General features: G+C 42.8%; 2 protein-coding genes, 1 long non-coding RNA gene and 1 pseudogene across 6 annotated transcripts in view; 2 read left to right on the top strand and 2 right to left on the bottom strand.

The window, feature by feature from the left end:
• Window positions 1-15,190: 15,190 nt before the first annotated feature.
• LOC121171544 lies at window positions 15,191-15,629 on the top strand (annotated as a pseudogene).
• A 10,642-nt stretch (window positions 15,630-26,271) lies between these two features.
• On the bottom strand, window positions 26,272-50,565 carry SLAMF6 (SLAM family member 6). 4 transcript variants are annotated; one of them, XM_041003169.1, is made up of 8 exons: window positions 50,391-50,558; window positions 34,395-34,721; window positions 31,727-31,990; window positions 31,203-31,313; window positions 30,834-30,872; window positions 29,574-29,653; window positions 27,944-28,018; window positions 26,272-27,620 (listed from the first exon to the last, which is right to left on the bottom strand). In XM_041003169.1, the coding sequence occupies exons 1-8, from the start codon at window positions 50,482-50,484 to the stop codon at window positions 27,573-27,575; spliced, it is 1,038 nt and encodes a 345-aa protein (XP_040859103.1). In that variant the 5' UTR covers window positions 50,485-50,558; the 3' UTR covers window positions 26,272-27,572. The 4 variants fall into 4 exon arrangements, with proteins under 4 accessions (XP_040859103.1, XP_040859102.1, XP_040859104.1 ...); XM_041003168.1 differs by lacking the exons at window positions 26,272-27,620; window positions 27,944-28,018 and having other exon boundaries at window positions 28,711-29,650; window positions 50,391-50,565; XM_041003167.1 differs by lacking the exons at window positions 26,272-27,620; window positions 27,944-28,018 and having other exon boundaries at window positions 28,712-29,653; window positions 50,391-50,563.
• Window positions 50,447-53,657, top strand: LOC121171470. Its single transcript, XR_005886144.1, has 2 exons — window positions 50,447-50,532; window positions 53,546-53,657. It is a non-coding gene; the product is annotated as an uncharacterized LOC121171470 (long non-coding RNA).
• Window positions 53,658-71,591: 17,934 nt separating this feature from the next.
• Window positions 71,592-71,664, bottom strand: part of CD84 (CD84 molecule) — a 25,791-nt gene continuing 25,718 nt past the window's right edge. The window contains exon 7 of the mRNA XM_041003175.1: window positions 71,592-71,664. This exon is cut by the window's right edge and continues 545 nt beyond it. The gene's annotated coding sequence lies outside the window, so the exon portion shown is untranslated.

The raw sequence follows: 71,664 nt of genomic DNA, 5'->3' as shown, positions 1-71,664 counted from the left end.
TGGGTCTCCCATACAGGTGCAGGGTCCCAAGGCTTTGGGCTGTCCTCGACTGCATTCCCAGGCCACAGGCAGGGAGCTGGATGGGAAGCGGGGCTGCTGGGATTAGAACCTGCTCCCATATGGGATCCCAGGCGTGTTCAAGGTGAGGACTTTAGCTGCTAGGCCATCGTGCCAGGCCCAAGTTCATTCTTCTTAATAGCTAAGTAATATTCAATTTTTTAACCACTCTTCTTTGGATGTACATCTGTATTGTTTCCATGTCTTTGTTATTGTATTTTGTGCTGCTGCAAATACAGGATTACAGATCCCCTTCGCATATACAGATTTCATTTCTATTCCTAGGAGCAGAATAGCTGGGTCATATGGCAGATTTATTTGCAATTCTCCAAGCACTCTCCATACTGATTTCCACAGTGGTTGTACTAGCCTACATTCCCACCAACAGTGAAGGAGGATCAGTGGCACAGAAGAGAAACATCAGAAGGGGGCCCACACATGTATAGTCAACTAATCTTTGACAAGAAAACGGAAAACAATCCTGGCAAAAATCCTGGTCTGTTCAACAAAAGCTGTTGCGACAACTGGATAGCAGCTTGCAGAATTAAGAAGTGAGACCCACACTTGTCACATTATACAAACATCAGCTCTACACGGATCAAGGACCTAAATCTACACCCGAAACCATGAAACTATTAGGAAAACATCGGAGACACTCTCCAAGCTATAGGAGCAGGGAAAGACTTAGGAAAGATGCCGAAAGCAAAGGCAGTCAAAGCCAAAACGAGCAAATGGAGCTACATCAAACTAAAATGCTTCTGTACAGCAAAGGAAACAATAAAGTGAAGAAGCAACCAACAGAATCAGAAAAAATTTTTGCACACTACACAAGTGATATGAGTCTAATATCCTGGATTTACAAAGAACTTCACAAAACCAGGTACAATAAAGCAACAACAACAAAACAGAACCCTGTTTTAAAAATGGGCAAAAGAAATGAACAGACATTTTTCAAAAGAACAGATTCAAATGGCAAACAGACATATGAAAAGATGTTCAGGCTACCTAGCCTGATACAAATGAAAACCACGTTGAGGTAACACCTAACTGCAGTGAGACTGGCCTACATTCAGAACTCCACTGAAAACACCTTCTGGCGTGAATGTGGGGAGAAAGGTACTCACATTTGTTCTTGAAGGCTGTTTTCACAGGGTGTACACTTCTTAGTTGATTGTTCCACACCTCCCCCGCCCCTTGCTTTCAGGATGTTACTCCACTGACTTGCACTGTTTCCAGCCAGAAGTCTGCTATCATTTGTATCTTTACTTCCAAGTCCATGTTGTATGTTTTTTTTTTCCACTGGTTGCTTTTGAATATTTCTTTTTAAGACCAGTTTTAGGCAATTTGATTTTGATATACATGGGTATCATTTTCTTAGGTTTCTTATATCTGAGATTTATTGAGTTTCTTAGAGCTATTCATTTTAATTTTCATGAAATTTGAAAACTGGTCATTAATTCAACCTTCTTGTCTTTTCCCTGGGCTCCAAATGTACTGACATTAGTCAACTTGAAGTTGTCCTACAGATCAACAATGCTTGGTTATTTTTTCTGTTTCTATTGCTGTGATTGCTGTGTTTTCAAGTGCAATAGTCCTTTCCTTTCTTTTATTTTCTTTTTCTTCTCTTCTCTCTTTATTTCTAATTTTTTTTCCCTTTTTAAATTCTATGTGAAAGGCAGAGGGAGGGACGGAGAGGAAGAGATATCTTCCACCTGCTGGTTCACGCCCCAAATGGGCTGTGCTGAAGCCAGGACCCTGGAGCTCCTTCCGAGTCATTCACAAGGGTGCAGAGACCCAAACACTTGGGAAACATCTTATGCTACTTTCTCATGCACCTTATTAGCAGGGTGTTGAATTGGAAGTTAGTGCTTAATCACATCTGGTAACTTTTCCAAATAAGGTTATTATCTTTTTTTTTATTCCTAGAACTTCAGTTTGGTTCTGTTTCAAAAATATATTTTACATCTTTTATTACTATGTTTATATTTTCTACTACTTTATTACACAGAAAAAAATACAGTCCTGGTAGCTTTTAAAATGTCTTTTTCTATTAATCTTGTTCTCCATGTCCTGTCTGATTCTATTTCTATTTTCTATTTTTTGCCCTAATATGGGTAATGTTTTCTTGTTTTTTTTTGCAAGTCTTTTTTTTTTTTTAAGATTTATTTATTTTTATTGGAAAGTCAGATATACAGAGAGGAGGAGAGACAGAGAGGAATATCTTCCATCTGATGAGTCACTCCCCAAGCGGATGCAACGGCTGGAGCTGAACCAATCCGAAGCCGGGAACCAGAAGCTCTTCTGGGTCTCCCATATGGGTGCAGGGTCCCAAGGCCTTGGGCTGTCCTTGAGTGCTTTCGCAGGCCAGAAGCAGGGAGCTAGATGGGAAATGGGGGCTGCTGGGATTAGAACTGGTGCCCATATGGGATCTCGGGTGTGCAAGGCGAGGACTTTAACCACTATGTTATCGTGCCAGGCCCTTAAATAAATAAATCTGAAAAAAATGTTTATTTTATTGTGGGAGAGGAAAATGGGGAAAGAGGAAAAGGGTGGGAAAGGAGGAAATCCTATATCTACAAAACTGCATCATTGAAAATAACAGCAGTAAATTATTTAAAAATTATTTTATTGGAAAGGCAAATGGAGGGAGAAAGAATGATGCAGAGTGACAACAGGATGGGCTATGGCAAAGCCAGGAACAAAAAGCCCAGTCTGGGTCTTCCATGCAGGTGGGAGGAACCCAGCTACTGCGCCGACACTGTTGACTCAATTTGCACTAGCAGGAAGCTAGAGTAAGACTATGGAGTGAGCTGTTAAGCTCTTAAGTACTTGAATGTGTTACATGGGCATATTGACTGAGTGTCTTGACATAAGGCTAAATGCTAGCCCTTGGAATATTTTTATTCCAACTTTAAGAACTTTATTATTTTTAAATAGGTGTATTTATTTTCTCTTGAAAGGCAGATTTGCAGAGCGAGAGAGATGGAGAGAGAGAGAGAGAGAGAAAGAGAGAGAAAGAGAGAGAAGGCCTTCCCTCTGCTGGTTTACTCCCAAAATGGCTGCAGTGTCCAGATCTGAGCTGATCCAAAGCTGGGAGCCAGGAGCTTTCTAAGAGTCTCCCATATGGGTGTAGGGTCCCAAGGTTCTGGGTTATCCTCTGTTGCTTTTCAAGGCCATAAGTAGAGAGCTGGATTGGAAGTGGAGTAGGTGGGACAGGAAGCGATGATCATACAGGATGCCAGCACCACAGAGCAGAGGACTAGCCTAGTATGCACTGCACTGGTCCTTGGTGTAGAAGTTGGAATTCTGTCATCCAAGTGGGATGCTGTGTTGCAGGTGGAGGCTTAGCCTATGTGCCACACCTCCAACCCTTTCTTTCTTTAAAAAAAAATTTATTTATTTTTTAATTGGAAATGCAGATATGCAGAGAGGAGAAGAGACAGAGAGGAAGATCTTCCATCCAACGATTCACTCCCCAAGCAACTGTAACAACCAGAGCTGTGCCAATCAGAAGCCAGAAGCCTGGAGTTTCTTCTGGGTCTCCCACACAGGTGCAGGATCCCAATGTTTTGGTCTGTCCTTGACTGCTTTTCCAGGCCACAAGCAGGTAGCAGAATGGGAAGTGTGTCTACCGCGATTAGAACTGGCGCCTGTATGGGACTGTAGTGTGTTCAAGGTAAGGACTTTAGCTGCTAAGCTATCATGCTGGGTCCTCCAGTCCTTTCTTTAACAATTTAAAGATGCCCTTCTTCTGGCTTGGAAAAAATTTTTTTTACTATACTTCTGTAATGATTTAATTAATTAATTAATTAATTAAATTGATTAGTCAGGCTGAAGCCAGGAGCCTAGAACTTAATCTGGGTCTATTTTTTGGGGCAAGGAGCCAAGACTTGAGCCATCATGTGCTGCTTTCCAGAGAAAAAGACATGGGATTCAGAAATTCATGAAACCAGGAGTACACCCAGGCACTACATTATGGTAGGTAAGCATCCCTGGTGGCACCTTAACTGTTACGCCAAACACCTGCCCAGGCTTTTTTTATTCACTTCTTATTTTTATTCACTGCTGTGTAATGTAAGGTTTCTTTTTTCCTTTTGCTGCTTGTAAGATTTTCTTCTTAGTCTCTGGTTTTCAGCACTTTGATTTTGATGCTACTTTTTTTTTTTTTTTTAGTTGCAAGTGAGAATTAATTGAGGAGAATTAATAAAGAAAGTACAACTCTGATGGGCCAGGTGGGCATCTCTGGTGTGTGTGTTTTTAAATGTTCTTTTTTTTTTTTAACTTAATGGGTTTCTCGGATTGTATATTTGAAATGTTTTTACAACCGTTTCCTGCTGGCTCCTTCTCGGGTCTCTGATTCACTTACGTTACACTGCTCAGCAGTGCCACACTTCACTGAGGCTTGGTCCTTTGGTTGCTATTTGAGCATCACCAAGTCCAGTGATTCACTCTTCTGGACCTGTGAAGCCAGCTGGAAATTCTATCAGGCATGGTATGTTTCCCTCCTACAGCTTCCATTTAGTTCTCTTCTGTATCTTCTATAGCTTTCGACATGAATGTAATGAGGAGAGAAATAGAAGATATGAAAAAGGACAAAATGTGAATTCAAAGAGTCTTTTTTTTTTTTGGCAGCTATGAGAGGACACTGCTTAAAGATCCTTGTTGCATGAAGCTTCATTGATTGATGACCTCAGCAGCTGTTCCCTGAACTCACCAGTGTGTTTGCACCAACGCGATGTGTTTGAAAGGCCAGTCCTCAACAAGGCTTGAAAACGCTGTGCATGCTAACACAGGCCTGCCCCTGTGACACCTGGACACCTTTGGTGGATGTTTTAGCTTAGGGATTCCCATCAACCTGGCTGACCCTTTCCTGTGGTGGTACAGCAGCCCCAGACTCCTCTTATCTAATCTTTCTGCCTTTGTTTTTCTTCTTTCTTGGGAGTCAGAGTTGCACCAGGGCTTGAAGCATCCTCCACCTTGTCCAGCTTCCTCTCTTCTCTATAGCTATCTCTTTCAACAAATCTCGAGCATTGGCTTTTGAATGAACTGTGCTCACATTAACTATCATTATTCTCTTTGTTCTGTCCAGTCACTATAGGATCTATTTACCTCAAGTGTTCTGGGTGGGCAGTTAGCCTGGTGGTCTGGATGTCAGTTGGGATGACTGCATCCCTTAGGGAGGGTGTCAGAATTTGAGTCCCAGCTGCACTCCTGGTTCTAGCTTTCTGTTAATGTGCAGGTGGCAACTTAGTACAGGGACCTTACATTTTAGTGGCTCATGAAACTTAGAAGGATGCTAATGTGACTTGCAGCATATAAGGCAGAATTATAGAAACCAACACTGCAGAAACTGGAACCACAAACTTGAATTAACATTGTCCTTCTCCATCTTCCTCATTTGTTTTCCTATCGTTCTCATCACTGCGAGACTTTGTTGCTCTTTCCATGTTGGCTTCAATCTTTCCTACTACAGGTAGGACCTAGCCATGTGGCAGCAAAGTTGGTTGCTGTTAGACTCAGCTCAGCAATTGGAAAATAAGTTTTCTGTGGCTCCAGTACCCATAGAACAATTCTGGGGACCAATTCTAATTGGCCTTGTTTGAATCACATGTTCATTTCTGGGTCAACCATCATTGCCATGAAAACATGACACTACGACTGCCCTATACAGGTTATGTGTCTCCATTTTTGCCTAGAGGCAAACAGTTTATTAAGAATAGGGGTTGGAAACACTTTCTGGGAAAATAAAAATCAATTGGCACTTTAAAGCAACACTTTTCCCACAAGTTTCAGTGTAACTAGAATTATTCCATCCATTTGACTGGCTGGTGTAAACAGAGCTCTTCAAGTGGAAATCACAGAATGGATCCTGGGGGCCAGCATTATGACGTAGAGGGTTAAGCTGCCTCCTGCAATGTTGACATCTTGAATAGCTGCTGGCTTAAGTCCTGACTGGCTCAGTTTAAGTTCAGTTTCTCGCTGATGCATCTAGGGAAGCTATGGAAGATGGCTCAAGTGCTTGGTCTCTGCACCCAGTAAGAAGTTCCTGGCTCATGGTTTTAGCCTTGCCCAGCCCAAGGTATTGCAGCCATTTGGGGAGTGAACCAGTGGATTTGATTTCTTTCTCTCTCTCTACTTGTCTTTCTATTGAAAAAAAAAAAAAGATCTTGGACAGATTAAAATTGCCAGAAACAATAAACACACTTTGCAAAGTGAAGCAAATGAACAGAATCAGGCATTTAAAGCAGGAGATTATAAGAACCTTGATGGGCAAGAGAAGATTGGACTACCACAGGCTGTAGAATGGAGGAGGAATACATTCTGTGTATTTTATGACCTTGAATACATCAGCTATGTAATTTATGACTATTTCTTTTCATGTGAGGTATACTGTTGGTCCTTCAGAGTCCTCTGCTGGGGCAAGTGTTTGTCACAGCCACTAAGATATTATTTGGGGGGCCTGTTGTGATGGGTTGGTATCCCATATGGGCATCGGGATCGCATATGGGCACCAGTTAGACTCCTGTCTGCTCCGCTTGCCTTCTGGCTCTCTGCTTCTGGCCTGGGAAAGGAGTAGAGGGCCTTGCCCCTTGTGGGAGGTCTGGAGGAGGCTCCTGGCTTCTGGTTTCAGCTAAGTTTAGCTCCAGCCATTGTGGCCACATGGGGAGTAAACCAGTGAATAGAAAATCTTTGTCTCTCTTTCTTTCTGAAAATCTGCCTTTTCAATAAAAATAAATAAATGTTAAAAAGATGCAATTTGGAAAGCCCACAACCCATAATAGAATGTGTGACTTGAATCCCAGTGCCTCTGCTTCTGATTCAGCTTCCTGCTAATGCACACTCTGGGAGGCAACAGATGGTGAAGATGGTGAAGACTCTGAGTCTCGATAATCCACATGGGAGATCCAGATTGAACTCCTGGCTCCTGGCTTCGACCTGGCTAGGCTATGTCTGTTGTGGGCAAGTGGGAAATGAGCCAGTGGATAGAAGGGCGCGCTCTCTCCTTTATCTGTTTCTCTTTCAGTTAATATATATATATATATATATATAAACTGAAATTATATATGTAATTCTTATACATATATATGTAATTCCTATGTATATGATTCTTAGAAAAAAGATCTCTCTGCTGGGAACCTTTAACAGTAACTCCTGTGATATGGGTGAGCTTCTTATCTGACTGGCTGATTTGAGCTTCAGTTCTCAGGACAGAACTTCCCACAGTCGGCAGGGAGGGCCTCTGTGGAGCTGTGAGCCTTCCAACAGGCTCCAGGCCAACTCCGGTTACCTGGTCAGGGAAGCATTGCTGCATTCCCTTCCTACCTCCAGGGGCTGGCCGACACACCTTCAGTCTTCGTAGCTTCTCCAGAGGACATGTGACACACACACTCTCTCTCTCTCTCAGTGTTAATTATCTTTGTAATAGTGTTTGCATAGTTGAGAGGGCTGAATGCCCATGTGGGCCTCTGGTTAGGTTGGATCAGGTATGGAGGAAGGTGAGTGGGGCATATGTTTCAGGTTTTTTTTTTCCTCCGATGTCTTTGGACATTCTTAATTCTCAACCACTTATGACCCATTGAAGTCTGTCCAACTGGCTTGAGGCAAGGGGGCCATTTCTGTTCCCCTTTGGGGGAAGAGTGGAACACAGCCTTCCAACAAATCTTTCCAAAGAAATCTCCTCCCTTTCTTTCGCTTCAACTCCTGTACCAAGAACAACAATGTGAGACTTTGATTATCTCCTTTGTAAATCCCTGAACACACGACATAAGCTTTGCAATGTAAGGGGAGCTTAACATCTATCGTTTTGTTCTAGTTTTTGGAATTACAGCCCAAAGTAGGCAAGAAAGAATCCAAATTTGAATTCCTTTTGTAGTGTATTATCTCATTTAAGTAAATTTGTCCTAATTTGCTCATGGGGACCCTAAGACTTGGAAAGATTGAATGGCATGTTCAAGATCACGTAGGTTATAACTTTAGGAACAGAATCTAAATCCAGAACTTCCTGCAGGCAAAATTTGTGCTCTTTCCATTCAAGCACTGTGAATTAACCACAGGGAGGCCTGGAATCTTGTGATTCTGAGTCCTCTTGAGAAATTAGGTGTCAGTGTTGGCACCTCTGATTCACTATTGTGCTTTTAATTCACTTGTGTGCCTATGTTTTCCTCTCTGTAGGCTGTGGAAAATAGTCACTTTTTTTTTCAAACTGTTTTCCAGTAGTTTGTGTTGGCGATGAGTTTTAGGAGTGGGTGGATAGGAAAAAAAAATGATAGAATTCGCTCTTATTGCACATCTACTGCTTTGTGCAGGTGGCATTCTGTGGCAGACTGTCTAAACGAACACGCACAGTTAAATGTATTCAAGGTGGATTAAACAACAGCAGTTAGCACAGCACAGTACTGATTTGCCAGGGGCTCCTGACCACTAAGAGCCAAACTGTGTTAGTGAGAATCAATGCATAGGAGTGGGGCAGAAAGCCAGGCAGCCAGGGTACAGGATGCAAGGTGAAGATTGTTGCACCCCTAATTCTTATTCTTTACTACTTGAGCACTTCAGAAGGAAGAAGCCACAGAAAGCCTGTGCTCAGAGGGAGGTACTCGAGTATTACTCAGACAAGGTAACTCAGGCTAAGAAGTTTCATTTCTGTGGTTCCCTTTCAAAGGAACTGTTTTGCTCCCTTCTCTTATCTGTGTGTCTTTCTCATGCCTCTGGTGGATTAATGCTAGTTCAGTTATGAGTTTCATAATCTTTTTCTTAAAATGTGGCTTCCTGCCCTTGTGACAGCACTCGTTATTAACATATATTTCAAGGACCGAAAGCTGCCCTGAAGAAAGGGAAAGAAAGGATGGGGGAAGACAAAGAGAAGAAGAAGTGACAACGCTCTCGTACATAGGCCCAAGGGTTCAGACTGAGCTTGGGCTTGGAGCTTTCATCTATGTTTTAATCAGACAGGCTCACAGTGACTGGAAAGTTTACACCTTAAGAATTCATCTCTGGGTCCCTAACAGCTTTTAACATCAAAGAGCCACAGAACCCCCAGCCTACTCCTCCAGGACTCAGGCTATGACAATCACGACCTGGGAGAGGAGGTATAGGTGAACGCTAGAGTCTCAGCAATTACTTATGGAAAAACCAAGGACAAACAGGAAGGCCTGAGATAGGTAATGACTCATAAACCAGGGAGGGCTGTGTCCCTCCCCTCTGCTCTGTCCTCAGACAGGAGTTTCCGTGACCTTGCTTTCAGGAGTTTTCCTTCAACAGCACTCCGGCCCGCCTAATTCCTTTCTTTGAAGGGGGAAACTAAGTTTTTCCGAAGTCACAACCAGTTGCTGTGCCCTCATCTGTCACCCTGACTTCTCATGAGCCATTTTGACACTGAATATCTTGTGCTCGATGTTTCCTATTGAAGTCAACAGTGGTTTTAAAAACTCTGGTGGCCCTTACTAATTTTAGAGTATAATCCATCTCTCAGCACCAGGCTCCCATGTTTGGAAAAGCCTTTTGTTCAGCCCTAGGCCCTAGAGCCTGTTCTGTAAAGGAAACTGCTGTTTCCAAGAAGGGTTTAAATTGGTTTGTGATAGTGTAACAGGTTATGTTTCGGTCCCCTCCAGGGCACAAGACTGGAGAGCTGGTAAATGTTCAAAAACCACTTCTCCAATAGAAACAGCAGCAGATACACACACAAAACCACAAAACTGGCTTGCAGCACTTGTTCATTTCTGTGGTGGCATTTTCATCAGGTTAGGAAAGGATGTGCCCTTTCATAGAGGACTTCCACTAAGCAGGCACAACAGCTATAAATAACCTAAAGAAAAGTGCAGTAATTAGGAAGTGATGCATGTAAGCATTGACTTTAAAAATATATGATGGGCCCAGCACGATGGCGCAGTGGTTAAGGTCCTCGACTTGCACGCCCGGGATCCCATATGGGCACCGATTCTAATGCCGGTGATCCCGCTTCCCTTCCAGCTCCCTGCCTGTGGCCTGGGAAAGCAGTTGAGGACGGCCCAAAGCTTTGGAACCCTGTACCCACATGGGAGACCCAGAAGAGCTCCTGGCTTCGGATCGGCATAGTATTGGCCGTTGCGCTCACTTGGGGAGTGAATCATCGGACGGAGGATCTTCCTCTCTGTCTCTCCGCTCTGTATATCTGCCTTTTCAATAAAAAATAATAAAAAAATAAATCCTTAAAAAAATAAAAATATAGGATGGACTTCAATGTAAGCCTGTTGATTTGGATTTTAATAATGCTGTATTTAACAACTGCTTGGTAGGAGTCCTGTAGTTTGAGCAATTTGTGGATCTGCATCTGTAGGCTCCTTGAGTACTTACTAGTTCTGGGGACCTGAAGCTTGGAGAAGAAGGTGAGCAGGCTCCCAGGAAGGCTGCATGCCATGTCCAAGCAAAATAACACCTGGTGAGAAAGTACCTGTACAGGGATGGCCAAGGGATTTTAAATGGCAAGGATGGGAGACACCAATCTTTCATTTGTTGGTATACTACCCAAATGGCTTCAACAGCCAAGCCTGGGTCAGGAAAAAGACAGAAACTAGGAAGTTCAGTTTGGACTCTCAGTGGGTGACAGGGTCCGAATTACCTGGATCATCTTCCTCTATCTTTTCAGGCACATCATCAGGAAGCTAGACTGGGGGCAGAGCAGCCAGGACCTAAACCAGCACTCTGATGTGATCCATGGTGCCATCATGCTGGCTGCCAGCCAAGGCACTTTGAGGACAGAGCTCCAAAAAAACTCATTCTTAACGTATTTCCTATTTGGTGCTGTACTTGAGGCTGTTGATCTTATCCTCCTGAAATCTTTTTTTAAAAAATATGTATGTATTTTTACTGCAAAGTCAGATTTACAGAGAGAGAGAGAGAGAGAGAGAGGGGAGAGAGAGAGAGCTAGAGAGAGAGAACACTTGTTTTAGGAGCCAGGAGCTTCTTTGAAAGCTTCCACATGGGTGCAGGGTTTCAAGGTTAGGTCATGCTCTATTGCTTTCCCAGGAAGTAAGCAGAGAGCTGGATAGGAAGTGGAGCAGGGGACACGAACTGGTGCCAATATGGGATCCTGGTGCATGCAAGGCAAGGATTTAGCCACTAGGTCATCACGCTTGGCCCTATCCTCAAATCTTTATGTGAGGGATGGGCCTATGGCACAGCAGTTCATTGCTGCTTGGAACTCCGGTATCCTATACTGAGTGTGTGGTTCAAACCCACAGTCCTGACTACTCCACTTCCAGTCTAGTTTCCTGCTCATGCATGCCATCAGAATGCAACAGTAGCTGGCTCAAGTCCTTGGGTCTCTATTACTCAAATAGGAGGCCTAGACTGAGTTCCTGTTCTCCCGGGTTTTGCCTGGCTCAAATCTGACTGTCAGAGCCATTAGGGGAGTGAATCCAAGCATAGGAGATTGTTTTCTCTGTGTCTTTCTTCTTCTCAAATAAAATGAATCAACCAATAAAAAGTCCCTTTAGGTGAACCTGGACCAGAAACATGTACTTAGGTTTGAGGGGAAAAGTCCATGCTCATAGAGATGCATCCTAGGGTGAGAACAGAGCTGTACAAGGTGAGATGGGACAATGACTGGCAGTCCTGTGGCTGCAGCAGCACGTAGAGTTTGCCAGATGAATAAAAGCCTTTCCCACCTGTCCTAGTTTTGTGGGAGAGTATTTGAGAATCTTGAGTTCTTGAAGAAAAGGATGACTTCAAAAGTCTAGAAGACCTAGCAACATTTATTTCAAATATTTAAGAAATATTTTAAATTAAAAATGATTTGAGGGGCTGGTGTGTAGGGTAGCAATGAAGATATTGCTGGTGACATCTGCATTCCACATCCTACATGTGCTTGGGTTTGAGTTCTAGCTCTGTGCTTGATTCTGGTTTCCGTCTAAATCATACTCTGGGGGGCCGCAGGCAGTGGCCTAAGAACTTGGATCTTTGCCACCTACATGAGATACTCAGACTGAGCCCTAGGCTCCTGGCTTTTGTTTTAGTCCAGTCCCAGATGCTGCATTTGAGGAGTGAAACTGAGGGTGGGACTTCACTGTCTTTCTTTTCTTTTTTAAAATAATTTTTAAATATGTATTTATTGGAAAGGCAGATATACATAGAGGAGAGACAGAGAGGAAAATCTTCCATCTGATGATTCACTCCCCAAGTGACCACAATGGCTAAAGCTGCACCAATCCAAAGCCATGAACCAGGAGCTTCTTTTGGGTCTCCCACACAGGTGCAGGGTCCCAAGGCTTTGGGCCGTCCTTGACTGCTTTCCCAGGCCACAAGCAGGGAGCTGGATGGGAAGCAGTGCCGCTGGGATTACAACTGGTGATACTATGGGATCCTGGCATGTTCAAAGTGAGGACTTTAGTTGCTAGGCCCCTGTGCCAGGCCCATCACTGTCTTTCAAACAATCAAAATACATGCACACATAAATAAATGGTTTAAACATGATACAAATGAATAAGAGTAACAGAAAGATATATGGTGTGCTTATTTTTCTTGAATGTTGGTTGAACAAAGAATTGTCTTATTTGGAGGCTCCCTTTCCATCGTTTTCCTGTCTTGGCAATGAGGTTGGCTTGGCAATATGAACAAGAAGGGAGACCCCAAAATTAAGCCAGTGAAAGTGTTACAAAGATGGCTGTAGCCATTTAGAAACTTTAGACCAGGAGAAATTGGAAGAAAAGCTAAACTGCTAAACCACTAGAAGTAAGTATCTCTCCCTCTCTCAGTAACTCTGCCTTTCAAAATAAATATATCGATCATTAAAAGGGAAGTAGCGAACAAATAAGAATTATCATAATCCATTTAATAAGGAAGCTTGATAACTAAATATTCTATATAAATTTTCATAAAATATTTGTAACAAAAAGAAGTTATTTGAAGAGGCAAACATCAATCACCTGGAAAATGTATTGATGTAAAATAATTTATTCCATAAGAATTCAGGATGCTCGTATATTGGAGAAAGAGATAAGTTTATTTTGCCAGAAATGAAAATGTAGAGGGTAATATGTTTGAAGCTATACATTCCATTGTACTGTCTTTCATTTATTCAGAATGCTGGACAAATGCAGATTTACTATCCAATTTTTGTATTTCCTTTACATATTTATTTTTTATTTGACAGGCAGATTTAAAGAGAAAAAGAGACATAGAGAGATCTTACATTTGTCAGTTCACTCCTCAGATGGCCTTAATGGCTGGAGCTGGGATGATCCAAAGCTAGAAGCCAGGAACCAGGAGCTTTTGGGGGTTTGTTAACATGGATGCAGGAGGTCAAGGAATTGAACCATTTTCTACTATTTTCCCAGGTGCATTAATAGGAAGCTGGATTGGAACTGAAGTAGCCAACACTCAAACTATACAAGATGCTGGATTCTTAGGCCAAAGCTTAATCTACTATGGCACAGTGCCAACCACTATGTTTTCTTATATTTGAGTTCTTAACATTTGGAACCATTTCCTTCAGTTGTCAGATCTATTTGAATATTAGGAAGAAGTTTAAACTATATCTCTGTCTACACTTTTTGCTTAGTGCTCTTTCAACTTATTTACAATCAGACTCAAATTCTTCCAGATTAACTTTTATGAACTCTACCAAATTTTGTTTCAGTGAGGATGGCCTACCAAAAGAAATCAACAAACAACACCTGCTGGTGAGAATGTGGGGAAAAAGATACCCTACTACATTGTTGATGGGAGTGCAAATTAGTATAGCCACTATTGAAGTCAGTATGCAGACTGCTCAGGGAACTGAAAGTTCATCTACTATATGACCCAGCTATTCCATTCCTTGGAATATATCCAAAGGAAGTGAAAGCTGCATATAAGAAAGTGATCTGCAGTCTTATATTTATTGCAGAACAATTCACAATAGTGAAGACACGGAAACAACTCAAATGCCTGTCAAAAGAGGAATGGATAAAGAAATTGTGGTACATCTACACTATGGAATACTACTTAGCCATAAAAAAGAACATATCCTATCATCTGCAACCAAGTTGCTACAACTGATGCTCATTAAGCTTAGTAAAGTAAGCTAGTCCCCAAAGGACAAGTGTCATGTGCTCTCTCTGATGTAAGGTAATCTTTATGCAAAAATACAAGATAAATATTGACAAACATACACATATATTCTCATGGATGAATTGTATAATGGAGACTGACATACCAGGAAGTAAAGATATGTTGCAGTACATGTCTCTACTCTGAACTGTATGTTTACAGTATGATACTAGATTTCTACCTTTGCCAACTACCATGCCTTCATACATTTAAATAGCAGAAAGTTAAATCTATGACAGTTACTAAGGGACTATATTATTGTGATAATTTAGGGGAAAATGGCAATAGGGGGAAATAGGGAGGGAGGTGGGAAGAACCCCCATACCTACAAAAACTCTATCATGGAACGTAGAAAAGATAACAGATTACACATAATAATATGTTTTCACTCATAGCAAACTATTTCCTTCTGTGATGTGAAATGTTAAAAATATGCTGTGGCTTCACAGGTATTAGTTTTAGTTTTTCTTTGAGAATCCTTGGTCGTCTGAGTTCTGGGACCATCCCTTCTGAGCTCCAGAGGGACATCACAAATCAAGGTCAAGTTTGGTGTCAGTTCCCTGAGTTGAAGATTCCAAAGTTATATGGAAAATGCAAATTTGAATGCCACACCTACTGGAGATGGAGGCAGTTTTGTTTCCTCCATTCAGAACTCACACACACAAGTTTCACAATTGCTTCCCAGTTCAGGGAAATGAATTTCCTTCTATTCTGTCAGTGTAGTCATTGGCCAGAGCTAACCTTGTTTGCAGTTATTTTCTTCATGTCTCCTGCTTGTAAGATCTCAAGGCCCTATTTAATAGTCTTTCTAAAGCATTTACCTACATATTTGAAAGGCAGAGTGAGAGATAGATATAGAACTAGAGATAGATAGAGAGGGAGATAGACAGACTATAGATAAAGATCTTCCGATGACTTGTTCATTCTTCAAATGATTGCAGCAGTTTGGTCTATGCCAGGATGTAGCTGGGGGCCAGGAACTGTATTTGGGTCTCCTATCCTGAGCCATCACCCACTGCTTCCTGGACACACTGGTTTTTTTTTTTTTTTTGACTCAGGATCTGCCAACATGGGCTGCATTTGCACCAAAACCATGAAGAAGGTGGCTCAGGTTATCATTGAGAAGTATTATACCCAGCTGAGCAATGACTTCCACACCAGCAAGTGCATGTGCAAGCAAATCGCCTTCATCCTCAGCAAAAAGCTCAGCAACAAGATGGTAGGCTGTTGCACAGGATGAAGCACATCCAGCGAGGCCCTGTGAGAGGCGTTTTCATCAAGCTGCAGGAGGAGGAGGAGGAAAGGGGAGCCACCTACACTCTTGAAGTCTTGACCCTGGATCAGGAGATCAAAGTGGACCCCGAGACCAAGTTGAGACCAAGTTGATACTGAAGCTTTTGGCCTTCAGCAGCCTGTCCAACCTGCAAGTCACTAAGCCCAGTGTCGGGATAAACTACAAAATGTCCCAGGGAGCCAGCGGAACTTTTCACTTCACTGTCAGATTTTGAATTAACTCAGGACTACAAAAAAAAAAAAGTTGGATTTTTCTCTCAATGCCAGCTCTATATCTTACCATTTTGCTTAGCCTACAGATCATCAACCATCTGTGGGTTTTACAAATCATTCTACATTTGAATACTGAGTATTATCAGTTAAAAAAAAATCCCACAAAACCATAAATGATGAAGCCTCTTCAAACTAATGACATTTAATATCTTCAGACATTCAGGACTGTTTGACAACTTTTCATCTTGCATCTTTAGCTCATTTGTGATTACCCTCTTTAATTATCATTGCAAATCTGTAACTCATATAACTTTCCTTTAAGCCCATTTCTCATATTTTCCTAGCTTTAAATAGATTGTAGTCTTTTGCTGAGAAGATTGAGGACATCATATATAAAGTTCATTCATTTTATGTCATTAATATTTCCCTCATTTATGTTTTATTTTACAGAAAAGATTTATTTATTTGAAAGTCAGAGCTATGGGGGAGGGGAGGAGAGAGAGAGAGAGAGAGAGAGAGAGAGAGAGAGAGAGAGAGAGAGAGAGAGAGAGATTACTCTTTTATTGGTTCACACCCCAGATGACTGCAACAAAGCCAGGATCCAGGAGCTTTTTCAAGATATCCTGCATGGATGACAGGGTCCCAAACATTTGTGCCGTCTTTCATTGTTTTTCTCAGGCCATTAGAAGGGAACTGGACTGGAATGGTGCAGTCAGCACATGAACTGTCTTCCATATGGAATATTGGTATTGCAGACAGTGACTATTCCCATTATGCCATGGTGTTTTCCCTTCTCTTCAGATTTATGGCAAGAACCTACATTTGTCTTAACCTCACGCACTCATGCTGTAAGTTACACATTTATTCCACTTGTACGATCTTTATACTTGACATAATACAGCAGCAGTATGATAAATATTTATGGGGTTGGGTTGAATTTTTTCCAGAAACTTGCTATACAACAGTATATATTTGTCACTTTTCTCTCCTGAATCTTGTTTTATTTATTTGTTTATTTTAGAAGACCATCATGACAATTCCTATGCAATCACTCCCTAGCTAACACTTAGATATTTTCCTTGTCCACTAAACCAAATTTCTCAAAAAGAATAATCTCCAATTTCAGTCTTAATCTCTTCAAGTCATTTCTTGATTCATTCTTTATTAAGTTCAACTTTTTCATATCAGTGGCTGATCCCCCGCTTCTTCCTTACCCTGCGTAAGTTTTCTTCAGAATTTACTTACATACTTCCTATTTCTTGGGAATCTCCCTTTTTTTGAAATTTTGAGGCAGTCATATTTTCTGGTCTCTTTGATTCTCTTCTGATTCCATTGTCCTTCTCTTTTTAGGCTTCTTTTGCTCAGTGGTGTTATCCAGGGCTGCCTATCTGATCATCTTCTCTTCGTTAAACACACAGTCCTTGGGTGATCTTACCAGTACCATGACTTCAGTGCCTACTCAAATGAAAATGGTGCCTGGCTCCAACCACACTTTTTGGTTAAGATCTGGAAGAGGTGAGAGGAGTGAATTTTAAATTCCAGGGTGTGAAACAGCAACTACAAATACCCTGAGAATGTCTGCCAGATTCAAGGAATAACAACGAAGCCTGAATGTCTGGAGCTGAGAGAGCATGAGGAAAATCACCAGGAAAAATGGTGTGATGGTGAGAGGTGAAGATCTAATTGCATAAGGCCTTACAGGCCATTTTTATGACTGTAACTTCTACTGAAGATTAGATGGAAATCCACTGGAGTGTTAGTATATTCTGACAGAAATTTTACAGGGGATCACTCTATGTTGAAACCAGATTGAGTAGGTAAGTAGAGAATTTTTTCTTACTAGAAATACAGTTTGTTCAACTATAAAACAGAAAATGGAGTGGAGTACATATAGGTACAGGAAGGTAAATGTTATGGTGGGAGGGTGTGGCATTACTCTTTATATATCTTGAGTTCTATTAGCATATACTAATGATAAAACTGAGAGTGAGGATGGGCAAATAACTATTGAAAGCTGGTTTTCCCAATTCCTACTTCTTTCCCTTTATCTCCTAGTAGACTAGGATAATGGGAGAATGACGTAGGGAAATAAAGTATCATTGACTGATAGCTTTGAGATTGGGGTTACAAATTTAAGTCAGACTAGTCAGCATTGTTGTACATCTTTCTCTGGCCTCCTCTAATTGTGTAAATTTATATATGAAAAAATCAAAGAATTAGATGTAAGAAGTATAGAAATGTTGATAACTTTGTGATATATTCGTTAACCTCCTGTGGATGAGGGTTCAATATCCTTCTTCTTTTTCTTCTCCCCATGGTGGTCTGTGCTCAAGGGGATACATCATGGAAATGTACCGGAAAGTAATATATTCGAAGGTGGAAACAGAGATAAAGAAGTCCTCATGCATGCACTCTACAAGGATGGACTCACAACAAAATGACTGACAGTCTCCTAATTGTTGGAGACATGCCAGTGGCAGCACGATGGACTTGTGAAAATTCATGAAAGACACCCATTGTAAGACTGGAGGGGAGAACAAAGGGGAGGGGAAGGAACTTGGGGAGAGGGAGGGAAGACTCCAGTGCCAACTAAACTGTATCGACTAATAATAAAAAAAGAAGTGTAGAAATGTTGGGGTGTGTGTGTGTCAAGTACAACTGAAAGTAAAACAAAGAAGCTGAGGGTTTATGGGAAGTTGTGACAATGACTTGCTCTGAAATTTAAGCTGAGTTCAGAGGAAAATGATGGCATGTGGGATATGAGTGGCAGTGAAACTTGTTGGATCAACGGGTTTCTGGTCAGGTGATGAAGGCTGAAGGATTGTTGGAATCAGAACACCAGACAGAGGGAAAGGCAAAAAAGAAAAAAAAATAGAGAATTATGATGAGAGATGGTGAAATGCTTGAAATCAAGATTATAGAAGAGTTGTGGTTTTGGTACAGGGTGTAACTCAAGGATGAAAAGATAAAAGCATAGTGGAGTGAAAGGAGTGGAGGACAAGAACAGTGGAGGAGAGTTCAAGAGCTGCAGAGGGAACATCTGTGTGGACACAATCATGAAGCAGAGATTTGGAAGAATGAAGGAGTGGTCCAGGAGCTTAACTCCTCAGGCAATAGGGTGTAGCGATCTGAGAGTGGCAAATACACATAATGGGGTTTTCTGACATGAGATTCAAAACCATAACTGCTTATCTTGCTGTCATGTTTGCCCACTTAACAAAATTTTAATCTTAATTTTTTTTTGGCAGAATTTGTCAACACTTCCACCTTCATGGATCATTTTTTTTTTATCTTGAAATGTTGATCCTGAGATGTGATAATTCTTCTACCTCTCCTATTTACTTTACTTTTCATCTTGTGAATTTCATTGAGTGGTGTGACCAAGGACTCCCTAATTGTCCTCTGTTTTCACCAGACACACAATTGCTGAGTGTTTTCACCAATTTATTCACAAACACATATGACTTCCAAATCGACGGAAGCTGAGCTCTTTCACTCCCAATGTGTGTTTCTGACTGCCCACTAATTAGCTTTTTGATGGCCTCCATCAACCTAAATTGACTCAGATCATGAAACTTCATTTTCTCCAACTTCCTTCTCTTCATTTCTGAGTTTTAGTCAATTGTTAAGATACAATGGACTTATCTTAGTCACTCAGTCTTCCTCATCTCCCAAAAACACTCAAGTCACAAGTTCCTGTAAATTCTATTTCTGAAGTATGAATTCTATTTCTGAAATGTCAATGCTCATTAGATTCAGTGTTCGCCTCCTTCAAACCTGGGTCTGTACAACAGAGTTGAAGAACAGCAGAGAGGCATTCCTCTAATTCTGTGAAAGTTCAGGAAGTACAGGTTATTGGATGCTCATTTCTGCAGCATGGAAGGCACATGAAAGGGAGTTGGGGAAGCATGCAGGCCACCGTATTGACAGACTTGTTATAGGATTCAGTTATATGGCTCCTGATGAGAGGGCATGTTCCAGGTTAAATCCCGCTTTGTTTTTGTGTATTCAGGAACAATAAAGAAATATTTAGGAGGAGGGAGCATCACATTTCTCTATGTGAAAAGGTGGTACATATTTTAGAACCACCTTTATTTTAGAGTAGACATTTTGGTACAACCTATAGAAAACATGAAGACATCTAACTTCAGTTTACATGCAATGCCTTGGAGACCAGGGAACTAAATACAAGGTTGGGGGAAGTTTACTCAGGTTTTAATCTTATTGGACCTAGGGCATGCTTGTTACATTATTTTATTTTATCTTATTTTATTTTATTTCTGTTTGAAAGGCAGATTTACAGAGAGAAGAGACAGAAAGATATTCCATTCGTTGGTTCACTCCCCAAATGGCCGCAACTGCTGGCTGTCTGGAGCTGACTGTATCTGAAACCAGGAGCCAGAAACTTATTCCTGGTCTCCCATACAAGTGCAGGGTCCTAAAGGCCATCCTGCTTTGCTTTCCCAGGCCATAAACAGGGAGTGGATAGGAAGTGGAGCAGCTGGGACATGAACTGGTGTCTGTATGGGTTCCTGGTGCTTTCAAGTTGAGGATTTAGCCATTGAGTCATCGTGCTGGGCCCAAACCAACCATTCTTTTCACACACGATTATTTATAGGATTAGTTGTGTAATAGGTACTTTCTGTTTTCTAAATATAAAGCTTACTATTGATTATGACTTTTTAAACTACACATTTTCTCCTCTCTCACTGCAGGCTCCTTTTCTGTCCCCTTTCTTCCTTGAAAGATCTCTGCTGTAAGTTTGGTTTTCAAGTTCCTTTCTCTGTTGTCACAGCGCACCATGAAGTCTCCTTAGATCTGGATTGTTTACTAGACCGTGAGAGGGACTTTGAACGGATGTTGTCGTTCCTTTGGTTTGCTAGGAGTCAACCAAGGCAGACAGACAAGTAGAATTTAGGGTGACAATTGGATGTCCTGCAGATTTCCAGTCCGCTGAATCTAGGGGAGCAAACTTATTTATGAGACAGGAAGCATGGGCCAGGGAGAGGTCAAGGGGAGGCAGAAGAGCAGAGGAGAGTGTGACTGAAGGAGAACTAAGCAAGGGCAACTTCAAGGATGGGTGGACTCTGTGATGCCTCCTCCTGCTGTGGAGAGTACTGGGGGGGAGGTGGTGGAGAGACCTCGGTACCTTACAGGAGTACAGATACAGAAGGCGGTGAGGTGAAGTGTGAGGAACGCAAAGCTGTAGACATTGTTATTCGCTCTGGAGGTGTGAAAGTTAAAGGTTGGTGAGGATGCTCCCCTCCTTCCTTCCTGTAGGTTCACCCCAAAGCATAGCAAAGTCAGACCTGTCCCTTCTCTCAGAAGTCACTTTTCTGCAGATTGTTTTTACCACCTTAAGACCCAGTAATGAAGTCTGTCCAAGGACCCTGGAGCACGGTTACCACGTCTGTTCTGCATCCAGCTGTGGTGATATTCCTGACACCTACATGTGCACTACTGATTCGTAAGGAGGTTATGTGAATTTTCACTAACAGCTTCAGCTAAGTGTCCCAAAGCCACACAGGGTCCACTTGTTGCTTTGGGGTGAACTGGGCAGTGGAAAACAGAGACCAGGTGTTGGCTACCATGCTTCTTGAGCAACATAAGATGGGGCACGTTTCACAGCTTGGGTTAGAAATTGGGAAATTTAAGTACTTTGGGGGACCAGGCTGACATGAGAGAGGTGCAGTGGATGGCAGGCAAAGGATAAAATGGGGAATGCAAGTAAGACATACAGTATTCAGCACAGCTAATTGTTGCCCTGTAGGAAAGTGGTTCAGTGAGTTGAAGAGAACAGGAAATCAGCATCTCTAGGTGAATTATTCCAGCTTTTTGTGTTAAAAAAAAAGGCACTGTAGATAGGACCCTGGTTTCCAGTTGCCAGTTTGTGATCTCTGGTTAGGATTTAATTATGCCAAGAATTTCCCCCCTTATTGCTTGTTCATGACTCAGCACTCCTCATCCCACAACTCTTCCTTCCTGGTGTCCCTATTCCTCTTCCTCCACAAGGTTGGATGGTTTTCTCCTTGCTCCTTCTCTGCTGACTGAGGGGAGCAGATAGAAGGACCATGTCCAGAAATGTGACAGGGCCAAGGGGAGACACACTTCAGTTTCAGGTCAGTTTTAAAAGCTCTACAAGGCTGCCATCAGTCTTCTTTTAAGGTACTTGATGTTAAACACAAAACCTGCTGAAAGGTCTAATTTTTTTGAAGACTATCCAATCAATGTATTCCAAATGCAAAAACAAATGCTTCTCTTGTTGAGTGCACTGGAACGCTCTTGCCTGAGTCTCAGCCTAATCAGTGTCCATGGAGGTTTGGCCCTGGTTGTAACATTTTGTTGGTTTTATTTTCCTATTTGATATAGTTAAGAGCCAGAGAGGGAGCTACAGCTGGAGCTGGAGTTAAAAAGACCTTCTTCCTTCTGACTCATTTTCAAGTGTCTCTGGCTAAAGCCAGAGAACTGAACCCAGATTTCTTTTGTAGGTAGCAGAGACCCCAGTACCAGGTACCTCCCAGGGTCTTCGTTAGTGGGAATCTGAAATCAGGGACAAAGGTAGTTATTAAACCCAGATATTCCAAAAGGGACATAAACTCTTAATCATCAGGCCAAATGATAACCCAAAATAATTGTTTTTAAAAGCTCCTTGGCTGAATCTAATAAGCTGCTGAGGATTCAAGTTTCACTGGATAGGTGAGAGGGTGCAATGACTGAAAATAAATAGTGTGGAATACCTGGGGAATCCTTGGGGAGCTCATGCATCTTTAAAGGGAACAAACATCAGTAAAAAATGGAATGAATTGGTAGTGTGCTGCCTGGTTTTGTGATTTTTTTTTTTCTTATAAGCTTTGCAAGTTGGATATGGTCATTGGGAAAACAGAATGGAGATAGGGAATCCTTTTGGTGGGATGTTGGCCCAGCAGAGTAGAAAGCTAAGAAAGAGGCTGCATGCATAGAGCATTAGTAACAGCTTTATTTACCTATGAGGAAGGCGTTAAACGTGGTCAGGGCTGAAGCAAGGCATGGGAGCAGGAAGCAGAGTTTGGGTTAATCTAGGAGCTGTGTGAAGGCCAGCATGGTTGGGTGCTGGGGAGGGATATAGATTTATATAGGGGTCTTGTAGGTTTTAACAAAGGTTTGTGACTTCCTGGTAAGTATTATTGGGGGCTGTTTCCGAGGGAGAGAGCCAATCACAGCCTCTTACCTCAATCAAAGCCATTTAATGGGATTACTGCTTCCTTCATTTAACCATAACGATATTAATAAACAAGCTTACTTTTTGGACAAGGGAGTTTCTATTTTGTTTTGTAGGAATTTTGTAATTATTGGCTGTTTCTTTCCCTGCTTGCAAAGTGTGAATGTGATTTTTGGGAATGAGTCACCCAAGTCTTAATGTATTCACCTTCTGAACAATGGATTAGTTACAGCTGGTTAAGTCCATTTATTTCCTACAAGAAAGGAAAAATGATTAATTATGTGGTGAGGATTTGGTGGTCTTCAGGCTTGCAAAGGCACTCCAGGGAAGAGTGTCCCTTAACAATGGTGCCATTTACAGATCTGAGGAAAAATGGTGGAAGAAAAGACTTGGATACAAAATCAACAGTTCTGTTATTATTTTTTAAAACAAACTGACATGTTTTCCATGATAATGACAAATAGGCAGTTGGTGACTTAAGCCAGGAGAAGAGGGTGAAAGTTAGGAATTTGGAAATCATTAGCATACAAATGATGTTAGTGTAACAGGAATGAGTGACACCAGAAAAGAAGAATGCATAGATGGAGAAGAGAAAGGAATTCACATCTGCGCCTCAGTTGCAGCCTTTTCTGGTCCTGTAGAGGAGAAAGGGGCTTAGAAAGGGGACCAAGGAAAGAGGAAAGCCAGGAGGCAATGAGTGCCAGAAACCGAGAGATAAGGAGGTTTAAAAAAATAGCAAGGTTGGCCAGCTCTGTGGTATAGCACGTAAGGCTGCTGCTTGTAACACTGGCATCCCATCAGGGCATCAATCAGTGACAACAGCTGCTTCAATTCTGAACCAGCTCCTGGTTAATGGCCTGGGAAAGCAGCAGAGGATGGCCCAAGTGTTTGGGCACCTGCACCAGATGGGAATCCTGGAAGAACCTCCTAGCTTCTGTCCTGCCCAGCACTGGTCCTTGTGGTGATGATCATTTGGAGAGTGAACCAGTGGGTAAAAGACCTCCGAAAGAAAACTAACCCTCCTCTGAGGCTGGGAAGAGTCTCTAAATTGTACAGATTCAAGGTAGTTTTTAACGTTTCCTTTCTAATGTGTTCCTCTCTAATTGCACAAATAATATGTGTTCAATGTAAACAATTCCAAAAGGGATCTCTTTGTATTTCCCTCTCTCTATGCAACTCTGCCTTTCAAATAAAACAATCATGAAAAAAAAAGAAAGATTGCAAAAAATATAAGCATTAGGGAGTCTGTATTTCATTATGGGGGTCTGTACTGAAGCACACTTGCCTTTAAGACATTCATAAATCTGTCCCTAGCTTTTGTTTCAGCTGTTATTTCTGCATCCCAGACCCACATACATTCTGGTAGATTTCCTATTCTAGATGGGTTGGTTGTACCTTCCAAGACCCATGGTACTTTTGGACACCCTGGATTGAGACAGTATTTCTCCAATTTAGCTGACTTCACAGATGATCCTGTCTTCCCCTTTGTAGCATCTTAGGATTTTTGCTCATTTTTTCTTGGTGTCCCTGGTAGGAAAGGCACTCTCCTAGCCCCACAGAAATCTCTCCCGTCTCCCAGGGTCATAGAGGGAACTCTGTGTCTTCGCTTTTTTCTGAAGCCTCCATGACTCCTTTCCTGGCCATCCTTTCTTCTTCCTTGCTGATTTTTCTCAGGTTTTGCCCAATTCCATTGGCTGATAATGTAATTAAAGTTTGTATTGGAGCTTTATTTACCTTTGGTGTATTTTGTTTTCTCTTCAATTACTTGCTCCTGTTTTAGCTCCTACACACTTTCATTGTGCTTCCCTTTCCCCTTTGAACTTGGAGGTCTTGAGAGCTTATCTCTATCATGCAGTTTCCAATTCACGGACTTTCTCTGATAGTTCTTTAAATTATGTGCTTAATTTAAAATTGATTAAACATTTTAAGAGGAGTTGATAGGTTTAAAAATCACAAGCCATGCATTATGACTATAACCATTTAAACAATTCATAGATATGTAGGGGAAATATTTGTTTACATGAGTTAGATTATCTCACAGCAGAGTTAGGTAAGGGATTATCTAAAGCGATGGCAAAGGGAAGTCGTAATATAGTTGCTGTCTTTCAGCCTCAGGATGGACCAGAAGGTTAAACGCTTTGGCAGGGATAGCTATAGAAAAATATAAATCTGGTAGCTTGTTTTACAGACTTAATCAGGGGAAAAATTATATTGAGAATCATTTTTTATAGAGTTAATGGGAAGATAATCAGATGTTCACTGAAAATAAGACAAAGGGAAAAAGACAATGGTGAGATCTAAGCAAAAGTAAAAGTTATGCAACGAAGGAAATGTAACCACAGTCACAGCTTGGCTCAGTAAACAATAACAGTCAACATAAAATCGTTGGATATATATTAGCCACAATTGGGATTTTTTTTTTATGTTAGGAAGATGGGGCAAGTAGCAATGTGACCAAGCAAACACAACAGCATTTCAATAAATAATGTGTGTGTTTGTGTGTGTATAAGTAGGAGTGTGAGAGTGGGCATATAAAAAAGGGAGACTATATTTACTTGCTGTATACAATTAAAAATACTATTTTGACTCAACTATTTGCAGGTAATGCAAACAAAAATAATCAAAATCAAAAAAAGAATAGTAGAACTAAATATTCTGGTTCTAGAGAGTTATCAAAAAAAAAAAAGGGAAAAAAGAGAAAGAATAAAAAGGAAAAAAAAATTCACCTTTTCATCATGGTAAAATCCCCAGCGCCTATAAAACTGCACCACATAATACAATGTAAACAACAATAAAATTTAAAAAAAAAGTGATGACTTTACTATGAAACCACTTATGATAATTTTCCTAAGAATTTTAGAGGATTTTTGCAGAATTTTGGAATTGTTTACATTGAACACATATTATTTGTGCAGTTAGAAATGAAACATTAAAAACTACCTCAAATCCATAAAAAATTAGGGATTCTTCCCAGCCTCAGAGGAGGGTTAGTTTTCTTATGGAGTAAAAGACTCAGAAAAGATGAGCAATGAGAGGGCAAGGCATGATGTAGAAGCAGAATAAGCAACATCCTGCTTCCATCCTGTGCTGGAGGTTTGCAAGAAGGTTCTATGAGTCCAGGAGGATGTAATTGAATACCAAGAACATCAAGAGCAACAACAGCAATGACCCTGGCCAACATGTGATGAACTCTTCTGAGTGCTGGGCACTATGCCAGGGCTTCTGGTGTGAAGTCAACCGTTAGCATCTGTGTAAGATTTGTTCCAAGACCCTGGGCCAATCCCTTACATAAAATCATATAGCATTTGTGTCTGGCTATGTATGTATCACTCCTGTTTATTAAATCATTTCTAGGTTATTTGTAATATCTAACACAATGTAAATGCTATGCAAATAGTTGGTACACTGTATTATTTAGGGAACAATAACAGGACAAAAGGTCTGTGTATGTTTGGAACAGATAGCATTTTACTAAAAGTATTTTCAGTCCACAATGAAGAATCCGTGGATGCAGAATCCACACATACAAAGGTCTGACTGCATTGTTTTATTTCATTTCACGAACCACATCACTTGTCCATTTAGTTATCAAAATATTTCATGACCACCGGGAATGTGCTAGATGTTAAGGTCATAGGAATGAATAGAATAGTGGCTCTGTGCAGATAAAACATGGGCAGATGAAAATAAATATCTGAATGACACATGATAAATGACGTGAAAAGTGCAACAGAGTGATAAGGGGACCGGCTTTCCGCAGGGTGGTCTGGGCAGGCCTCTTTCAGGGATGGCCATTGGAGCTGAAATCTAAGGACTGAGGAGAAGAAGGACTTTGAGGCAGATGTTAATCACTTTCTCTTAGCATTTTCTGTTACTGGGGGAGCTGCAAGAAGATGGAGGAAGGAGGCTGACTAGGGCCAGTATGGAGACAGACGGCAGCTGAGACTGGAGACGCATATCCTCCAGGGTCATGGAGACTGGTCTTCATGCTGGAGCTTAAGTAGGCAGGTGCAGGATCTGAGTTTTATTGAAAACATGAAGCTGGCTGCCTTGTGGAGAATGCATTGAAGAGGCAGAAGGGAGAATGTGAGTTAAGTTCCTGGAGGAGGTTATCATGGTGTTCCTGATCAGGGACAGTGTGAGGAACTGACAGAAGTGAAGAGGTCCAAACTGTCCTGGAGGTAGAGTTCAAGGGTCCTGGAGGCCTTGGGTTCTTGACTGTGGCAATGCAACTGAAGCATTGTTGTCCTCCTCCAGTTCAGTCTGGGGTCCAAAGCTTATGAGATCATTAACCTGCCCCAAGGTCAGTCTAGTAAAGAATACACCAGTCTATGGGTGTGATTCCACCCAGCTCCAGAGATTGTCAGAACATAATGCACTATCCCAAGGAATTAACTTCTGATGCTTTACAAAGGTAGAAGTGATTGCCTTCTGAATTACAGCATCTCTGTCAAATGCAGCTCTGCTTGTTTAGTTACCAACGAGGGAGTCAAATCGCAGATATGTTAACTGAAGCATGCTTCGTCCTAGAGTGGATGGAGCAATACTGTTTGGATCCTGTACTGGAAATGATGTTACTCCTTACGTATTGAACCTAGCTAAGCAGGTCCAAGCCAGGAGATCTGGAAGCAATAAATGTAGGAATTCAGATTCTGTAGCCAGGCAGGATACCAAGATTCCTGGTGCTGTTCTGTCCCATGGGATCAGAATGCCCATCATTCCTGAGTATCTGAAGCCTGTCAGGAACTCAGATGACATTGTCAAGGGCAGTTTTCCTGGATGCAATGTATTTACTCTGTGGGAAAAGAGGAAAATGAAACCACTTAGTAGGGAGCAGAAACTCAGAGTGAGGATGGGAGAGCGCTGACAAGCAGAGAGAGTAGGAATAGGGATATGGATACTATAAGGCTGAATTAAGTTAAAACTAAGCTAAAAGCCAAGTGAGTTGAAAACTCAGTTGTTTGTACAAGGTAAGTTCTTAGGTACATTTTGGTGATGATCCTGAGACATTCCGTATACTGCTTATGTATGCATGTATCACATAGCTCTTCTGTTTGCAAAGTTCCAGGTTTGGGGAGGGAAGTAAGAATATAAGAATATGGACGATTCCAGGCTTACCTCTTTGGAATGGTTAACTGTGGAGTAAATTGTGACAGAGTCATTGTTTTTCACAGGTGTTGAATTTCCTTTTTCCTGTGAAAAGATTCACATATTTGGCTCAGAGATTCACACACAGATATGTTCTTGGGAAACGAGGTATGATGAGAGAGGCTGTCCAATTGTTCCAAAAGAAGGCCAAGCAGTGATTAGCAAAAGGAGCTGGAGACCAAGTGCCACAGCTCAGAACCAGGACAGTTGAGTGGCCTTTCCTGAGCCTCAAACAGAAGAGCAGCACCCCAACAAATCAGCAGCTCCAGACCCAGAGCGAGCTGGAAAGGTAGACTCATGATGTGAATAGAAGGAAGCATGCTTGACCTGCCTCTGAATCTGGTCACTTCCTCCACTTTTGAGAACTAACCAGTCATCACTGTATGTTCTGTTTTGTCTCAGATTTTCACTTGCTACACCAGGAACCGCTCATTTGACCTTCTGCATTTGTCCTTGTGATCCATGCTGTCTATTCACCATGTCCCTGGGGTCACCTCAAATATGGGATGCCAGGAAAAGAGGAGCACCTGCCCTTCCGAATGGCTCTGCCCTTGGAATATGCAGCAAAAGAGTAACAGCAGAAATCCTCGGGTCCCTCAAAGAGTGTGCTCATAAAATTTGACAGTGTAAGTTAATTAAGGAATATTGAAAGAATTATTAAGATCTTGGAAAGTCCCCAAGGTAGACTTCTTCCTTTCAATATATTTTTTTTTCCTAAGGAAGAAGCTAATAAATGCGTTGAAGCTTAGCTCTTTGGATTGCTGGAGTGTGTTTCAGCTTGTTGTCCAAAGGAACACTGAAAGGCTGGGGAGCAAGCGATAGTACCTTTTTTTGTTCTCTCTTTGCAAGGGGCCCACTTTATAAATATCTATGAGGGAAGCTTTGTTTGGGAAACTCCCAGATTTCTAGCTGGATCATGGCTTCCATCACTTTGGAGACGTCTCCCTGACCCATTTTTCAGAAGACACCAAAACTGGCCTCTCCGGATATGAGCTGTTATTCAGAAACATGCCACCTGCTTTATTTAGGGGTGGTGGTGATTGATGCATGACAGAGGAGTTCTTGATGCCTAACCAAGGCTGTTCTGTTATGCTGCTTAAGAAGAGTGAGGGCTGTTTATAGTTTTTGTGTCCCCTGCTGTTGGAGGGGTTGCAGATTCTTGTCCTTTCCCTCTTGAGAGAGTACCCTCTGACATGACATCCCTGCATCAGGGGCCAAAAGCCCTCGGTGATGGAATTGGTTCGCTTGGAAATTTTCAATGCAACTTTGATGCCCTCAGCCAGCACTTACTGAGTGCAGTGCTACAGGGGAAGAGAGACAGAGACATAATTCGCACTTTCAGGAGGCTTGCAATGGTGTTAGAGGTACAAGCATTACTGATGGATTAACCAGTTGGAGAACAGGGGCAAAGCAGGAAGGGCAACATTTCCTCAAGGGCAAGTGCAGCTGACACCAGAATGGCCTTGAACTTGACTTTGCAGTCTCTTTCCTGCCTTCTTTCCCCTTCATTTGGAGCAGTCAGATGATTGTAGTGACGACTTTGTAAGAGATGACTAGAAAAGCAGTGACAGTTATGGAGTACAAAACTGTAACGATTTACCTGGTTCGGATGAGTGACCTGTGCATACACAGTGCTCCCTGGATATGTTGACGTGTCACCTATGTCCCACGGGGACTCTGCTGTTGATATAAGGAGGTAGCATCAGTGGCAGCATGTGTCCCGATGGCTCACCCAGTACTTTGTCTTCCCTAGAGCACTTCCTGTCCCAAAGGGACCGTTGTTCAAGATTTTGTCCTTCCTCAGAGAGTTCTTCTTTTTGAGAAAACCCTCAGTTACAAAGTCTATTTTGGAGGCCCTGGCAGTGGATTTGGTTATTTACTTAAAATTATTTTTTTTGTTAATCTAAAAATCTAGTAAGTTTTATGCATCCCATAGAGAGTTGGCAGTTTCAGACATGAAGAATGAAAAGCTCATAAAACTCGCAAGATTCAAGCCTAGTCGCACAGGAAGTGGCTGAACAGGAACTCTGACTCCAAGTCAATTTATTCCACATGAAAGGCCATGCATCTCCTGCCCATGGAAGGATACGCAAAGCCAGAGTGAGCCGGGAGCCTGCATCCACATCTGTGTCACATTTTCTCCTTTGTGTTGATCCACTGCTCAAGTCTTGGGGAACAGTAGTGATAATGTCAGACAGGTGGTTGATTCCACATGTCTATGAAATTTATGCATTTATATTTAAAAGACAGATAGATTTATAGAAAGAGGACAGACAGAGAGATCTTCCACCTGCTGGTGCATTCTTCAAATGGCTTTGATGAGTAGAGGTGGCCTGGTCCAAAATCTGGAGCCTGGAGTTTCTTCTGAGTCTCCAGCATGGAACAGGGAACCTAGGACTTGAGCCATCTTCTACTGTTTTCCCAGAAATATAAGCTGGGAATTGGCTCAGAAGTGGAGCATCTGGGACTCAAACTGGCATCCACATGGTGGAGCTGGCACTGCAGGAAGAGGCTTAACCTACTATGCCAAGGAGCTGAACTCAGGCCTTTGATTCTTGAATCTCAACCCTTCCCTGCCTTACTGCTATCAATGTACAACCTTTATGTCCTTTCTATGGCACGTCAGTTCTTCCTTAAGCAGAGTGGGAAGCCACCTGATCTTTTTAGGAGGGATTGTGTGAAGATGGGATCTCAAGCTGATGGGGGACTCCGTTAGCTCCATGATTACAAGTCATCTCCCTTTGCAGCCTCTGGTCTGACCAGGGATATCTTGAATTGCTCTTTTCTTATTATCCAGCCTTTGGTCACTCCTATTCATTTTTCATTCAGATCTTCCTAGTTAAAAAATCTGGGTACTTACCGGGACTCTGGGTTTGCTGAGTAGACAAATAAAGGGAACCTGAAAAATAAAACCAGCATATGAAATGTGTGGCTGCAATGAGAGTGATTCCCCATTGCACCTCACATGTGTGTCTCTAGGGAGTGTGCTAGGAAACGGCACACAAGCAGGGCAGATAGGCTCACCCTGGAGCTGCTTCTCCTTTCCTGAGCAGCACACCTTGCTCAGGATAAAGCAAGTGTCAGAGCATCCCAGGGGACTGGCCCAGCCAATGCGTGCCTCCTCCCCGTCTTTTCCTCTCCCCCACAAGATGCACTGGGCAGTCACAGACCCAGGATCCTGCTCCCTGGGACCTTGGAGAAGAGACAAATATGAGGAAAGAAAACCTGCCTCTTTTATTCCAACAGAAAATTATCACCACACTGATGACTACAATTATTGAAAGAGTTAGAGGTATAATCCATGGAATACCCCAGCGTCCACTTTCCTTATCGAAAATACCTGAAAAGAGAAGAAAGATTAAAACATGGGTGGAGACCCAGAGTGTCTTACTTGGAGTCACCAGTGAGTCCCTTTTAGGTTGCCTTGGGGACTGGGTGGCCTTATCCACACTGCAGGCTGGGTTCTGGGAAGTGGGGAGTGAGAATTTCATGTGACACAGGGCAGGGTGGAACTCAGTAGAGTCAGGGAGAAGGGTAAACAAGGTTTATCATGAAACTTTCCTTTTGGGCTGTGAGTGGACTGGGCAGGGTAGGGACAGAAGAAAGAGAGCACTGAAGAGTGCTAAGAAGCACTGGGCTCCAGAAGTTGCCTGTCCCCTCCCAGTAGCATTTGACTGCCTCCCACTGGGAGGCATGAGGACGTGATGTACCCTATGACAACTGAAGGCTTCCAGAGAACTGTCAGGTAGATACCTTCACAGAGCTCCTGGGCAAACACAGTGAGAGATAGGTTGTTGGCAGGGTTTTCAGCTATGCAGGTGTACTTCTGCTCACTGGCATTCCTGGGGTCCCAGGAGATAGTGAGGTTTGGTTCACTTAGATACATGTTTCCTGGTGTCTGCCACCTGAATGAGACATCATCATCTGGATTCTCCACGGAGCAGGTCAGGTGGATCTCACAGGTCCTATTCTCAGACAGCTGAATGTGATTGGTAACTTGCAAGTTCTTCAGTTGCCCTGTTTAGAGAAAAGGGGTGGGTGAGGATAACTGGCTAGGCTCAGCCTCCTGTGAGTGTCTTCATGTGGATGTTTGTGTGTGCCACCTTCACTCTACATCATGGTCTAACTACTCTGGAAATTACTTAATGCTGCTTATTTGCTGGGAGTGCAGTCTGGGATGACCAAATGAGAAGGACCTGGTTTATCACCAAATATTTGGGCTGTTTGGATTATCCATTTTGCCTTTCTGGCCCAAGTCTACCCAGGGCCCCCTTCTTGTCCTTGTATACTCCCTCTTATAAAGACAACTTGGACCCCAAGCTGAGTGTCCTGCAGCATAAACAGTTAGGCTCTGGAAAACAAAGCAGCACAACAGACTCAGGCTTTGAGACACCAAGTGATACAAACATTTCTGGGAGCCAAGACTGACTCAGCAGTTGTGAACCAATGATGACATGAAAGCAAGGTAGTAAAAAGGAACTGGTTTGGACTCGGCATGACAGCTTAGCAGAGAAGTCCTCACGTTGCATGCACCAGGATCCCATATGGGCGCTGGTTCTAATCACAGCAGCTCTGCTTTTCATCTAGCTCCCTATTTGTGGTTGGGAAAGCAGTTGAGGATGGCCCAAAGCCTTGGGATCCTGCACCCGTGTGGGAGACACAGAAAAAACTGCTGGCCCCTGGGTTCAGATTGCCTCAGCTGTGGCCATTTTGGCCACTTGGGGAGTGAGTCGTCAGATGAAAGATCCTTTTCTAAGTCTCTCTTCTTCTCTGTATATCTGACTTTACAATAAAAATAAATCTTTAAAAAATAAATGATCTTGCCTTGACCTGATGTTTGAGTTAAAGGTGATCTAACAAAGAACAGGATAACCCCAAGTGTCTGTTACAAGAGACATAGTAAGACTCTAAGCTTGAATCTCCGAGTAGGTGTCACAGAGCAGAAGCAAGAATATGCACGGAGAGTGGAGTTGAACCAGAAATTTATTTTTGAAATTTCATCTATATCCTTTTTCATGATATGCATTTTCCATAAACTTTTTAAAGACTTCTTGTACTTTTCTATTTTGCCAGAGTAATTTGGAAGAATGCTAGATTTGGAGTCAAGAAAATGGAAGTTAGGGTTATGACTTTGTTGTTTATTGGTTATACAACCACGGGGAAATTATTAATCTTTCCTAGCCTCACTTTCACTATTTGGGGAGGTAGGCACTCATACTTCCTTTTCAGGCACTTAGGAAAATTAAATGAGACACAGAGATGGAAAATATTTGACACGAAGGTCACATCTTTTCCCATACCCACGGCTGTGCAAAAAGTCTATCCTGTTGTCTTTATTCACATTATGAATGTGTGCTTCTTACTTGATGTTTGCACTTGGATATAAGTATATCTGGTACTCCATGTGTTTAAAATGAATGCTGCTTTCCTCTCCAAAATCTGCTCAACCTGAGATCTTTACCACCTTACTTCATGATCATTGTATCCTTCTAGCAACAAAGATGAACATCCTCATTTAGGTATCTTTCTCATATTCTCACTTCAGGGAATCCTGATGGTTTATCCTTTCAAAGCATATCCAGAATTCAGCCACTTTTAAAAAAAACATTTATTTATTTTTATTGGAAATATAGATACACAGAGAGGAAGAGAGACACAGAAGATCTTCCATCTGCTGATTCACTCCCCAAGTGGCTGCAGTGCTGGAGCTGAGCTGAGCTGATCCAAAACCTGGAGCCTGGAACTTCTTCTGGGTCTCATACATGGGTATAGGGTCCCAAGGCTTTGGGGTGCCCTTGACTGCTTTCCTAGTCTTTCTTAGGCCACAGGCAGGGAGCTGGATGGGAAGTAGGGGCACAGTGCCCATATGAGGGCCCGGCACATGCTAGGCAAGAACTTTAACCATTAGGTTACCGTGTTGACCCTAACTTTTGTGTGAGGTGAGATTGCTCACAGTAATTTACATTCAGTCACAAGACAACAAGTGGGAGATATTGTGCAGTTGTCTCTGTGACTGAATCTAAATACTATGAGCAATTAGTGTGCCATTGTGATACCTGCTGGACGGAGTCTTATGAGCATTTGTAACAGACACACAACGGACCCAGTAGCAGAACCATAAATACAGCTTTCATTAATTTTGCTTCATTTCTGGCTATGTGGGGTGAAGGGGAAAAGCAGTAATTCTGAGCTAGAAGCTGCAAGATTTGGGTTCTGTTCTTAGGCACTGTCACTAAATGGCTCCAAAATGCCTTTGGGTTGCTTTATCACGGTGCCTCATTCTGATTCCAAATGCCATACTCTTTACGAGTGGGCTATAGTACACAGTTTCTATCACAACAATTCAAAAAATTGTGGTTTTGTGTGTGTGTGTGTGTGTTAGCCCATATGTGATTAAATCCCACATTTTTTTTCTACTTACCAAAGATTCTAAGTGTATAATTAGAAAACATTACAGAGGTCTCTGTGGTTATCTGAGCACTGTAAGATCCTGCTTCTGCCCCTGTAAGGTTTTTAAGACACAAGGAATAGGATTCGGTGAAGTTCAGTTGTTTTCGCCATTTTGGATTGGTCACTTGGACTGTTGGTTTTTCACTCGGCTGTATAAAGGCAATGGACACTCCATTGTAGAGCCAAGTGATGAATATGACTTTCTCTCCCGAAGGAAGGTTTAGGGGCAGAGTTACTGATTCCAGTAGAGTCCCGTTCATCACCAAAGGGCTTGAGCTGCTCTGTGAAACTACATTCCCTGTAAAAACAAGAAGTCAAGGCTGTAAGACTCTGCTGACAACCACTCCTCCCATTCTTGTACCCTCTTCTCCAGTTCTGCACATTGTTAGAGCTCTCTGAAACTGAAGTGGAGAGCTAGGATGCTGAGAGAAAGGGTTACAAGTGTTCAAATGGGCAAATTAACACCCAGTGGCTCCGCCTTCAAACAAAGCTCTGGCGCTCTTGGCTAATTGGTCCTGGTCCAGAGCCTCACTGTCAATCACTCTTGGCCCATGACCATGTGAGGTCCTCAGCCTCTGGGTCCTTGGGCATTAGATGGTGAAGGACAACAAACTGCTTCTTTTCTCTGGCACAGACTCTGAAACCCAGATGCTTTTGCACATGCAGTCAATTACAGCGTGGAAGATCCTGATTACTCAGTGTGTGCTTTCCATCACAGACTGTAGGTTTATGCAATTTAGAGAACTAATAACAGGAATTTACAGCACGTAAAGTTCTTCTCATGTATTATTTCGTGGGATGTTGACTACAGTTCTGGAAAGAAGACAGGATGGAGGATGGATTTTATTACCTTCATTTATGGAAAAAGGAACCAACACACAGAAAAATTAACAGTTAAATAGCTAAAGAAGAAGAGAGTCAGGACTCAATAGGCAAATCTTCTGACTCCAACTACTTTTGTATTTTTCATGATACTAGAAGATGTCTTTTCTACTCTCACAAAGGTTAAATCTAGCAACTGGTGAGATAAGACTGATAAATGTAAAAAAAAATCAGTCTGTTTTATAATTATAAACATTCAGGCAAAAACTGTAAAACTAAAATTATTCACAATGATTCTTTTCAAAAAGATTTACTTATTTATTTACCTATCCTTCATTTAAAAGGCAAAATGGCACACACATAGAGGCCCAAACATACACACAAACATGCACATATATACACTCATAGATCTTTCTGCTGTTTCTCTTCTCAGATGCCTGTAACAGCCAGCTCTGGTCCAGATTGAAGCCAGAGGCTCCATCTGAGTCTCTCATATCGGTGACACAGACCCAAACACTTGGGCCTTTATCTGCTGCCTTTCCAGGCACATCAGCAGGGAGCTAGATGGGAATTGGAGGAACCAGAACTAGAATTGGCATTCTCAAATACGATGTTGGTTTCCAAGTGATAGCTTAACCTGCTGTCACAACACTAACCCCCACCATAGTGTTTTTTAAAATGAAAGATTTATTTAAGTTTCTTTAGTTAAGTTCTTGATATTTAGCACATCATTTTATAGCCCACTATTTGTCCAGTTGACCACCGTTTGTCAAATTTCAGCGCTAAGTACCATGTCTGCTACATTGTAGGATCTGCATAGATGTTTGAATTAGTATATGAATAAATAACCAGAATGACATTGTAACATAAATTGGTTAAAGCTATTGCCTATGACATCAGCATCCTATGGTTCTGTTAAAGCTATTGCCTATGACATCAGCATCCTATGGTTCAAGTCCCAGATGTTCCACTTCAGATACAGCCTTGCTAATGGCCTGGGAAAAACAATGAAGATGGACCAAGTGCTTGGACCCTTGTCATTCATGTGGAGACCTGAAAGAAGTTCTTGATTCCTGGCTTTGTTGCAGCCATCTGGGGAGTGAACCAATAAGTTCACTCTGATTCTTTCTGTTTCTCCCTCTCTGCTTTTTAAACAGATTTAAAACAATAGTTAAATAACAACCTCAACTTATTTCTCTCTTATTTCTCAGAAGAGGAATTCAGTAGGTGGATGGGCATAGAAAGGGCCAAGGAGTAGGTTGTCTCCTGGGATCCTGACACCTCTTAGGGGAATATGCACTTATTCTTTCTTTCCTGAACTGTCACAGGAATTTCAGGCACATGCACATTGCTACCACCAGTTCCCCTTCTGGACTTCACCTTCCTGTCAGCATTTTAACACATGGCAGTTTGTCATTATGATCACTCCTCTTTCTCAGAATCACATGCATGAATATCACAAGCAAAATCTTGAGTCAAAAAATTTGGATACATAGGAATGCATTGCTAAGCTTTCATTTATTTAAAGTAAAAAAAAAATCAGGTAACATAAACTACACTTTTAGAAGTCAGGAGCATTTTTACCTTTGAGAAGGAGAGAGGGGCAGTTAATTGGGGCCACATAATGGGAAATTTGGGGGTGCAGACAATATTCTGTTCCTTGATCTGTGGCTGGCTATGCGTATTTATTCATTTTATGATCATGCAATTAGCTGATTCTAAGGACCTATGTAGTTTTTTCTTTGCATTCCAGGGGGAAAAAAAACTACCAACAAAACCAAACCTAGTGAAGTCTTTACAGTGACCTATTTTAATAATCTCCCAGTTCCTTTTCTCATCTTGACTTTAGAGCTCTTTAGTTCTCTTTGTTCTGAGCTGTCTGGTTGTTCCTTGCACAGGTCAGGGCTTTTGCACTTGCAGTCCCAATGGTGTAGAATGTGCCTCTTCCAAGAGTACATGTAGCTCCATATTTCTGCCTTTTCAGCCCTTTTATGCAAGTGTTCCCTCTTAGACAGGCCTTCTTCTGTGAACACCTCTTCCTCACTGCCAACCACATTCAGACTTACACATCAGTTGCCCTTAGATTTATTTAGCACTGTAGGACTAATCATTTAGCATACTTCATAATTAGCATACTTGGGGTTTCTGATTCCCTCTCCTCTCCACTGGAGCATTAACTCTATAAAGGCAAGGGTTTTTGTCTTTGTTGTTCCCACTGTTAGGAACACTTTTGAACACAGTGCATACATGGTAAGTATCCAATGAAGATGTACAGAGTAAATGGATACATCTTCATCCTTTCTTTTGGAGGTTTTCTGTCCAGGGTATTATGACTCAATTCCTCTTCTTAAGAAATTAAGCATACCCTGCGACCCAAGGACTCCTCAGTGTCTCATTCAACTTTCCATTATGACAGTGAAATACCAGAGAGAAGCTACGTAAGGAGAAAAGAAGGGTTGATTTAGTTCACAGCTTTGGAGACTGAAGTTCTAAACAGCGTGACACGGGATCTAGTGAAGTTCCCTTAACAGATGAAACAGGAGCAAGGAAAGGGAATGAGCCAGGAAGCAGAGTGAGTGGGCCCAAACTCAAGTCTTTACAGCAACCCTGTTGCAAGAACTGATGAAGACACGTGACAACTACCTTCCAAGGGCCATGTGCCCAGTGGTCCAGGGAACTCTCTGTAGGCCTCATTTCCTAAAAGTTCCACTACCTGTCAATAGTGCCAATCTGGGATCTAACACTTTAAAATATGAGACATTTAGCATCCAGAGCACACTACGCTGAGAGCTCCTCTCAAGCCTACTCCTTAAATTTCCTTACTCTTGTACATTGCACTCATGAAAAGAAAAAAAGGAGGCCTGCCCCACTGGTTTCTGATTTCCCTGTTGGTGATGTGATTGCTCTCACATGTGTTTCCCTATGCCCATCTGCCATGAAGTAAAGCTGCCAGGTGGGCCTCTTGCAAGAGATGTGTCATTTCTGCCTCCAAAACCTAAGCAAAAATAGAGCTGTCTACTTTGTAGTTAGTTTCATTCAGATAATTTGTTCCAGCAATTAAAAATCAGAAGTTTATTATCCTTCAAGAATTATCCATTGTATCAATTTGCTTTGGCTTATGTTAATGAGGATTGTTAGAGGTATTAGAGTAAAGGGAGAAAGAGCATGGGATGGATGAGTGGGTCCCTGATGTAATAAGAATGAAAAAAAAAAACTAGATATGAACCAATATGCTCAGGAAAGCTGAGGGTTAGAAGCTACTGAAATACTCAGAATCTAGCGTAGGGAACTCAAGTGGACTGGGATTAAGTTTCTGTGAGGTGTGAGAGTAGTGAGGAGGACTTGGCTGCGGCTGTGGTTCATTTGCAGAATTTGTATAGAGCTGTGCATTTTCTGGGCTGGTGCTATGGTGTAGCAAGTTAAGCCTCCACCTAGCGTGCTGGCATCCAATATCAATGCAAGTTCCAGTTTGTGTTGCTCCATTTCCCAAACCAGCTGCCAACTAATGGCCTGAGAAAGCAGTGGAGTATGGCTCCAGTGCTTGGGTTCCGATACCTATGTGAACAAACTCCTGAGTCCCAGGTTTAGACTGCTTTAGCTCTGACTATTGTGGTCATTTTGAGAGTGAACCAGCATTTGGAAGATTTCTGTTTTTGCCTTTCAACTAAAATATTTAAAAAAAAAAAGAATTGTGTATTTCCATGATGTTACTAGCAAATGGAACCCAAGAACAGAGAAAGGAGATGTGTAGGCTTAACAATAACAATAGGCATAATATGGGCTAAATATGGCATAAAATGGATGACATTTTATGGAAACGTTGACTACTTTGTAGAATTCTTGGCTGAAAGCCTGAGGGTGGGTTTTATCAGTGAAAATGGTACAATAAGTAGTTCTGTGTCCATTCGCCTGCAGAAATACACACACACACACACACACACACACACACACACACACAGTGGGTAAAGAAGGGGCAAGATTTTTTATTTTTATTATTATTTTTAAAGATTAGTTTATTTTTATCGTAAAGGCAGATTCACAGAGAGAAGGAGAGACAATGAGAAAGATATTCCATCTGCTAGTTTATACCCCAAGTGGCCGCAACAGCTGGAGCTGAACAGATCTGAAGCCAGGAGCAAGGAGCTTCTTCTGGGCCTCCCAGGTGGGTGCAGGTGCCCAAGGCTTTGGGCCATTTTCTGCTGCTTTTCCAGGCCACAAGCAGGGAGCTAGATGGGAAGTGGATCAGCCAAGACATGAACCGGTGCCTATATGGGGGATCTTGGCACTGGACCCCAAATTTTTATTTTTGCTCCCAGTATTCCAGGAACTATATCTGTCAAAATACCAGCTAATCATAAGCTAGAGGAGAAGAGACTTCAAAGAACACAAGTTACAAAAAGAACACTAGCTAAAAAAGTAGCCTAGAAGGGTCACCAAGCAAACAAGAACTGCAAACCAGAGCAAACAATAAAAGCTAAAATTGAGGAGATTGGAAAATTTGGTTTTCAGAGTTAACACATTAAAAATTCAAAACATATAGATGTCAACAACAACACAGAGTAGAGATCATATGAAGAAATAAGAAGGCTTGATCCATTTATAACAGAAATTATCCCTAAGGAAGCACAGATACTAGACTTTGTAGATAAAAATTTTAAATAAACTTCAATAGACTCAAAATTCTGAAAGACAACATTAATGAAGAAGTAGAGAAAAATACACGAACAAAATGAGACTATTAGAAGTAGAAATTACATCAAGGGCACAAATGGAAGTACTGGAGTTGAAAAATCCAACTGAAACAAAAATTTCACTACCCTACTTCTTTAGTAGATTTGAGCAGGCAGAAGAAATAATCAGCTATTTGAGACAAAGCTAATTGACATTAGCCAGTCTGAGAAACAGAAAGAAAAAATGTAAGGCTGTAAAAGATGTGAAGGACACTATCAAACATACTAACAAATGCATAATGAGAGTCCATAATATGGAAAAGTAGAAAGAGTCCAGTGCGGAGGCCTGGCGTAGTGGTCCAGTGGCTAAACTCCTGGCTTGCACATGCCAGAATCCCATATGGGCACTAGTTGTAATCTTGGCAGCCCCACTTCCCATCCAGCTCCATGTCTGTGGCCTGGGAAAGCAGTCGAGGATGGCCTAAAGCCTTGAGACCCTGCATCTGCGTGGGAGACCCAGAGGAGGCTCCATGCTCCTGGCTTCAGAGTGGCCAGCTCCGGCCTTTGTGGTCACTTGGGGAGTGAATCAATGGATGGAAGCTCTTCCTCTCTGTCCCTCCTCTCTGTATATCTGCCTTTCTAATGAAAATAAATAAATCTTAAAAAGAAGAGAAAGAAATTGAAGGAATTATGGCTAAAAACATAAATTTGACAGAAGAAATGAAACTATAGATGCTAGAAAGTCAATGAACTTGAAGCATAATCATAAAAAAGAAATTTATAACAAAAGACTTTCTAATCAATGTATAAATACAAAAAAGAAAATCTAAAATACAGCAAGACATAGCAAATTTCAATGGAAGTAGGCCTCAATGGCCTCAGGTCACCTCTGTTCTCAGAAGAATCATAGAAGTGAGAAGGCAATGGGATGGTATAGTTAAGATGCTGAAAGGTAAAAATATTCCCTGTCAATCAGAAATGAGGAAGGAGGAGGGTAGGTGGGGACCATGGGCAGGAGGGAGGGTAGGGTGGGAAATACCACTATGCTAAATTTGTTATGTAGAATACATGAAGTTGTTCACCTTATATAAATAAAATAATTTAAAATATAGAAAATAATTCTGTTTGGCAAAACTATACAAGGACTCTTAAAAAGTTTAGGAAAATGTATGTTAAAAAACTATGCTTGGATTTCAAAATTTTGGGGGACCAAAAATGAGCTCTGTGAACTTGTTTTAGCTTGTCTGAAGAGGCTCTAGTTTGAGGGATAAATAAAGATCCTGGTATGAAAAGAGCCTCTGATCAGAACAACAGAAATTATGCTGAACTTGAAGGAAGAATAAGCATAAATTTATGGTGAAGTCACTGATGCTTTATGAAAGCTTATAAGGACAATGAATAACTTATTTTTTATTGTTTTAAATTTCAATTTTCTTATTGAGTAACTCATTTAAAGAAGAAATGGTGTTGAAGGTGAAGCCTGGAGAGAGAGCAAGACAGTCAGTCAGAGGGGCCTGCTCTCACATCAGCCGCACAACATTTCCAGAGCAACAACGGAAGGATCATAGTTCCGGGAGATTGATTGGATGGAAATGTTCCGAAGGAAGTAATGGGAACTCCAGACATTCAGCAGAGAAAGGTAGCAAAGCATACTGCAGCCCTGTCCTGACTCTGGCTGAAGGAGGCCATCTTACCGGGAAAAGGGAGAGCTGGCAATGCCGTCAAACCAGAAACCCACAAACCAGAATGAGGGTGCTTTCCTGAGCAGAGAACAAAGGTCTCTGAATTCTGCAGCTGTAAGAGTTGAGGGGCATAACCTTCAGAGCTGTTCTCGCTCTCTCAGCGCCTTCCCTCTCGCTTCTGGGTGTCTGGTGACAGTAGCAGTCTACACAAATCCCAGCTCATCTGACCTGAGGCCACAGTTTTCTGTAGCTCTGAGCTCAGGACACTGGGTGGTAGGGTATATGCCCCAGTGCCACCCTGCATGACCTGTTGGAACTAGGGACAGTCATTGTGCACTGCAGCTATGGTACTGTTGCTCTTGGTGTTACAATCCTACTGACCCCTGGGATCTGCTTAATTGACACTTGCTCTGTGGGATCTGGTAAAGACCTCACCGCATTCTGAAGCTCCAGGACTGTGACTATTTCTCAGAGTCACAGGAACCTACCTTGTAGGACTTCTGAAGAATCTACTTGTATTTTGTGCTCCAAGCCCACACTTACCAGTGCATATCCCATAATCTAACCTGTTCTCACCCTGTAGGACTGGTACATGTTCCCACAATGTTCCATAAGGCTTGGGCCAGGGCTTTTGGTGCTATCGCCTCCAGAATGAATCACTCCCACTGAGAATGACCGGCAAAGGTCCCATCCACATCCCATAACCCCAGAGCCATAGCTATTATTGCTGTAAGTACCAGCATCACTCAGTCTAGTCTGGCAGGACAGAACAACTCACTCTGTGTCCCACAGTACCAGAAGTGTGAATGCGATGATTGCAACCCATACTGCAATTGACACCCAAATCTCTGGGGAGTGACAACACACACCTTTGGAAGCTTGTGGCCTCTTCTAAGTCTCACTACCAACTCCATGAACTGCTGCAGACCAGACAACTTGGATTCAAAGACCCTGCTGTTGTTGATACAGATGAAGAAACAACTCAGAAATTACTCTCTGGGCTCACCTAGGACCAAAGTCAAAGCAACAACTCAAGTAACACTCACATTTCTTATAAATAACAAAAGTCTCTTAGAATGAAATCTACTCCACACATACGTACAAAATTATGCCAGACGTGCAGAAGTCAGTGTAGGCACACAGGGAAAATAAAGAAGCCAGCAAACACGGCACCTCTCAAAGACACAGTAGTTCTCCGGAAGTAAATCCCTGTTTGAAAGAAATCTATAAAAAACTTGAACAAGAATTAAAAAGAATTGTCCTAAGGAAATTAAGTGAGATGCAAGAGAATACACATAGAAAACTTTAAGAAACGAGGGAAACAATGTGTGATACAAGGCGAAATTCAACAAAGACATAAAAGTCATAAAAAAAAAACAATAGGAAAATTTGAAGCTGAAACTTCAATCAATGAGATAAAAGATACATTTGAGAGCTTCGACAACAAAATAGACCAAACAGAAGAAAGGATTTCTGATCTTGAGGATAAGACTTTTTGAAATAACTCCGACAAAAACAAAAAAAGAATGAAGAAAGCCAATGACACATACACAATACAATTCAGTAAGCAAATACTTAAGGTATTGAAATCTAGTTAGAAGGAAAAGGGAAGGAAAAAGTCATTGGGAATCTACTGGATGAAATAATAGTTGAAAATTTCCCAAATATTGAGAGAGATATGAATATCTAGATACAGGAATGTCAAAGGATCCCAACCATACTCAGAATATAAAACCATCTCCAAGGCCTATTAGAGTCAAATTGACAAAGGTTAGGGCAGTGAGATTAAGATGTCAGTGAGAATGACAGTGAGATTAAAATGTCAAGTTACATAAAAAGGAAGACTGGCAGAAAGCTTTCGAACAGTCACCCTACAGAGAGTGGGATGACATATTCAAGTTTTGCAAGAAAGAGATTTTCAGCCAAGAGTGTTGTAGTCAGTGAAGCTGTTCTTTAGTAGTGAAGGAGAAATAAAGTATTTCCTAGACAAGCAAAAACTGAGAGAATCCCATCATCAATAGGCAAGCCTAACAAGACATTCTGAAAGGGCCCTAAAGGAAGACGCATGGTGGGAAGGGAAAATGGGGAGGGATGAACTCCTATGCCTGTAAAACTGTATAATGGAAAATTATATAAAAAGTACACACCATGAGAATACATGACAGTACAGAATTCACTAACAGAGTGGATTCAATCATTAACCAATCAAAAAATAATGAGTTAATTCTTACCTATTATTTTAGAAAAGATTTACTTATTTATTAGAAAAATCAGAGTTATGAGTGGGGGTAGAATGGAGAAAGAGAGGGAGAGAGAGAGAAAAAGAGAGTGTGAGCAAGCGAGCAGAGGTATCTTACATCCAAAGGTTCGCTCCCCATGGGGCTGCTATGACGTGGAATGGGAAATGGTGAAGTGAAGCCAGGGATCAGGAGCTTTTTCTGGGTCTCCAATGTATGTGGAAAGGACCCAACCACTTGGGCCATTTTCCAAGGGCATTATCAGGAAGCTGGATTAGAAGTACAGCAGCTGGGACTTGACCCAGGTCTCATAGGGGATGCCAGTATCATTGGCAGTGTCTTTATCCATTATGCCATAGCATCAACTCCTTTCATCTATCATGATTAAATTTGAATATTAGTGAATTAAATTTGACAGTCAAAAAGATACAGATTGGCCAAATAGATAAAAAAAAAAAAACAAGAATGACTATATGCAACCTGTAGGAAACTAATTTTGCAGGTAAAGATACACAGAGAGAGTCTCCAATATAATAATATGAGAAGACATCAACCTCTCACTGTCATCAATGGATAAACAGATTAGCCAGCATGAAAACCAACTAAGATTGATCAACACTGAACCATGTTAAGGAGCAAATAGAAATGAAACATTATAAATTTTTGTTATATATAATTGCCATCCAACATCTATAGAATACACATTCTCATCAGCCCATAAAATATTTCCTAGGCTAGATCATATATTAGGTCACAAATAAAAACTCAGTAAATGAAATAGTCATGTCATTCCAAAGGAGAATAAAACTAACAACAACAGAAAATTTACAAATAAATGGAAATTGAGTAACATTCTCCTGAATGATCAATGACTCACTGAAGAAAGTAAAGAGGAAACTAAAAGCAGTTCTTGAGATAAATGAAAATGAAAATACAATGGATCAAGTCTGTGAGATACAAAACAGCCAGTATTAATAGAAAAGTTTCTAGCAATACACAGTTGCATTTAATGACAGATGTCAAATAAATAATATAATGATACTTCTCAAGGACTTAGAAAAAACCAAAAATATCTGAGATTAGCAGGAGATGAGAAACAATAGAAAGAATGCAAAATAAATGAAATTGTAATAAAATGCAAAAGAGCAACAAAATGAAAAGCAAATAAAAATATAACCATTTAACCAGATGAACATAAAAGAGAAAACTCAAATACATTATAGATGAAAAACCAGACAAGTGCCATAGAAATACAATAGTCTTAAGAAACTCTGATGAATAAGTATATACCAACAAGTTGGGAAATCATGAAGAAATGGAAAAAGTACTGGATATACAAAACCTACCAAAATTAAATCCAGAAAATACAGAAAATTTAATGGAGCCACAACAAGATTGAAGCAGTGTTTAGAAGTTTTCAATGAAATAATAATGCAGGGCTTCATGGTTTTATGACTGAATTTTACAAAACATTTAAGGAGCAACTAGCTTCAATACTTTTAAACTATTCCGAAATACTGAAGAGGATGAAACTTTGTCAAACTCTATGAGGCCAGTATTACTCTGATACCAAACCAAAGGCATAACTACAGACCAAAATCTTCGATTAAGATTCAGCTCCCTGCTTGTGGCCTGAGAAAGTGGCATAGCCTTGGAACCTGGCACCTGCCTGGGACACCTAGAAGAGGCTCCTGGCTCTAGGCTTCAGGTTGGCTTAGCAGCCATGTGGGGAGTGAAACAGTGGATGGAAGATTTTTCTGTCTCTCTTCTATCTGTAAAATCTGCCTTTCAAACAAACAAACAAATAAAAAAAATCTTTAAATGAAAAGAAAGAAGATACATGAGTTGTGTCCCATGAAAATGAAACACTTTTGAGCATCAAGGGACATGTATAGAAACTGAAATTTAGTTTACAGAAGGAGTGAAACATTTCCAAATCATATGTCTCATATCAAGAACAAATGAAGAAACATTCTAACTCAACAGGGACACTTAATCTAATTAACATGGGCAAAGGACCTGAACAGATTTCCGTGTAAAAGATACATCTGTACTCAATAAGCACATGAAAAGGTTTTCAAAATCATTTTTTAAAAATAGGAATTAGCAAATTAAAACCACAATGAGATATTACCTCACTTCTACTTTTATGGCTTGTGTGTTTTTAAAAGAAAAAACAGAAAATAAGAAGTGTTGATAAAGATGTGGAGAAATTAAAACTTTGGTAGATGCCTAGCAGAACTTTATAATAGTACAGCCACAATGGAAACAATTTTGGAATTTATGAAAACCTTAGGCGTAAAATTATCAGATTGTCCAGGTATCTCTTTTCTAGTAGATAGCCAGAGGGATTGAAAATGGATACTTAAATAGTTGTATACATATCTTCATAGCAGCATTAGTCACAAGAGCCAAAAGGTTAAAATAACTCATCCATCTGTTAAGAGATTAATGGTTAAACAATGTGTGGTTCATAATATAATGGAATGCTTCTCAGCTATAAAGAGGAATGAAGTATTGATTCATGGTGCAACAAAGATGAATCTTAAAAAACAGTATCCTAAGTGGAAGAAGTCATGACAAAAGGTCATGCAAGGTATGATTTCATTTTGCAGACATTTAGCTGGATCCATGTAAATCAGCATTTTAGTACTAAAACTATAAAGTACTCAAATGAAGCGACTTATGAAGAAAGAAGTTTTATTCTGGCTCACAATTTTGCATGCTCATTGTCCAAGACAGGTGATGTCATTAGTCGGGCAACTCATGAGGGCAGTGAATAGTAGAACACATGTGAAGGGAAGATCACCAAGTGAGGCAGAGAGAGAGAGAGAGAGAGAGAGAGAGAGAGAGAGAGAGAGAAGAGCGCAAGAGAACACGGCCAGGCCTAACTCAGCTTATATAGTTAATATTCTCACAAGAACTGCTTTCTGAGGACATGCCCTCAATATTGAAAAATTCCCACTGGGGCTATTTCCTAGCCATAATAATTTGATCCATCTTTAATCCATTAACCACTAATATATAATTCTGGCGAACAAATTCCCTCACACAGCCCTCTGTAGGACACCCAAGCTGTTGTTCAAATCACAGCAATATGCTGGTAGACATTTTACACCTAACTGCTATGTTGCCCAAAGATCACTCCAATTAGCATCCTAAGCTCTTGACAGAGCAAACAATGCTCTTCCTGCTAACGTGTCCCTGAAATATCTCTTATCTGTTGCCTGGAATATTAATATTGCTGAGAAAGTTCAGATGCACTTAGTTTAGCTATGGGCTTTTATGAGTCTAGCTTAACCTATAATTCTCTCACTACTGACCTGGGGCCAGGCAACCCATGGTCTTGTGGCTTCCCAAGACCACACTTCTGCCTGTAAATCCTCTTGATAACTTATACTTTGTGAAATCTTGAGGTTTTTGCCTCTTTCTTCAATCTCTAGGCCTCCTCCACGTTTGTTGGCAATGTTTGCACAGAAGGTGTTTCCAACACACGTTTCTATGAAATATCCAGAGTAGGTAAATCCGTTGAAAGCAGCCTTACGTTTCTCAGAGGCTGAGGAGAGGGGCAAAGGAGAAGTGACTGCTTAGTAGGTGCAGGGTTGTCTTAGGAGACAAAGAAGGAAATGTTTCAGAGCAGAGGTGGTAGCTGCACACTTCCGTGAGTCACTAAATGCCACTGCGATGTACACTTCACAATCATCATTTTATAGTATGTGAATTCTACTTTAATAGTAATAACTTTTAAAAAGCCTGCATGTGGGCTAGAGCATCAACTGCAGCTAGATTTGGGATGAGGCACCAGGAATGAGCGGTGTGGAAGGCAGAGTGCAGAATCAGACGGAAAGACACTTGTGTTTTTGAGGATGATGACAAAATGTAAAACGCTCCTGGCCTGTGATGAGCCACATTGCGCATCTACAGGTGGATAATGCAGCTCAGGAGAGAGGAGCTATCACAGCAGAATCCGGATCAATCTGGAGCTTGCACCAAGTTGAAAGTGAAGCCGCCTCCTGTGACACTGGCTTGCCATTAAGCATCCCAGCTGCAGCGCCACGTATCCATTGCCCTGCTAATGTAGTGGGAAAAACTGTGGAAGATGGCCCAAGTGCTTGGACCCTGCCATACATGTAGTAGATCCGAATGAAGCTCCTGGTTTCTGACTTCAGCCTAGTACAGACTGGCCTTTGTGGCCATTTGGGGAGCGAACCTGTGGATGGAAGATATATATCTCTCCTTCTTTGTCTCAACTTCTTCAAATACAAGAAAACAATTCTTGCAAGAATCAGTCTATCCACCTTTCTAACCATTACTTTTCCTAGGCCTTGAAATACCTGTACCTGCTCCTAGCAAACACGCACAAAGAATTAGCTTTTATCCCTTCCTCCTGCAAACCCCAGTATGACTCCAGTATGAATGAAGTCCAGTGGAATTTAGAGCTTTGCTGTTATTCTAAGTGTGGCCCATGTTGTCACCTGAACACTGCTGTCACCCAGGGGCTTGATAAAGGTGCAGAATCTTAGTCCCATCTAAGCCCTAGTCTCATCATTTCAATGGGATTCCCAAGTAATTTATATGAACGTGAGTGTCTTGCAAGCACCCATCTAGAAATAACAGGATAGAGCAACAAACAACATTCATTTTCTCTAGGGCATCATGATATGTGACTTCATTTATAAGAGGCTAGTTTAAAAAAGTTTGTGGAAAAATAGAATTAAGAGATAAGTTCATTTTAGATCAAAAACTTAAAATGTATGCATAAACATTTAGGTTTCTCTTTCTGCACCTCTCCCTATATAACTCTGTGACTTTATGTGGGTTACTCCTGTGTGCTCTGCCTTCTTCCCTCATCTATGAAGTGGAATGTGCCATTTCACAGAGTTGTTGCAAGAAATATCCTTGGCAATGGAGACATGCGGGGATTCACCAGGAGGACACACATCATCGTGAAGCGTAGAGGTTGGTTGGATTTTGCAAGGCAAAGACTCACGTCTCTGGTTCCCTAAGAAGTGGCTCTTGAATAACTGAGAGAACTCTCCCTCTTTCTCTGTCTCAAACCTCCTTCCTAAGGTTCTGTCTTCGTTTTATTTTCCTCTTTGGCTTCTGTTACAAAGTTCAAGCTGCTGGCTTTCAAGTCTCCACAGTCATGGTCACGTCCCTCATTCTATTTCTAGCTGCTTTCAGGAAATCTCATGGATATCACACCGTCTTAAAATCAGTTGGTATAAAAGGCAACTCATCTTCCTCCCAGTGGCTACTCCCCACCTCCTAACTTTGTCATAGTCTTTGTCCTATCCAATATTTGACCTCCTTCCCACCGTATTTCATACAGTCTTTCTCTGTTTGCTTTATTTCCCTTGTATTATTTACAGCTGTCCAACACGCTCTTTTATTTATTCATCTTGTTTATAGCTTCTGAAATGTTAACTCCACAGAACAGAAATTTTTGCCCGCTTTTCTGATGATACATTCCAGAGATGAGAAAAGTACCAGTCATTCAGTACTCACATGAATGTTCATACATAGAATGACCTAATGAATTCACATCTGTGGCATTTCTTGTTTTTATTCATTCTCTCTCCTCAGTGCCACTGTCATGTCTGTTTAATTCTTATTGGTTCTCAAGAAAAAGCTTGCCCCATGCTGGTTTATGAAATTTAGGTAAGTCATTTAAATTGTCTTAGCCTTTTCTTCAATTTAAACTGGGACTACAGTAGAGGCTCATAGAATTGTCATGAGACCTATAAATATGATGCACCTAGCCCAAAATATGAACTAGAATGTAATGCTCCATGGATGCTAGTTATTTTTAACATTCCTTGGAGCTAGCTTTTGGCTAGCTTTCTGTCAACTCTCCCTCTCCCACTATTGACTCTATGTGCTGCCCCCAACAAAGCACTTGTGATCCCAAACATGAGATGAATCTTCATACTCTCTATCTGACTGACAGCAGAAACAATCAGATCAGGCAGTCCACCTCTCTGACCCTATAAACTGTCTTGGGTCTAGCTAGCCCCTGATTTGCATCAAGGAAGGGAGAATCTGGAGACCTGTTGTTTTCGCATGTAGTGAAAAGAAAAACGATGTTTAGCATGGCAACTATTTCTAGTATTTATGGTTGGACCCAGAAAATTTTGGCTACATCGATGCATAGGTTTTCAATATTTTAGATGATCTCAATGAGTCCCAGGAAGAATAATCAACTACCCGAGTTGCACAGGCACCTAGCAGCTGATCGTATGGAGATTTTTTTTTTCTTTTTTATGGCTTAGCACTTTGTCTAGCACAGCATGCTGATTCTTAGCAAAGCTTGTTCCCCACACCCTAGCAGTTACTTCCTTTCCATGCACACACACACCTGAAGTTGTTAGCTCTGAACTCTCTCAGGCTTTTGGCATTCAAAAATGGGAAGAAGACAGCAGTTCATCAAGTACCACCACGAGCCCCACTCGCTCCCTTGCCCAGACAGACAGCTGTACACAAGTGATTTAGACCATCAAGAAGCACAAAAGCAAGAAGGCACTCATTGGCTAGAGAGGTTTGCATTGACATTTACCTGGGCCGAGGCAGAAGATGAGTGGGAGAGACTGGAACAACCAGAACATGCTCTCAGCGGGGCTGACTGGTGCTGGAGACCTCATGACAGTCATCGCTGGTACCACGGTTAGTTGAAATGACTTCCGCTTCCTCTTGGCGCGGTGTGTGAGAGCTGCCACACACCAAAGATCCTTCTCTGACTGATTCTCAGCTTAACTACACATGGCCATAAACAGACATCATAGAACTTCATTCCTTTAAAATATATGGATTTACTTTATGGCCTAATATATACACTTGAGAAAACATGCATTTAGCTGTGGTCGGGAAGAATATTCCGGATCTGTCCATTAGATCCCATGTGTTTACAGAGTTGTTTAAGTCCCGGATTTTTTCCAATTTTCTTTAGTTCTTTGAGGTTTTTTTTTTTGTTTGTTTTGTTTTGTTTCTGTGTATTTAAGACAGTAGTTGTAAAGTCTTGGAGAAATTACATTTCTGGGCTTCCCCAGAGATAGTTTCTGTCATTTATATTGTTCTTTTCAGACCAGCTCTGTGGTACAGTGAGTTAAGCTGCTGGCAAGCTGACATCTAATGTTAGAGTCCCAGGTGTCTCATTTCATGCAGTTCCTTACTGTTATGCCTGGGAAAGCAGTGGAAGCTGGCCCAAACTGTTGGACTCCTTGGCGTGCATGAGGGAGATCTCAGGGAGTTCTCAGCTCCTTGCTTCAATTTTGCTTAGCCCTGGGCGTTGTGGCTGTTTGGGGACAGACTTAGCGGGTGGATATCTGTCTTTCTCTTCCTCTCTATGTCACTCTGCCTTTCAAATAAATAAGTTAATATTCTAAAAATATTTTTCCTCTATATGAGCTACATTGTTTATTTTCCTTGGATGATTTGTCATTGTTTCCATAGCCACCATTCCAAGGCCTTGCTCTGGAACTGTGTTTTACCCAGCGGCTGGGCTTCTGCTGATCCTAGCAATCAGCCTCTTGTGAAACTTCCTTCTTCTGAGCCTGCATTTTTCCTGTGCTTATGTGTGGTTTTCTTGATTTTCCCATATATACACGTGTTTCTGTTTGTTTTTTTTTTCCAAAATGATATATTTGTTTATTTTCACTTGATAGCAGATACAGAGACAGACCAGGGGAGCAAGATCTTCTACTCTCCACTTCACTCTGCAAACACCGCAGCGGCTGGGACTGGGGCAGGCTGAAGCCAGGAGCCTAAAGCTCAGTCTGGATATCTAACATGAGTAGCAGAGATTCACAAACTTGAACCATTACCTGCTGCCTTCTAGGGTGCAAAGAGCAGGAAGCTGGGATTGGAAGCATCTTTGGGAGTTGAATCCAGGCAATATGACATGGACGTGGATGTTCCAGGTGGTGTCTCTTAACTATTGTGTCAAATGCCGGTTTGCCACCAATGTTTTAGAGTATTTTGGTTTCCTGGAGTCTTAACCTTGTTTGCTTTTAGGGCTTGCATGGACTGTATGCTGCCACTCACAGTGTCCTGTCCCAGGTTTCTGTGCGCCTGCGTAGTCTTTGCAGTGTTCATAGCGGTTCCTGTTACTCTCTCACCTGGGGTCTGAGCCAGCTGAAAGAGACCATTCCTTCATACAGCCCACGTTTAGCACAGAACTTCAAAATATTGAAATAAAAAGAGCGTTGAACAAATTACATTGAATATAGTTTAATTGAGTTAAGGACACTTCATGGATCTGTCAGCACCTAAACCCAGTGAAGATACTGTGATTAGGCAGACATTATTTACGAACAGAAAAAGGAAGTGCTGTATAGAAGCAGCAGGACTGTTTACAGCGTGACAGTTGCCTTATTTGGACAATAGCTGATCAGTTGGCAGCTTGTGATTGGCCAAAGCTGGGTTTCTGTGATGCCTGGTGCTTGTTACAAAAATAGGCCCTTATGTTAGGCCTCCTGTTGGCATGCCAGGTCAGGCTAGAATTTGTTACATAAGTACTAATAACACAGAGGCAACCTTAGATCAAACTTACGTTAATGTAGCATTTCCCTTCTTTTTAATCAGCCTATCAATTTTGAGAGATCAATTCTACTTGGGGCATTGATCTCTCTCTCTGCTATTGTTACATGGATTTATTTGGTTTCAGTATGAACTTCACAAGTCAAGATGTCTGGTCATTTGAATTATTTCTTAAAAACATTCTTATCAGGCCCGGCATGGTAGCCTAGTTCAACAAGCAAAAGGTAGAACTTGTCAGCAAGTGTGTAGCCAGTGCTATAAACAATAGCAAACCACATGATTTCAATTTCGCTCATATACGTTAATTATTGCCTTATTTGCTGTCGATAATCAGAAAATTTTATGCAAAGTAAAGAGAAAAAGGAACAAAATTTTTATGATGATATCTTGGGAATGTTGTTCATGTTAGGATACCATTTGCTTCTGAGGAGAAACTTGTCCAGTTTTTACCTTGAGGTCTCCAATGGGTTTGCAATCCCAAGAATCTTGAGGGACCCTCTTGCTTAGGGAGTGTGCTCTCAAGAATCACGGCCCTACAGTTTCGCTGCTGAAGTACGGGTGATGACAGGAGCTTGATACAGTTTCTTACGTTTCCAGAAGAGTCTTATTCTAGTTGTTTCCAAAAGACCCAGTTTCTAGGTTATTGATCATGAAAGGTTTGATTGCCCCCAGCTGGTGGCATCTTTTACCTGATAAAAATATACTTTGCCTGACCACATCAGAGCTTGTATTGTTTAGTTATATCCATGTTTATAAGAGGAGGAGGTTTTTTTTTTTTTTTAAGATTTATTTAATTTTTATTGGAAAGGCAGATATACAGAGAGGAAGATCTTCCATCCGATGGTTCACTCCCAAAGTGGTTGCAACAGCTGGAACTGAGCCAATCCAAAGCCAGGAGCCAGGGGCTTCTCTGGGTCTCTCACATGGTGCAGGGTCGCAAAGATTTGGGCCGTCCTCGACTGCATTCTCAGGCCACAGACAGGGAGCTGGATGTGAAGCAGGGTTGCCAGGATTAGTACTGGCACCCACCCACATGGGATCCTGACACAATGAAGGTGAGGACTTTAACTGCTGTTACCGCGCTGGGCCTGAGGAGGAGGTTTAAAAGGCTGTGTTGATAGCAGCAGGGACTCCCAGTGACTGTTTCATGAGGGTTTATTTTGTGTTTTCCATCAGGTGCAGATCTGACTGCCATCAAGGCCAGTGACATCTTCGGCCAAGGCAGTAGAGTCAGTTCAGTTAGTGCTACCAGCTTCAGTTTTAACATGCCCCTAAGAATCAAGTTCCAGAGTTTCCAGCTTCCAGGATCTTGGGCTTGTTCCAGCTGCCTACTGAGGGTCTTGGATCTTCCGTCTCAGGAAGCTGTCCCATCAGCCTTCCTGATGCTTAGGCCCTGGTGTCTTGAACTGAGTCATCACTATTGGCTGTGATGCCAGTGCTTGTCCAACTTACACAATGCCGTAGTGGGAATTGTCAGCTTCTGATTCTAACAGCTCGTTTCCTATATGTGTATATATGCATGAGGGCATTCATGGGCATTTCAAGCATTTCATGGAAAATTTGCAATGTTCTTTTAATTACAATTTTGCCTGAAATTTTTGAGAGCATTTTGTGTGTCTGTGTGCATGTGGTGTTGTGTGTGTGTGGTGTTTCTGTGTATGTGTATGTGATGTGTGTGACGTGTGTATGTGTGATGTGTGTGTGGTCTGGTGTATGTGTGTGGCAAGTGTATATGTGTGTGTGTGGTGTGTGTGTGTGCGTATTGTGTGTGTATGGCTACGAGTGCAGTCTGTTGGTTCAATTTGTCTGGAGAACCCTAATACCCTTGATCATTTCAGCTTCCTTTTTTTAAAAAAATTATTAATTATTTTTATTTTTGATGATTTTTACATAGTTGATTAGGGTGATAAGGGTCAAGGGCTAGAGGAAGGTGAGTAAGATCACCATTTCCACATTCTCTTTTTCCTTCCTGTATTGGCAGAAGGCAGGAAACAAGGAAAGAAGCCACAGCCAGCCTCCCAAATGCTTCTGCACTGTGGGATGGAGGACAGCCACCTGGTACCACCCCAGGGTCCCTGATGTGGGGCATGTTTTGAGGGTCCTGCTCATGAAGTTTCAATAATTCAGCAGTTCTGAAATACTGCTGATTTCACCACTGCAAGCATGATGAAATTTCTCCAGAATCTACTGGCTGACATAGTCTACCTTAGAGTCTCTGTTTGCTTGGCTGGGGTAGGTGATAGATTTGTTCTGTCTTCTGTCCTCTGTTATGGTACCAGGTGTCCTGTGCAGACTCCAATGTACTGCCATATCCTCCATGTGCAACTGGATATGCTGTCCCTGCTCCATCTAAGCCACTGAGGAGACCCAGCTCTGACAACATGCACTGCATAGTCAGACCATGGAGCCTGCAATTCTCTCCATAGTTGGGGTTCTGAGTCCAGCAATTCAGTTGGAGGAATCCCCATAGAAACTTCATCTGAGGTGACCCCAGACCTGATCCCTGTGTATGCTTGCCAATACAGGGTCTGGCACAGTCTGTCGCCCCAGTTGGCATATGTACACGCTGGTGGTTGCAATTGCTGGGTCAGTTCTGTTTCCAGCACTGTTTTCTACATAAACTGATGGGTGTTGCAGCCTAGCTTGATCCTGCTCACCACACACTTGGCCTGCATGTACACTAGTGGGAGCTGCAAGCTAGTCAGAGTGGCCTGAAATAACCCCCACCAGAACCTCCCCCTGCCCTGCTTCCTGTGTTTTGCCAGTATGTACAACAGACTGGTCCAGTCTGTCCCATATCCTATTCAGCTCTTACACATGTCAGTGGGCATTGAAGCCTAGTTCAACCCAACCAGCCCTACTATTCAGCCCACACACCTGCCACTCTCTGTCTAGCCATGCCTGACACAGTCATGGTTCTCAGGCTCACCAGTCGAGTGACAATTCAAGAGAGAGGTGCCCAGTGTTTCCCTAATGGGCCCACTCCCACTCTTGGATCTTGCACTTTCCAGGTGGTTCTACAGTTTAACTTGACAGAATTAGCCCCCAGTGCCAGCAGCTACCAGCTGATGCTGCATCAAGCCCAACCAACCCATACTCACTCTGACTTATGCAATGTACCAGTAGGAACAGTTAATCCAGTCTGACTTTCCTCTGATCAAGCCCACATGAGGCCAACAGGTGTTGTAGTCCTACCCAGCCTGGTCTGCTCCCATCTCAACTGACACTCACCAGTGGTCTAGCAGGGGAGCCCTCCACATGCCCCCTACCGACTTTACCCCCTCCCACCCTGGGCCTCATGTGTGCTGTTTTGGTGCTGCTTGGGTGTTTTGGCCCAGTCTGGCATGGCCCACCTCACCTCGGCATTTGCCAGCAGGTTCTGTAGCTTGGCCCAGCCTACCCCTAATTCCAGCTCTTGCTGGTGGGGGTTACAGCCTAGCCAAACCCATCTGGCCTTCAGTCTTGGTCCTCATGTGAAATGGCTTGTTTTGTGATCCAACCGGGCCCTACCCACACTCCATTCTGGTGCTTGGATTTGCTAGTGGGTGATATGAACTGGTCCAGTCTGGTTCACCCTTGACCTGTGCCAAATGTATGCCAGTGGGTACTGTTCACTGGCCTGGTTGGGGCTGCTCCATATCGTGGTTCTTGTGCTTACCTGAAGGGATTGTGTCCCAACACAAGCTCTTTCACTTGAACCTCTTCCAATGCCAGGTCTTGCACATATCAGTGAGTTCACGAGCCAGCCCTGCTTAGTCCACTTCCTGTCTTAGCAGAAACAGTGGCTTTTCCTGACTGGCCTTCACCCATTCTGGTTTTTACTGTTGGGTGCTACAGTGTAGCCAAGCCTCATCCACACCCAGACACAGCTTACACCTGGCTCAGCAGGGGTAGAGACCTAGCCTAGCCAATCCTACACCCACTCTGGTTCTCCCAAGCACCAATGGGTGGACAGTCTGGTGCATGCCAATTGTGCTGAGGGACAATGCAACTATTTTCAGAATAGATAGCAGCTCTAATTCTAGCCCTCACATTCACCAGCCAGGAACCACAACCCAGTCAAGGGCATCCCCTTATCTCCCCAACCAGGCCTGTTCCCATTCACAGATCTTGCATGTGCTAGTGGTTGCTCTGATCCAGCTTGGCGTAGTCCCTCACCTGCTTTGGCCTTTGCCTAGGGTGCTGTAGCCTGGGCTGACTTGTCCTGCCCCCAGTCCTTACTCTCACTGGCAGGTGCTGGAACCTGGCCCTGTTCAGTGTGCTCCCATCCCTGGCTCATGCAAACTGGTAGGTGTGATGGCCTAGCCTGGTATGGCCTATGCTCCAGCTTGGTTTCTGCACTTGTTGGTGAGCTATGATTGCTTGGTCCTGCCTGGTCTGCCCCCTTCTAAAATGAACCTATCCATCAGCCAATGGTTGGAGCTACCTTGCCCAGCCCGTCCAACTCCCAGGCCTGGATCACATGTTCACCAATGGGAGCTATGACCCATAGGGGAGTTTCCCAACTTCTCCCACTCAGCCCATTCCCAGACCCAGATCTCAGGCATGTCAATGGCTGCTAGGCCCTTGCCCAGCATAGTCTGTTCTCCTCCATCTTGGCTTAGTATAAGCTGGTGAATGGTGTGGCCCAACACTTTCCACATCCTGTTTTAGGATGCACATGTGGGTACTTTAGCCTGGACCTGCCCAGACTATTCTTGGTGTCCATACTTGTGAGTGCTAGCAGGTTCCGTGGTCACACCTAACTCAGCCCATCCTTACCCCAACTCTTGAGCTAACCAGAGGGACTTGTATTTCCACAGGATTTGGCCCACATATCCCCCAGAGAATTTACCCCCAGACCTGTTTCTCTTGTGTGCTGATTAGTATCATGGCCCTGCATAATGTGACCCATTCCCTATTCCAACATTCAGCCAAGTACTGGGATCTAGTCCTGTTAAGAAGGCCCCCATCCCTAGTTTTAGCATGGGTTGAAGTGTGGTGGTTAGCAATGTTCTATGTTAACAAGCCCAACTCCAGATTCTCATGTGGGCTGATGCCTGAGTCTGACCCATTCAGATCTTCCAGGTTCTCCCCTCCAAACCACCAGGTCTCAATCCCCTTGCTTACCTGCGGTTACAGTGGCCCTGTTATTGAGCGTCCCTCAGGATTCATTCCTGATGTACGTGTAATCCCAGACCCCCAAGTGGGCAAAATCTGGTGCTGTTGGTGCTCTGGCCACCCCGAAGCCCAGGATTCACTCACTGCTTGGCACCGATAGACAGGGAGCTAGGTTCCCCAGCAGGAAGCCTGGTCTGCACGGGTTCTCCCAGCCACAGCCACATGGCTGGAAGATTCAGACACTTGCACCTCTGAGCAGACTTACCTAGCTTCCTGGTTTTACTCTTCAAACTCTTCCATCACCTTTGCATTAATTTTCTGTATTCCACTTGTGGCTTTACAGTATCTAACACAGGTTCAGTTTTTCTGATTGGACATTGAAAAAATTTTGTATTTAGCTTACTAAGAAGTGTATTTCAAAAAAAGTTTTTGATTTATTTATTTTTTTTACTGGGAAGTCAGATTTTACAGAGAGGAGAAACATGTTGAGAAAAACCTTCCATTGCTGGTTCATTCCCTAAATGACCACAATGACTGAGCTTATCTGAAGCCAGTAGCTAGGAGAAGCCTCCTCTGGGTCATCCATGTAGATGCAAGGTCCCAAGGCGTTGGGCCATTCTCCACTGCTTTCCAAGGCCAAAAGCAGGGAGCTGGATCAAAAGTTGAGTAGCCAGAATATGAACTGGTATCCATATGGGATGCTGGTACTTGTAGGCGCAGGATTAGCAAGTGAGCCGCCGTGCCAGCCCCAACTAAGAATTATTTTCCAAGGATTTGTTTATTTTAATGAAAGTCAGAGTGAAGAGTGAAACAGCAAAAGAGACAGAAAGATCTTTCATCTGCTGATTTATTCCCCAAGCGATTGTCTTAGCCAGGGATGGACCTGGCAGAAACCAGCAGTCAGGAGATCCACTGGGTATATCATGGGGGTGGCAGGTGGCTAAACACTTGAGCTATCTTCTGCTGCTTTCCCCCAGGCCACTAGCAGGGGGCTTGAAGTGAAGCAGCCAGGACACAAACCAGCATGCACACGGGGTGCTGGTGTTGCAGGTAGCAACGTTATCTGCCAGGTCACAAGATCAAATGCCTGAGCAATTTTTGAATCAACCAGAAGTGTTTAATTCTATCAAATATATTATGTAGACCTGATCAAGATGAGTGTGTGTTTGTGTTTCTTTTAATCTCCTTCACAAAAGATTTTTGAAAATATCCTTGACTTCTGAGGATAAATTCTGATTACACTTGATTTAATTTATTGTAATTGACTAAAATGTAGGTTAAGATAAAATGTGAAAAATATTTTTCACATATATAAGATGTGGCAAACTTTTTATGTAAAGTTCAGAGAGTGCGTATATAAACATTCTGGGCCAGTCTTCTTTGCAACTATTCTACCATTACAGGTTGAAAGTCACAATCCAGACAAAAATGATTAGCACTTGATTGCATTTCAATACGACTTTACTTATGGACACCGGCACTTTAACATACATCATATTCGCATGTCACAAAATATTATTTCTTTTTTTAAAATGTTTCAATTTATTCTTAGACCAAGAGTCAGATAAAACCAGGCTCAATTTGGCCACCGGCCATCATTTGCTAACCCTTGGTGCTAACTCATTTTCTCATCAGCGTATGACTTTGGAAGCTTCTCACTGTTTCCTAGGCCTTGGAAAGTTCAAAACCCACGAGAATTATTTTGTCATTGAAGGTGACAGAACTAATCACGTCTTGGGCTTTTGGCTAAGATTCAGTGAAGTGGCAGAAGTATTCCATAAGGTTTAGAGCTTGGTGGGCTTTTGAGAAATCAATCATTGAATACACTTTCCTTTTTGTCTAATTAAAGAAGTTCTAATGATAAACTTTCAATTTATGAATGACTACAACTGTAAACCCATATGTAAGAGAAATTTATTGTTTTACTCCTGCAACCAGATGACATTAGTATACAAAGATTATTGGAGGAGACTTTAAAAAAACCCAATGGAAAACAGGAAGAAAAGGTAAAATATATTTTGCATGAATTTTTTGGAATTGAGCTCTTCCTTTGTAACTTGCACAGGGTCAGGCATTGTGAATGCAAATGGCAAGAAAAATAGTAAATGGTCTATATCCTGATGGAGCCCTCAGTCCAATGGAGAAAAAGCCATTATTCAGATTATCTCATTTGAAAAACAAATTTTGAAAACTTTTGGGAATTTTCAAAGAAAATTTCAAAGTTTGCTACAAGAAGATGTAGCGAAATGGGAGCAAAAAAATGGACATTAGTGATTGTCTGACGGAAGAATCCTGATTTCCCCAGGAAGGGGCATTTGAGCTGAGCCAAGGGGGGATGTGTGTCTTACAGGCAGTGAGGCTATGAACGTGCAGGTGAAGTATTCCAGGCAGGCGGAGTGCTAGGATGCACGTGTAGAGAAAGTGAAATGAAATGTGCCAGACCTCTGAGGGTATGGAGAGCATCCTCTCAGGTGGCTGCTGTACCTTCTTGCATGATTTCTATATGACAGTTCTGGAATTCTTCAGGGGTGGCAGTTATTCTCAGTTCTGTGAGAAGAGGAAGCAGACACATGGCTGGGGCCTCCCAGACCCAGCACATCTGCAAACGGTGGCTCAGACCTAGGATCTGGGGCTTCTCTGATCAACAGAGAGGAAAGGAAGTGCTTTTGTTCTTTTTTTCTTGCAGAGTTAAAAGCTTCCATTTGTCATCTCTCATGAGTCTTCTCAACAAGCCACTTTCCACTCAGCGTTTTAGCATACATCTTAAGGCCCTGAATTGATGGTTCTGTGGAAACCACAAGCTCACTCTGGTCGTTTAAAAACCAGTCCTTGTATCCCTTTCCTCCAAATGGCGATTTGGAGGACACAAATGATGCCTTCTCTCCAGTTCCCTGGACCTGGGCTGTGAAAAAGTTTCTGGTGAATCCATTTGCTTTCTCAGTGACTAGATGTCAATTTAAATTCAACTCAACAGCTGTTCATTGGCATTTGGTGGGATTGGCGCTGAATGTGAAAAGCCCACCAAGACAGTTCTTGCCCTGAATGGAGATGACCCCACAAACCGTGACTTCCTTCTGCCTAGGTTGATCAAGGCACAACTTCCCTTTCTACCTCTTTCCAGACACCTCTACTGCTGCGCTGCAGTGTGCTGTGACTTCTGGGGCTTGTCTTTCCTCTCTGCAGCTTCGCAAAATACTCCCTGAATTGTAATCATCTCGCCACCCTGCATCAGACATCCTGTTCCCTTCTCTGTCTCATGCCCTCCATGCCTTGGTGTCTTTTGTGGCTACTCAAGCACGTGATTTTCAAACTACAAAAGACTTTGATCATGCTAAATAGCTCCTTTGCTTTTCTAGCTACTTATTTTGCTTCTTGGAAAACATAGCAAAGACACAAATAGATGCATTATAAGCAGGATTTATTATGTTTGTCCCCAAGGATGGTACCTGTAGTCCCATTTCTTAAACACAAAATAAAATTGACAAATACTTCACTAATGCATGCAATGGAAATGAAAATAAAAATTGATGAGTAGAGAGGATAAAATAACCTTGTGACCAAGCACAGCACTTGCTTCTGAAATAGATTTAGTGGCATTTTGTAATTAAGCATAATCTTCATGTTCTTATTAACTAGTGCAGTAAGCTTTTCTTGAGGACCCAAGGTTCATTAGCCACTGGAAGCAGAAGAAAGGTATCTGATTGAAAATAACTCTTTGACCAGCTAGAGTGACTGTTTAGAAAGTAGCACAGTAAGTGCTTTGGTGGTCTAGTAGGTGCTTGGGGTGTCCACAACCCTTATTGGAATGCTTGTTTTGAGCCTTGAATATTCCACTTGGGAAAGAGCTTCCTGTTGATATACACCCAGGAAAGCATCAGGTACTTGGGTACCTGCCACCTATGTGGGAGATCCAGATTGAGGTTTAATCACCTGGCTCCAGGCTAGACCAGCACAGCCAGTTGTGGGTGTTTAGGGAACTAACCAGTTGATGGAAGTTTTCTCTCTGTAGCTATGCCTTTCAAGAATAAAATGAAAGTACATAAAAGGAAACTGCACAGCAACTATCACATCACAGGATATGATAAGTGTAACTACTATATACTTTGGTTCTGAATCCATCAGCTCTGAGTGGTAGGCTTTGAAAGCCTACACAAAGGGAAGTTAGCTGGTTTGATCCTTGAGGTTGTTTAATAGATCTTGGGACAGAAGAAAAGGGTGCTCCGAGCAGAAGATATTCTAAGCAAAGGGAAAGGAACAGGATTTGCTGGGTTCATGTCCTAGGACATTTATGTGTGGCTGGAGCAGCAAATGGGAGAAAGGCCTGACCAATTTGATGATTTGGATTGCTAAGGAAACTCTTCCTATAAGAAAAACCTTTCAGAAAGAAAATTATGTGGTCAGACCCAGGATCTGTAACGATTGCTTTTTCTGGGACAGCAGTGAGGATACTCAGGGTAGGAAGGAGGTATGTTGGAGTTGTTAGCCAGATTGAAGGGACATGACTGGGACGAGTCACATGGAAGACTTGGAATCCACAGGGGTGATCAGATACAGAGGGCAGCTGGGTGACAGAAAGCAAAAAGGAGTTAAGGATTTGACTATTGGACAAGCCACTTAGCCTTTATGCAACTTAGTTTCTAAGTTTGTGAAATGAGATGATTGTGTCTACCTGAGAGTGTATGAGCTTTAAGGTCATAGGGATTTTCAATGAGTTTTTATGTATAAGACAGGACAGGGTTGATGCACAGTGAACACTCAGTGAACATCAGCTATTCTGATTGTGGTGGACCATGTACTTGCAAGGGAAAAGGAAGCTGGGATAATAAGGGGCAAATGTATGGACATAATAAATTTAAGGTGAATTTTGACAATTATACAAACATAATTCAGAAACAGTTGGGAATGTAGATTATACATAAAAATGTTGCATGGTAAAGCAAAGATCATTTGCCTTTGAAAAGTTTTGGTGGCGGGGGTATGTGTTAGCATGGTAATCTCATGGCTTAAGTCCTAGCTTTGCAACTCCAGGATCCCATATGGGCGCTAATTTGTATACTGGCTGCTTCACTTCCCTGCCAGCTCCCTGCTTGTGGTCTGGGAAACCAGTAGAGGATGGCCTAAAGCCTTGGGAACCTGCACCCACGTGGGAGACTAGGAAGAAGCTCTGAGCTCCTGGCTTTAGATTGGCTGAGTTCGGGCCATTGTGGCTACTTGGGGAGTGAACTAGGTCATGGAAGATATTTCTCTGTCTCTCCTTCACTCTGTAAAAATCTAACTTTCCAATAAAAGTAAATAAATAAATAAAAATAAGCTTTTAAAATATTTCAGAAGAAGAAAAAACAAGATGGTGTAATAGAGTAAGGACATGTTTAAACAGAGAATGATTAGCCAGGGTGAAGCAGAGTGGCTGTGAGCCTAGGAGATAGGAGAGGACAGGCCTCTGGCAGAGAGACCTGTTGGAGACCTGTGGACATGGGGAAGCAGCAGAGACAGCTGAGTGGTGATGCTGTGACCAGATACCTCAGTGCCAATCAGCAATCTGTGATCAGAGCCCCATTAGCCATCAAGTGGCAAGGGGAATTCACCAAGAGCGCAGGTGGCGAACCCAGGCATAGAACTGCCTGTCCGCTTGATTTGCTTGATTCAAAAGCAGAATGGCAGAGTCCAGCAGGCAGGTGCAGGTACAAAGTGGATTTCACAGCTCAGACCTCCCCGCCCCCCGCCCCACTATGGCCACATCAGGTGCCTTTTTGTGTACTGAGAAAAGCACTTTGGGGCTGAAGGAACAACAGTGAGTTGCACAAGTGCTGAGCTAGGAGAGACCTCATTTATGGCTCATTGCATTGTACTGGTCTCATAGGGGAAATAGTACAGACTTGGCATCCTACAGGTTCCACCCAAAATAGGTCCAGGTGACCTTCTTGCCTAATGACCAGCAAGTTCTGGCAGGACCAGCACTGCTGAGAACCCAGTGATTTAGGCCTGCTGGTGTCTCCCTAATCCCAGGCATTGTGAGTGGGAGAAAGGCTGTACAGGCAATGGTGTGGCCACAGCACAGGATCACAGGGGGTAGAAAGTTGTGAGCCAGGATCTGGGGCTATGGAGACCATGGTAGAAGTCTGGCACAACTGAAACCCTCTGGAGGGAGTGGCACAAGTGACTGCAAACAAACAGCCATGTACCAACCATGATCAGTAAAACTGAATGGTAGACCTGTGGGTAACACAGCTTAGAAAACTACCCTAGAAGTACAATGACGAAGAGCAAAAGAAGAGACTGAGTCACAACAAATATTACTGAAGACTCCCCTGTAAAGGAGCAAAAGTCTTTGTTAATCCCAGAGTTAACTGAGGAAGACATTGAGGAAATGGGGAATAAAGAATTAAAAAAACTGGGCCTGGCACGGTAGCCTAGCTGCTAAAGTTCTTGCCTTGCACATGCCGGGATGCCATATGGGCACCGGTTCCAATCCTGGCAGCCCCGCTTCCCATCCAGCTCCCTGCTTATGGCCTGGGAAAGCAGTGAAGGACAGCCCAAAGCCTTGGGACCCTGTGCCCATGTGGGAGACCCAGAGGAGGCTCCGGATTCTTGGTGTTGGCTAGGCTCAGCCTCCTGTGAGTGTCTTCATGTGGATGTTTGTGTGTGCCACCTTCACTCATGGTCTGACTACTCTGGAAATTACTTAATGCTACTTATTTGCTGGGAGTGCAGTCTGGGATGACCAAATGAGAAGGACCTGGTTTGCCACCAAATATTTGGGCTATTTGGATTATCCATTTTGCCGTTCTGACCCCAGTCTACCCAGGGCCCCCTTCTTGTCCTTGTATACTCCCTCTTATAAAGACAACTTGGACCCCAAGCTGAGTGTCCTGCAGCATAAACAGTTAGGCTCTGGAAAACAAAGCAGCACAACAGGCTCAGGCTTTGAGACACCAGTGATACAAACATTTCTGGGAGCCAAGACTGACTCAAGCAGTTGTGAACCAATGAAGACATGAAAGCAAGGCAGTAGGTGGGTCTCAGGATGGGGTGTCTCATGCCTGGATCCCAGACGACAGCCACCATGTGCACGTGGTGAGCTGTCCCTGGGCCTGCCTGGGCTCTGGGGCTGCTCCCTTCGGGATGAGTACACCAAGTGGTGAGGTCTCCTTGACTAGGCAGGTCCAGGACCCACCCGCTGCCTTTGTTGGGCATGAATGGGATTGGGGAGGGGCGCGACCTTGGGCCTGAGAGTTTGGTGCGCCATTTGGTGCCAGGCTCTGCCTGCTGGCCACCCGGCCAGGGAGCTCTGGGATTTTGGTTCTTTGAGTCGCTGCTTAGTTAGCTCCAGGTTGAACTCACTGTGCTTCTAGGATGTGAAGCATTCACAAAGATTCCCATTGACAGTAACTCTTCCTTTGTAAAACTTGTAATCACTGAACAATGCTGACCACCAAATACCAGTCCATATAGAAGCTATGGCTTGGGGCTTGTCCTGCAGAATTACATCATTACATGACATGATGATGGATCAGGATAAGGGTCACATTAAGCAAGCCATTACATTAACTAGCACTAAAGAACCATAACGGGGGGTAAATTCTGTGAGGGATGTGTGGGCCATATCCTGTGGAAATTCTAGCCCCACTGGTTATCTCAAGAGTTGGGGCGGTGATGGACTAAGCTGGGTATGACCAAGGAGCCTGCCATCACTCACGGGTAAAGGAACCCACACTAGTCTGGGCTGGTTAGGGCAGCAGCACCCGAATGTGCATCCTGAATAGGGTGTGGGGTGGGCCGGACTGCAATGTTCACCAGCTTATACAACGCTAAATGGAAGGCCAGACTGCGCCAGGCACTGGCCTAAACCCAATGGCATCTATGAGAACTGGGTCCAGGAGTGGGTCAAGTGGAGGCACTTGGGAAACTCCCCTGGTGAGTTATAGCTCCCGCTGGTGAACATGTGGTCCAGACCTGGGGGTCGGACAAGCTGAGCAAAGTAGCTCCAACAGCTGGGTAATGTGTGAATTGGTAATGGAATGGGGTATACTGGGCAGGACTGAGCAAACATTAGCCCACAAGCAAAACTAGAGACCAGGACACAGCACAGATCATGCCGAGCTAAGCTCTTGCACCTACTGCTCTGCCTGAGCCATGAAGGCTAAGCCATAGTGTCTAAGGCAGAGGTCGGGACAGGTGAGGGGCTGTGCCAAGCTGAGTCAGAGCAACCACTGGCATGCATGTGATCTATGGCTGGGAACAGGCCCGGTTGGGGAGCTAAGGGGACACCCTAGCTGGGTTGAGGTTCCCACCAAAGGGCATGTGACCTGGAATGCAGGCTGCATTCTGATCTGGAAATGGTTGTAGTCTCCCTTGGCACAAGTGTGGACTGGGATTGGATGCACCGAACAGGGCCAGACCCCAACACCCTCTTGTGTCCTGGAGGACAAGGATAGATGTGTGATGGACTAGGCAAGGTCTCAAACCCCTACTGAGCCATGTGTGAGCCAAATGTGGGTATGGACAAACCATGGCTGGGCTGAAACATCCAACAGTAAGAACCAGTTTGGGTCAAAGGCCGGTCAGGAAAAGCCACTGTTCCTGCTATGACTGGAGGTGGATTGAGTAGGTCTGGCTCATGGACCCACTGGTAAGTGTGAAACCTGGCATTGGGAGAGATTCAGATGGAGGAGCCTGGGCAACTCCTCTGGCAGGACACAGACCCGGCAGGTAAGCGTAAGAAACATGAAAGGAAACAGCCCAGAACAGGCCATTGGAAGTTTCCCACTGGCATACAGATGGCATTGGTTGGGGGCAGACCAGGCTGTGCCTGTTCACATCACCTGCTGGCGAATCTGAGCACCAGAACAGTGTGGGTCGAGCCAGGTTTGGTCACAACAAAAACCAGTGCACAATAGGGAATGTCAAGGTGAGGTTGCCTGTACCGGAAGGGACTGCACTGACCAACCAGCAAGCGTGAGAATCAGGAAGGGAGGGGGCAGAGCCGGCAGGGGAATAAGGGAGGGTTCCTTTGCTGGGCAGCTACTTTTGCAGGAGAGAGTGGGCTGGGATGGGGGCAGACCAGACTAGGCAGGGCTACAACACCTGTGAGACTCATGTGGACTAGATCAGGGAAAAGCCAGCCTGGGCTGATTTTTCCTACTGGTGCAAACAAAATTAGAGTGGGTGAGGGCTGTTTGGGCTTAGCCACAGCATCAGCTGGCAGAAGCTGGCACTGGGGGCCAGTTCTGTCAAGCCAAACCACAAAACTATCTGGAGAGTGCATAATCTGGGAGTGGGAGAGGCCTGGGAGGAAAATTGTGGGCTCCTCCCTTTTGGGTACCACTTCCATGGGAGGGCATAAAACTAGGACAGTGGCTGGGGTGGAATGGGATGTGGGACAGACTGGACTACTGCTACACATACTGGCAAACCAGGGTAGCGGGCAGGCCTGGTGGGGGTTATTGTGGGTCGTTCCAACTAGGCTGCAGCTCCCACTGGTTTACGTGAGGGCCGAGTATGTGCTGGGCAGAACCAGGTTGGACTGCAACACCCATTGGTTCCAGTGGAAGTCGGGAGTGAAAACAGAACCAACCCAGCAATTACAACCACCAGCTGATTGGGGCAATGGACTGTGCCGGGCCCTGTACTTGCTAGCACATACAAGAATCAGGTGCGAGAACACCTCAGACAAAGTTTCATTGGAGATCTCCCCAATCAAAATGCTGGACTCAGAACCCTAACCAAGAAAAGAGAGAAGACAGAACAAGTCAACCAACCATTCCAGCTATATCTTGGCAGCAAAATACGGGGCAAACAGAGATTCTATGGTGGACTATGTCAATCAGTGGAATCCTCAAGGACCTCACAGTGCTTGGCGTGGCGAGATTGGCAGCGATTCATAACTGTTGAAATATCAAAACCACTTGAGCAAGAACCTCAGAGCATGCCCTACATCCAGGACCTGGGGAGGGTGGGAAATTGGGTGGGCCTTCTCCCTTAATACCCCCTTTAAACATGAAGGAAACAATATGGAAATAATAGTCTTACCCACTTTCCTGTAGCCCTTGACCCTTTTTACCCTAATCAACTATGTAAAGATTGTTTATATATATATATATAAAAGAGATGAAACTCAGCAAGTGAAAAAAAAAGAAAAGCAAGACAGTAAAAAGGAACTGGTTTGGACTGGGCATGATAGCCTAGCAGAGAAATCCTCACCTTGCATGCACCAGGATCCCATATGGGCTCTGGTTCTAATCGCGGGAGCGCTGCTTCCCATTTAGCTCCGTACTTGTGATCTGGGAAAGTAGTTGAGGATAGCCTAAAGCCTTGAGACCCTGCACCCGTGTGGGCGATCTGAAAGAGGCTCCAGGCTCCTGACTTCAGACTAGCTTAGCTGTGGCCATTTTGGCCACTTGGGGAATGAATCATTGGATGGAAGATTTTTCTCTCTGTCTTTCCTCCTCTTTGTATATCTGAATTGCAACTAAAAATAAAATAAATCTTAAAAAGAAAGTAGAGTGGGTTCCAGGTATTTTGACGTACTGACAAAGCAAATGTGATGATTCATTCCACAGATCTTTGTGGGCCAAATGTTCTGTGTCAAGCAAAGGGCCAGATGTGTGCTATACCTGAGATCAATGTCAGGTGTTAGAGATCCCCAACAAGTAAACAGAAGCAGTACGGTCAAGGGCAAGCACATGGCTCCTGGTGGTATGTCTTACATTCAAATTCTCTCTTCCTGTATTCCTAACTTTGCAAAACTATTTAGCCCCTCAGCCTTTATGTCAGCGAGAAGAATTAATTTCTTCTTTCCCGGGTTCTTCCAAGAAGTGACCACAATGTGTAAAGCATCTAGTGTAGCAGTTGGAATGAGAAATAAACTCTCAATGAGTTATTGCTGGCTCTCTGCCCTCAAGGAGTGCTCCTTTCCCATGATGGTTGTTACTTAAGGAGCACCTGTTCTCCCGGGGTAGATGGGGATACAGGCATAGTAGAATGTGGTGTGTCTAGGGTAGGGGGATTGAGGGTTACGAGTTTGGTATGTGGCATTGATTTAGCAAAAAAGCCCCAATGTATTTAGATTGTCCTTTTTTTTGTGACTTTGGATTAACGTTTTATGAAGATTTCAGGCCTACCAGCACAGCTTATAAAATAATACAAAACTTTACCATGAGTGGACACATTCTTTTAAAAAAAGATTTATTTATTTTTATTGGAAAGTCAGATATACAGAGAGGAAGATCTTCCATGTGATGGTTCACTCCCCAAGCGGCTGCAATGGCTGGGGCTGAGCCAATCCGAAGCCAGGAGCCAGGGACTCTCTTCCGGGTCTCCAAAATGGGCAGGGTCCCAAGGCTTTGAGTCATTTTCTACTGCTTTCTTAGACCACAAGCAGGGAGCTGGATGGGAAGCAGAGCTGCCTGTATTGAAACGGGCACCCATATGGGATCCTGGTGCATGCAAGACAAGGAATTTAGCCACTAGTCTACCATGCCAGGCTCCTGAATGGACATATTCTTATAGGAACATCTTGTCAACCCACCACGCTTCCACATAAGGCAGGGACTGTTATTATCATTTCTTTTTCACAGATGGGTAACCTGATATGAGGTGAGACTGAAATACCTTCCCATGGTGATGCAGCTGAGAAGTCAGGCCTCAGTTCCAAATGTTCGCTAATATCACCGCCTGCCTCTGAGCACTTGCCACACTTCCTCCAAGGTGTCTTTGTTCATTTCATTACCAGTACAGACCTGTGTGTACTATGATAGGACTAAACAGATCAAGGGAAATTCAGGGAGAAGACAGAAGTGAAGTCATGGATCTGGAAGACTTGACCCTCACTCTTCCCCTGGAAGAACCTGAGGAGTATCTTCTTGACACATCCCAGAGCAGGACACTGTGTCCTTTATTCAAGGTGGCCCCGCCAAGCCCTAGTGTGGAATGTGCAGTTCCCAGTGTTCCAAAGGATTTCTAAGAAAAAACATTTTTTAAGCATTTTCCTCTCCTGGGGAACCCTGAGTCCCACATTCCTCATTTTGTTGTGCCCGGGAAAGCCCAACACGTCTGCAGGCAGAGGGGTTCCCCCTCCTTACTGGAGCTTTCCACTCGAAGGCTCTGCTGTGGAGATTCATTATGCATAGTTTTTTTTTTAAAAAAACTTACTATTTAAAAAATTTATGCAATGAGAAGAAATATGTATTATATATATATATAATTTTAAGAGAACAGTGATACTTCTCCCCGCACCCTTCCTCTCCCATTCTCTCTCTCTCTCTTTTTTTCAGGTTTAACCCCCCAAGAAATAAAAATTTCAACAAATAGTAAACATAAAAATCACTGTTACTCAGGCATATTTATAAACAATTCTCAAATCTTAAAATGTTAGTTTTGCTCATATGCATTATATCTTTTAGGTATTCTGTATATTAGCAGTAATCGGGGGAAAAAAACTTCAACATATCATGGTTTGACACAAGCTCATGTTCTATCGAAGGGCTGAAGAGGTGAAGAAAACAAAGGAGAAGCCACGGATCTTGCCCTTAAGTAGTTCACAGTATCATGAAGGAAACATGGTTATTTATGCTTTAGGGCAGGATGAAATGAGTTATAGTGACAGAGAGACCCCAAGCGGGCTTAGAAAAGAATGACAAAAAGAGCTGTGGTTAATTTTGACTGATGTTGCGAGAGAAAGCAAGAAAGAGGAGGCGCCACCGGGGTGCGTGTTGAAGGCTTTGCAAAGCAGTCTGCTGCATGGAGGCAAGGCGTAGGAACATGCACAGTGTTGCCAGCAAGTTGACCTGAATGCATTCCATGGATTCAGGTCTCCAATCAGTTTTCCTTCACTTGGAGGCCCCATCCTCCTCATTTTTTTTTTTTCACCCAGATTCCATCTATCCTTCCGTGCCTAGCTTCAACTCTCGACTGCCTGGTCTTCTCTGACTGGTGCAGCTCATGCCAGTGCTTGCAGCTCACAGTCCAGATTAACTGTGGAATCTGTTCAGAATTTCATCTTGACAAAAGTGGAGACATTATTCTTCTCTTACACTTTTGGGCCTTACAGTCCCTACTGTACAGTGGTCATGGTGGTCTTTGCTAGATGATTCTTTGGAATCATTCTTTGGGATTGGCCTATTTTTGCTTCTTAAAAGCAGTTTATTCTGTTGTGTCATCTAGGACTTTTTGTGAGACTTTAGAAACTGGCTGATTATGCTTGCTAACACGTAAGGGGAGAACTTCCTCAAATAATTATATGAGTGGCTCAACTAGAGGTGTTCTTCCTCACTGCTGGGAATAAAAACCTAGCAAGCTGTTCAGCTGTGTGGAGTGGGGTGGGGGGATACCAAGGCAGGGGGACTCAGCCTCAGCTTGATCCTCTTTACTCTCTGAGCTGAGCCTTCTGAACTGGGATGAGCTCATTTTTTATCATCTACACCATCATCTCCCAAGTTCTTGTGAAGAATGACTGTTTCCTCCCAGGACTCTTGCTTTGGTGGTTACTGGGTTACACCCAGTTCCCCTAAAGGGCCAGACATGATTGATTCATTGTAGAAAGCAAAGACACTAGGTGTCGATTCTTTTCCATGCTGAAGCTGGTTGGAGTGAAACAGAAAGGAAATAAGGAAATTCTTTTTTTGGTTAAGATTTATTTATTTTTATTGGAAAGGCAGACTTACAGAGAGGAGAGACAGAAGGAAAGATCTTCCACCCACCGATATACTGCACAAGTGGCCACAATGGCCAAGTTTAGCTGATCCAAAACCAGGAGCCAGGAGCTTCTTCCAAGTCTCCCAAATGGGTGCAGGGTCCCAAGGAGTTGGGCTATCCTCCGCTACTTTCCCAGGCCACAGGCACATTGCTGGATCCAAAGTGAAGTAGCTGTGATATGAACTGGTGTGCATATGGGATGCTGTGCTTGATGATGAAGGATTAGCTTGTTGAGCCATGGCTCTAGCCTGTGAATGGAAATTCTACAAGGCTTCTCAGAGAGAGAGCCCAAACAAAAGTTGCCTGTAGTCTAGTCCCCAGGAAGAGCATTTTTCAGCACTCCATTGATTTGGAGAATATGTCTGCACACCTGAGAGCCATCACTCTGACAGCCTCCACACAGTATCACCGTCTGTATTTGAATTTGTTGAGCCAGTTTACGCTGCATCGATATTCCCCGGCAAAGGAGTGTGTGGGCCCATACCCTGCTTACTACACCATGC

The sequence above is a fragment of the Ochotona curzoniae genome, unplaced genomic scaffold (assembly GCF_017591425.1).
Source record: "Ochotona curzoniae isolate NIBS_2020 unplaced genomic scaffold, NIBS_Ocur_1.0 scaffold_2683, whole genome shotgun sequence".
NCBI classification, from domain to species: Eukaryota; Metazoa; Chordata; class Mammalia; order Lagomorpha; family Ochotonidae; genus Ochotona; species Ochotona curzoniae.
The sequence above is the reverse complement of the archived record's forward strand: the minus strand, read 5'-3'. Positions and strand labels throughout refer to the sequence as shown.

What these genes read in the sequence shown, in the direction of transcription:
- SLAMF6 (XM_041003167.1), bottom strand. Translation starts at nt 50,484, where the DNA reads ATGACTGTCATGAGGTCTCCAGCACCAGTCAGCCCCGCTGAGAGCATG. An exon ending in CATCTTCTGCCTCGGCCCAG is followed by an intron (nt 34,722 to 50,390) that starts GTAAATGTCAAT and finishes TTGTTTTTACAG; the next exon opens with GGAATGTAGTTTCACAGAGC. An exon ending in TTTCTGTTGGAATAAAAGAG is followed by an intron (nt 30,873 to 31,202) that starts GCAGGTTTTCTT and finishes TTTATTTTTCAG; the next exon opens with GTTCCCTTTATTTGTCTACT.